Raw genomic sequence first — 72,089 nt, 5'->3', positions numbered from 1 at the left:
TAGACTTATAAGTTGATTATACTTAAAAATGTAATGTAACAACTTGTTTTTTTAACTAAGATGGGTCCAAAAGTGATCATAGCTGAAATTATACTCTGTTTACACAAAAAATATATATAGTTATTTGAAGAGAAGTTCTCCTATTGCTCATATCTAATGCTTCATAAGAAGTGCTTAACATATATTAATATTTAATATACATGAGTGTTTGTTTATTAGTTGAGCTTGGCCCCTATCAGTTTCACTTTATGATACACATTTTTTGGCATTGTCGGTTAATTGATTTGCATGTTAATCCCTATAATGTTTATGTACTTACAGGATGCTATGATGTTTATTCTGACATTTATCTATACTATTTCGACAAAGCATTACACAATACTATTGCAAGACCCTTGTTATGATACTTTTATGGTACATTTTTGTTGTATTTGCCGCTTGTTTTTCTGTCTGTCATCGTTTTCACTGTATAGAACAACAGCTCAGAGATTGTGTAAAACAACTTGAGTTTCGTAGAAGAAAGAAGGAAGTACATGAAGGTGAGTAAATGATAATGACAATAATTTTCGGTGAAGTATCCCTTAAGTAACTTGGAAGTTGTAATGTGCTTTTTGACCGATCTGTGACTTACCGATTTTAGTGTTTACTTTAGTATTACAAAGACAAACAATGCCTCATTGTGTGATAATACCCCGTCAACCTTTAAAGAGCGTTTAGTTGTTTTGTGTCACACCTTACCACTATTATTTTTGCTTTTCAGCTCATTATGTTTCATAATGATCGTCTCCCAAACCACTGAAATTGAAAGGAGCCACAGAATTGAAACCGCAGACGTTTTATTTTCTGCTCTTTCTGACCGTGTCCTCCCAGTTTTGCCCGTGACTCAATGGACTCCCTGCGGTTGAAGTCCTTTCCTTGGAACAATGAAGAGGAAATTTACGTTTTGCCCATTAAAGCACACTGAACAGGGCTGGAGTGTTTTTATGCTCTGGCTGTATTGACTTTCCCCACAGCTGATTGGACGAGGTCAGAGAGTCGCCGCTTGATGTCGAGGGCAAACCCTACATGACTAACGTCCCTTCTTTCTGTTTTTTTTTGTCCAAGTACGAGTCCCAGACACAACAGAAGAGCGTTTTAACCTCTTGACAGCGAAGTGCACAACACAAAGACGGCTGAGGTCACACACCTGCGCCTCACCAAACCTCAAAGCACTGATGCAGGTGTCTTCCTGTTTTTATTATGTGCATTTAATCCCTGTTTGCTTTTGTTGTGTTAAAATGTCTGGTTGTATTGGTCTATGCATCCATTTTGGTGGAACCAGTTCTGTGCAAATGTCGGTTTGGCCTTTTAATCACTTTAAAAATTGCTAAATGAGGGTGTGATGGACATTTTAATGCTTATATTTTGCTCTTTCATAGTTCACAAGATTAATTTTGCATTTTTGTGACACGTATACAGAGCCCCCTAAAGGGTCATGGAAAAATTGTCAATGCTTCTGCGATCTCCCTCAAAACTTTTGCGTTCCTATTAGAAACTTTGCATTCCCTCGCTAAACCTTTGCTTTCCCTGGAGAAACTTTGCGTTCGCTCACAAAAGTCCATTTGGACTTTATGCAATAATCTAATAAATTCCACGTTTATGTAATAGTATCCACTGTTGAAATTTAGAATTTTTGTCCATTTTGACTTTTTTGATTGAATAATTTCCACTTTTATTTAATAGTAACCACTGTCATAATTTAGAATTTTTGTCCATTTTGACTGTGATAATTGAATAATTTCCACTTTTATGTTATAGTTTCCACCGTTGTAATTTAGAATTTTTGTCCATTTTGACTTTGTGTAATAATTGAATAATTTCCACTTTTATGTTAGTTTCCACCGTCGTATTTTAGAATTTTTGTCCATTTTGACTTTGTGTAATAATTGAATAATTTCCACTTTTATTTTATAGTATCCACTGTCGTAATTTAGAATTTTTGTCCATTTTGACTTTGTGATAATTTAATAATTTCTGCTTTTATGTAATAGTATCCACTGTCATAATTTAGAATTTTTGTCCATTTTGACTTTGTGATACTTGAATAATTTCCATTTTGACTTTGTGATAATTGAATAATTTCCACTTTTATGTAATAGTATCCACTGTCATAATTTAGAATTTTTGTCCATTTTGACTTTGTGATACTTGAATAATTTCCATTTTGACTTTGTGATAATTGAATAATTTCCACTTTTATGTAATAGTATCCATTGTTGTAATTTAGAATTTTTGTCCATTTTGACTTTGTGATAATTGAATAATTTCCACTTTTATGTAATAGTATCCACTGTCGTAATTTAGCATTTTTGTCCATTTTGACTTTGTGATAATTTAATAATTTCCACTTTTATGTAATAATATCCACTGTTGTAATTTAGAATTTTTGTCCATTTTGACTTTTTGTGATAATTGAATAATTTCCACTTTTATGTAATAGTATCCACTGTCGTAATTTAGATTTTTTTATTTATTTTGATTTTATGTGATAATTGAATAATTTCCACTTTTATGTAATAGTTTCCACTGTCGTAATTTAGAATTTTTGTCCATTTTGACTTTGTGATAATTGAATTTTTGTCCATTTTGACTTTGTGATAATTTAATAATTTCCACTTTTATGTAATAGTATCCACTGTTGAAATTTAGAATTTTTGTCCATTTTGACTTTTTTGATTGAATAATTTCCACTTTTATGTAATAGTAACCACTGTCGTAATTTACGATTTTTGTCCATTTTTACTGTGATAATTGAATAATTTCCACTTTTATGTTATAGTTTCCACCGTCGTAATTTAGAATTTTTGTCCATTTTGACTTTGTGTAAAAATTGAATTATTTCCACTTTTATGTTATAGTTTCCACCATCGTAATTTAGATTTTTTGTCCATTTTGACTTTATGTGATAATTGAATAATTTCCACTTTTATGTTATAGTTTCCACCGTCGTAATTTAGAATTTTTGTCCATTTTGACTTCGTGTAATAATTGAATAATTTCCACTTTTATGTAATAGTATCGTCTCGGTTACGGATGTAACCCTCGTTCCCTGAGGAGGGAACGGAGACGTAACGTTAGTGACTAACGAATGGGGGTTTCGCTTAGAAGCCTATCATCTTCGAGCTTAGAGAAAACGCCCAATGGCGTGCCAATGCCATGGGGCATGCGGAATTTGCATACGTAACTCCGCCTCACCGCGTGAGTATATAAGGATGTACGTGGCAATATCGCATTATGTTACCTGCTTGAGGAGCCAAGACTGAACTCCTGCGTTCCAGGTAGCACAGCTGAAGTGGCAACGGGACGTTACGTCTCCGTTCCCTCCTCAGGGAACGAGGGTTACATCCGTAACCGAGACGTTCCCTTTCGTTCAGTCACTACGACGTAACGTTAGTGACTAACGAATGGGGGTCCCAATATAATCCCGCCACTCAGCTGTCTTCCAGTGCCCTGCGTAAGTGTGAGTACCCTGTTGTAAGACTAGTACGGACGAAGGACTCCCACTTATCACAGGAATACCAAGGTACACTGGGAAGCATATCCCAGTGAGGGAATACCAAGGATGCCTACCCGTGGGGAGGACTTAAGAGACACATATGACCCGGCTAGGGGCTGCATATGGAGATCTCTAGGGTACCAGCCGAAGGTGGATTTTTAACCCTAGAGTTGGCGGGGGACACGCCAAGGGAAGAAACCCGCACACTGCGGAGACTGACGGTGAAATACTCGTGTGGGGGTCGCCAGAGGGGAACCATGCACACGGGGCACCTGGCCGGAGACGAGGGTCTGGGCTCGCTAGAGGGCAGACACACAGGTATCGGCGTAAGCAGTGCTGGAGGAGCTCAGGGCTCTCGGGGAGCTCACCTGAGGAAATATCGCACGTATCCAGTCCGTGGAGTGGAGTGGCGAGCAAGCGAAGACACCAAAGCCTGGTCCAATACCGGCCCCTCGGGGGGGCGAGTACATAGTCGGACACTGGCTCCACTCGGAGATAGTAGAATCTGGCAAATGTGTTGGGTGTCGCCCAGCCTGCAGATCTGCAGATGTCTGTCAGCGAGGCGCCATGCGCTAGAGCCCAAGAGGAGGCCACACTCCGAGTGGAGTGTGCCCTCACACCAAGGGGACATGGCGTCATGTCTACGTAGGCGCGGAGGGCGCGTACTGGGCAGAGCAATGCCAAGGCTGGGGACGAGATGCTGACACACCCGGAGGCGGAGCACAACCTAATCGTCATCCCCAAAGGACTCCAGCCCACCTTGGGATGCGGCGATCGACATCTCACTGCTATCCGGAGCGTGAACTGAACGAACGGGGCGTCAGAGACGGGCCGTTGATTCAGTCCAACACTCGCGGGAAGCGATGTGTAAGAGGGGGGCGTGGCCCGAGGAATGAACGTCGGGGTTCTTAATACCACAGCACCGCCCTCAGGTCACCCTGGCCACCAGCCAAAGTACCATCAAGTACCAGGAAAGCCTCGCAGTCGATGCCGAAGCGCCCAGGGAAACACACCAGCTGTCAAACGGACCACTGCGCAGATCAGCAGGCAGGAAGTATGCGATCACTGGAACGCGCCGTCACACCAACACCGACTGGAAAGCTGCTCGTCTCGAAGAAGCTGACAGAGTCTCAGAAGGCTGTAGGAGTGAAGAGGTAGGTTCTCTTGGCTCCGAAAGCAGAAACATAATGCGATATTGCCACGTACTTCCTTATATACTCACGCGGTGAGGCGGAGTTACGTATGCAAATTCCGCATGCCCCATGGCATTGGCACGCCATTGGGCGTTTTCTCTAAGCTCGAAGATGATAGGCTTCTAAGCGAAACCCCCATTCGTTAGTCACTAACGTTACGTCGTAGTGACTGAACGAAAGGGAACCACTGTTGTAATTTAGATTTTTTGTCCATTTTGACTTTGTGTAATACTTGAATAATTTCCACTTTTATGTAATAGTATCCACTGTCGTAATTTAGAATTTTTGTCCATTTTGACTTTGTGATATATTAATAATTTCTGCTTTTATGTAATAGTATCCACTAGGGATGCAACAATACAGTTAGTACACGGTTCAATACATACCTCGGTTTTTAACCACGGTTCCCTTTCAGTCGGTCACTACGACATACGTCGGTAATACCGACGAATTGGGATCACTTCAGAGAGCCCCTATCAGCTTCGAGAACTTAAGAACAGGCCAATGAACAATTGGCGTGCGAGATTTGCATCTCGCGCTCCGCCCCGCGCCGCGGGTATAAACAGGAAGCGAGAGCATCGCACTGACGTTATTCACTTCGGAGCCGAACGGCGTTTGAAGTTTACAGACTGCTTTCCTGATTTAATTCAGCGACTGTCAGAGAACTGAGAAGAGGAAGAGGATCGTTGTGTTGGTGTGACGGCACTCTCCAGCGGGACCAGGAACTCAAGCAGCAGAGGAACAACTGCTGTTATCACAGCAACCTGTTGGTTTCGGTGGGCGTTCCATTTTTTGAGTGCAAACACAGGCTGCACTATCCCCTGTGTGTTGCCGCGGTTTCCCTGGGTGCTTCAGCACTCTCTAAAAGAGCGTTTCCTCACAAAAAGAGCAACACGGGTGTGACTGCGTCTTTCTCAAGATGTCATTCCACCCGTGCGTTTCTGGATGCGGTCGTTCCCTCTCGCCCGCTGACGGCCACACTCACTGCATCACGTGCCTGGGCTTACAGCACGCTGAGGCAGCGTTTGTGAATAGCTCGTGTTCTCACTGCGGGAACATGACTATTGCGGTGCTTAGGTCTAGACTCACCTACCTCCGGGAAGGCGGAGTCCCCCTCCCCATACAACGTTCAGGACAAACCCGCCTAGTGTCCCTACGCAGGTCCCTGAACCCTCACAAGCACCGCTGCCGGTGGCGCCACCGGAAGAGATCGCTGGTCCCGCCCACGGGCGCCCAATCATCTCTTTCGGAGCGCCCGTGGACGAGCAGATGTCGATCGCAGCATCGGAGGGGGAGTTCCAGTCCTCGGAGGATGAAGACTCGGCTGTACTGCCTCCCTCTGGGAGAGTGGCAACGGTTGAGTCGGACCCAGAGTTGACGGCTAGGCTTTCCCGGGCCGCCGAAAAGGTCGGGCTTGTGTGGAACCCTCCACCACGTCCCGAACCTTCTAGGTTGGATGATTGGTTCCTGGGGGGGGGGGGGGGGGGGGGTCGCGCTGGTTCTCAGTGTCCCGTCCCAGTGCCATTCTTCCCGGAGGTGCATTAGGAGCTTTCCAGGTGCCATCACCCTTTAGTGCCAGAAACAGACCTGGAGGCTCCTCCCTCCTCACTACCCTTGATGGTGGACAGGCCAAGGGTTACGAGAGGATCCCGCCGGTCGAACGCTCCGTCGCGATGCAGCTGCGTCCGGCGACCGCCTCCGAGTGGCGTGGTGATCCTCGTCTCCCGTCCAAAGCCTGTAGGTTTTCGTCCAGTCTGACTGCGAAGGCCTACAGGTCCTGCAGACAGGCCGCGTCTGCCTTGCATGCCATGGCGTTGCTTCAGGTGCACCAAGCCCAGGCACTCATGGACATGCACGAGGGTAGGTCTGACCCAGAGCTCCTCCGGGAGCTCCGGGCGGCGATGGACCTCGCCCTCCGGGCGACTAAAGTTACCGCCCGTTCCGTGGGTCAGGCGATGTCCACCTTAGTGGTCCAGGAACGGCATCTCTGGCTCAACCTGGCCGATATGAGGGAGACTGACAAGAACCGGTTCCTGGACTCCCCCATATCGTCGGCCGGGTTGTTCGGCGACGAGGTCGAGAATTTCGCCCAGCAATTCTCAGCCGCCCAGAAGCAGACGGAGGCCATTAAACATATCCTGCACCGGCGGCCCGCTGCTGCCTCCACCCAGCCGCCGGCTGCAGCACCTCCGCCTGCCCGTCGCAGAGGACGTCCTCCTGCGGCCGCCCCCACTCCCGCCCCAGCCCAGCAGCAGCCTTCCACCGGCCGTGGGCGTGGAGCCGGTCGCGGGAAGAACGTCCAGCCCGCTCAGGCCGCTGCCAAGCCAGGTGGCAAGCGTCGTCGGAAGAGACCCTGAGACGGGCCGCCCAGAGATGGAGGAAACTGCTGTTCGGGAGATGGCTGCAGCACCACTCCTTCCCCCGGTGGAGGGCCGGGGGAACACTATTTGTATGTCTGTTCCGCCACTGGCCTCAGTGCCAGTGGCACCCAAATTTTCAATAAAAGAGCAGTTTCCAACATCTCTGGGTGCCAAGAGAGCGCGTCTGGCGGTATGCGACGCTACCATGCCTCGTACCCCTCAGACACCTCTCTCCTCGCCAACAGGGGGCGTCGGTTGTGCGGACGCACACAATGTGCCTCCCCACGCTCGCCCGTCCCCTCAGCGGATGCAGGTCGTGTGTCAGACCCAGACCCCTGCACGGACCACTCCCATGTCGTCCTGGGGCCCCTGCGTTCCGCTGCGCTGCCCCGCTCTGGGTACGTCCGTGGTGCCGATGATCCCGCTTGCTCGGTCTCTGGGGGCCTGGCTAGCGCTCCCCAGCCCGTCTCGCTGGATCATCCGCACCATCAGACTCAGCTATGATCCACTTCACATCTATACCGAAGGAGGGCGCCCCGGTGCTTCAGGCGGAGATCGCTGTCCTATTGGCGAAGGACGCGATAGAGCCGGTCCCTCCAGCCGATATGAAGTCCGGGTTCTACAGCCCATACTTCATTGTACCCAAGAAAGGCGGCGGGTTACGACCGATCCTGGACCTGCGTTACCTGAACCGCTCCCTCCACAGGATGCCGTTCCGAATGCTAACGCAGAAACGCATCTTCAGGTGCATCCGTCCCCAGGATTGGTTTGCAGCGATCGACCTGAAGGACGCGTACTTTCATGTCTCGATTCTCCCTCGACACAGACCGTTTCTACGCTTTGCTTTCGACGGACGGGCATACCAGTACTGCCCTTCGGGCTGTCCCTGTCGCCCCGTGTCTTCACGAAAGTCGCGGAGGCGGCCATTGCTCCCATGAGAGAGCATGGTGTTCGCATCCTCAACTATCCCGACGACTGGCTGATTCTTGCCCAGTCGCGGGAGCAGTTGTGCGATCACAGGGACATGGTGCTCCGGCACCTCAGCCAGTTGGGTCTTCGGGTCAACTGGGAGAAGAGCAAACTCTGTCCCGTACAGAGGATCTCTTTTCTCGGGATGGAGATTGACTCGGTCGCCATGACTGCGCGCCTCACAGAGGAGCGCGTCCAGTCGGTGCTGAGCTGCTTGAGTACGCTCAAACGCAGTACAGCGGTTCCACTGAAACATTTTCAGAGGCATATGGCAGCAGCAGCCGCAGTAACGCCGCTAGGGCTGCTCCATATGAGACCGCTTCAGCACTGGCTACACGACCGAGTCCCGAGATGGGCGTGGCACAGCGGGTCCCTCCGTGTCCAAGTGACGCCGAGATGCCGCCAAACCCTCACTCCGTGGTCGGACCCTTCATTTCTACGGGCAGGAGTGCCTCTAGAACAAGTGTCCAGGCATCATGTTGTCTCCACGGATGCCTCACCCACGGGTTGGGGTGCCACGTACAACGGGCTTGCAGTATCGGGTCTGTGGACGGGGCCCCAACTGCAATGGCATATCAATTGCCTAGAGTTGCTGGCAGTTCGTCTTGCTCTCAGCCGCCTCAAGGGATCGCTCAAAGACAAGCACGTTCTGGTCCGGACGGACAGCACGACGGCCGTTGCGTACATCAACAAACAAGGAGGTCTACGCTCCCGCCGTTTGTCCCAACTCGCCCGCCATCTCCTCCTGTGGAGTCAGAAGCATCTGAGGTCCCTTCGTGCTATTCACATTCCGGGCCTGCTCAATCGTGCGGCCGAGGAGCTGTCAAGGTTGCCAGTGCTCCCCGGAGAGTGGCGACTCCACCCCCAGGTGGTCCAGCTGATTTGGAGTCGCTTTGGGGCCGCACAGATCGATCTGTTTGCCGCCCACGACACGACCCACTGCCAGTTGTTTTATTCCCTGACCGAGGGGACCCTCGGCACGGATGCACTGGCACACAGCTGGCCCCGGGCTCTGCGCAAGTATGCGTTTCCCCCAGTGAGCCTTCTTGCACAGACACTGTGCAAGGTCAGGGAGGACGAGGAGTATCTCCTCTTGGTAGCTCCGTACTGGCCCAACAGGACGTGGTTCCCGGAACTAGTGCTCCTCGCGACAGCACCTCCTTGGTCCATTCCTCTGAGGCAGGACCTCCTAACTCAGAGACGGGGCACCCTATGGCACCCGCGTCCAGACCTCTGGAAACTCCATGTCTGGAGGTTCTAGGTGACCTACCACAAGCGGTAGTCGACACCATCGCTTACGCCAGAGCCCCCTCTACGAGACGGCTATATGCGTTGAAGTGGAACTTGTTCATTGATTGGTGTTCTTCTCGCGGAGAAGACCCCCGGAAGTGTTCGGTCGGATCTGTGCTTTCTTTCCTTCAAGATGGGTTGGAGCGAAGGCTGTCTCCCTCCACCCTCAAGGTATATGTTGCCGCTATCGCCGCAAGCCATGACCTCGTTAACGGTGAGTCCTTAGGCAAGCACGATCTGATCGTCAGGTTCCTAAGGGGAGTGAGGAGACTAAATCCTCCTCGCCCCTCCTCTATACCCTCTTGGGACTTGACTCTGGTGCTGACCGCACTGCAGAGGGCGCCCTCCGAGCCTTTACAGTCAGTAGAGCTTAAGATCTTGTCTCTAAAGACAATCCTCCTGATTGCATTGGCCTCAGTTAAGAGGGTAGGGGACCTGCAGGCATTTTCGGTCGACGAATCCTGCATTAGGCCGGGGCCACCCCTGGGACTTTCATATGTTGAGCTGCCCACGGCCAGCCCATATGTTTCTTTCCACATGTAACTCCCTCTGGGCATGATATGGCTCCCGCAGCGTCCTTCGGGCACGCTTTCCCAGCGTTATCCAATCAGTCTGCTGCATGGGTCTTGCGGAACAGCAGTGTGACTCTCCTGGCGTGAATCTCCCCGCCCGCTTCAGAACGGGGTCTGAGGGGCTCTCGCTGGGCGCTGGTAGTGGTAGTAACTGTGGCGCTTTCCATAGGGATCCCAATTCGTCGGTATTACCGACGTACGTCGTAGTGACCGACTGAAAGGGAACGTCTCGGTTACGTATGGTAACCCTCGTTCCCTGAAGGAGGGAACGGAGACGTACGTCCCGTCGCCACAGTTCCTTCCATCACTGCGTGGCTGAGTCACTGGTTCGGCTCCTCAGTGAAAAACGTCAGTGCGATGTTCTCGCTTCCTGTTTATACCCGCGGCGCGGGGCGGAGCGCGAGATGCAAATCTTGCACGCCAATTGTTCATTGGCCTGTTCTTAAGTTCTCGAAGCTGATAGGGGCTCTCTGAAGTGATCCCAATTCGTCGGTATTACCGACGTACGTCTCCGTTCCCTCCTTCAGGGAACAAAGGTTACCATACGTAACCGAGACGTTTTCGGTTCGGTTCGGTTCGGTTCTGATGGCTTGTCACATCAGTATTTTTCTATTCTATTCTTAGGCGACAGGAACAGCAAGAGGTTAAGCAGAAAAAAGACTATTTTTTTAAATTGCAAAACTCTTTCTTTATTTTACTTAAAAGAATTGAAAAACCTTACTTAAACTTAAAACTTTACTTTAAAAAAAACCTTGTACACATTCCTAGTGTATTGTATAATATAAAATATATATATATAAAGATTTACACTGGCAGCTCAGAGCTGTACAGCAGCATTTAAGTATGAAATTGAATGAATAAATGTAAAAATAAAACACTACATAGACTTCACTATAAAATATACACTGATTATTATTAAATCTACTGTATTAAAGTTGTTCAGTCAAGAGCAGTGAGTGATTTTCTATTTTTCTTTTGTTGTTGTTTTAACATTAAATGGATAGTTCACTCAAAAATGAGAAATGAATACAGGTTTGGAACAATATTAGAGTGAGTAAATAATGACATAATTTTAGAGGTGAACTATCCCTTTAAGGACAGCGTGTTCACTAGGCTGCTGCTGTCAATGTAAGACCTGCGTGCATCACAGACACGCGTCGATTTTACTTTCACTTTAGACATAACCGACTGTGTTTATGTAAACCTTGTGTGTATTTGACAGTATTAGTGCAGTAAGACGACTTAGTCCAGTAATCACGTGTTTGACAAGCTTTAAGTGCACGCGCTCTCGGAAAAAGCGCATGTTTAAACCGCGCACACGCCGGCAAGGCTTTAAAACGCATGCAAATAATGAACTTTCGTGATTGTGAATAACGTCTCGGTTACGTATGTAACCCTCGTTCCCTGAAGGAGGGAACGGAGACGCCACGTCGGAGTACCGACGAATAGGAATCTCGCTCGCGAGAGCCAATCTACTTCGAGTGTAACTAAACGAGCCAATGCACATTGGCATGCAATGATTGCACCAGGTGCTCATGCCACGCCGCGCGGGTATAAATGAGACACAGGTGATTGCATCAAATCAGCCTTTTGCTGAGGAGCCGGGTAGGTAGACAGGCACCCCAGCAGGGTACAGAGGACATGGCGACGGGACGTGGCGTCTCCGTTCCCTCCTTCAGGGAACGAGGGTTACATACGTAACCGAGACGTTCCCATTCAGTCGGTCACTCTCGACGCCACGTCGGAGTACCGACGAATAGGAATCCCTACCAAAGCGCCATGGCTTCTGCCCCCATCCAGTGCCCTGTCCGGGAAGTCCATCACTGCTGTTCCGCATGACCCGCTCAGTGATTATTGGATAACACTGGGAAAGCGTGCCCTAGAGAAGGGAACGCTGCGGAGCCCACATCGTACCCCGAAGGAGTTATGTGGAGTACAATGCTGAGCCGTAGCCCGCAAGGAGAAGGGGGCTCAGTCCCACTGCAGGGAAGGCTCTCCCAAGGGAAAGACACGGGCTTCCCGTAGGAGCGACCGTGGAAGAAATATGGGATCCCCGCAGGGTCACTCATATGGCCCAAGCCCAATACCGGTTCTCAAGGATTCAGCGGCAAGGGGCCTGATGCCAGACGTTCCGCCACGTCCGGCACCGAGGGCAGTGGAGGACTCACAGAGTTTGCTTCTGGAGAATATAAGCGCCGTAGCGCAGCAAGCCGACAAGAGCCGGGGCCTCTCAGTGCTTCTACCCGTTTGAGGTGAGAACACAGGAGGAGACCGGCTCTACACGTAGGCTATAGAATCTAGCGAACGTGTTGGGTGTCGCCCAGCCCGCAGCTCTACAGATGTCTGACAGCGAGGCGCCACGTGCCAGCGCCCAGGAGGATGCAACACTTCTAGTAGAGTGTGCTCGCACCCTGAGCGGACAGGGCACACCTTGTGCTTGGCATCCAGTGGGCCATCCTCTGCTTGGAGACAGCCTTTCCCTTCTGCTGGCCTCCGTGACAGACAAAGAGCTGATCTGAGGTTCTGAAGCTTTGAGTTCTATCCACGTCAACCCGCAGAGCGCGGACGGGACAGAGCAAAGCTAGGGCTGGGTCTGCCTCCTCCGGGGGCAGCGCTTGCAGGTTCACCACCTGGTCCCTGAAGGGAGTGGTAGGAACCTTGGGCACATAGCCAGGCCGGGGTCTCAACACCACGTGGGTATCACCCGGCCCGAACTCTAGGCACGATTCGTCGACCGAAAATGCCTGCAGGTCCCCTACCCTCTTGATGGAGGCCAATGCAGCCAACAGCGAAGTCTTCATTGACAGAATCTTTAGCTCTGCTGACTGCAAAGGCTCAAATGGGGCATTCTGAAGTGCTCGGAGCACCAGAGCAAGATCCCAAGAGGGTATGGAGGGGGGGCGAGGAGGATTTAACCGTCTCGCCCCCCTAAGGAACCTGACGACCAGGTCGTGCTTCCCAACCGTCTTACCTTCTACATGGTCGTGATAGGCGGATATTGCAGCAACATAAACCTTGAGGGTGGAGGGCGACAGCCTACGCTCCAACCCCTGTTGCAGGAAGGAAAGCACAGACGCGATCGAACATCTTCGGGGGTCTTCTCGGCGAGAAGAACACCACTCGACGAACAGGTTCCACTTCAAGGCGTAAGCCTGTCTTGTAGACGGTGCTCGTGCCGAAGTGATGGTGTTAACTACCTCTTGGGGTAAGTCACCTAGAACCTCCGCGTCCCGTCCAGGGGCCAGACATGAAGCTTCCACAGGTCTGGACGCGGGTGCCAAAGGGTGCCCCGTCTCTGAGTCAGAAGGTCCTTCCTCAGAGGAATCGGCCAAGGAGGGGCTGTCGCGAGGAGCATAAGTTCTGGAAACCAGGTCCGGTTGGGCCAGTACGGCGCCACCAGCAGGACCTGCTCCTCGTCCTCCCTGACCTTGCACAGTGTCTGTGCAAGTTGGCTCACTGGGGGAAACGCATTTTTGCGCAGCCCCTGGGGCCAGCTGTGCGCCAGGGCATCCGTGCCGAGTGTACCCTCGGTCAGCGAATAGAACCACTGGCAGTGGGACGTTTCTGGGGAGGCAAACAGGTCGACCTGTGCCACCCCCAACTGTCTCCAAACCAGCTGAACCACCTGGGGGTGGAGTCGCCACTCGCCTGGGAGCGCAGCTCGTGAAAGCTCGTCGGCCACACGGTTGTGCACACCAGGAACATGAATGGCCCGAAGCGACCTCAGACACTTCTGACTCCAGAGGAGGAGATGGCGGGCGAGTTGCGACATGCGACGGGAGCGCAGACCACCTTGTCGGTTGATATACGCAACGGTCGCAGTGTTGTCCGTGCGGACCAGTACATCTTTGCCCCGTAACCACGCTTTGAGGCGGCTCAGAGCAAGATGCACTGCTAGCAACTCGAGGCAATTGATATGCCAATGCAGGTGCGGGCCCGTCCAAACCCCTGACACTGCATGCCCGTTGTACGTGGCTCCCCAGCCCATGGCAGAGGCATCCGTGAAAACCACAGCGTGCCTGGACACCTGTTCCAGGGGCACTCCGGCCCGAAGGAACGAGGGGTCTGACCATGGACTGAAGGACTGGCGGCAGGCCGGTGTGATGCTCACCCGGTGAGTGCCGCGTTGCCACGCCCATCTCGGGACTCGGCCGTGTAGCCAATGCTGAAGCGGTCTCATATGAAGCAGGCCGAGCGGTATTACTGCCGCAGCGGCCGCCATATGCCCCAGGAGCCTCTGAAACTGTTTCAGTGGAACCGCCATCCTGCCTTGAAACGTGTTCAGGCAGCTCAGCATCGACTGGACACGCTCCTCCGTGAGGCGCGCTGTCTGTTCGACCGAATCCAACTCCATACCGAGAAAAGAGATCCTCTGCACGGGGGCGAGTTTGCTCTTTTCCCAGTTGACCCGAAGACCCAACTGGCTGAGGTGTCTGAGCACCAGGTCCCTGTGTTCGCACAACTGATCCTTGGACTGTGCTAGAATGAGCCAGTCGTCGAGATAGTTGAGGATGCGAACGCCCTGTTCTCTCATGGGCACAAGGGCCCCCTCCGTGACTTTCGTGAAGACACGGGGGGACAGGGACAGCCCGAAGGGCAGGACTCTGTACTGATATGCTCGACCCTCGAACGCAAAGCGCAGAAACGGCCTGTGTCGAGGAAGAATCGAGACATGAAAGTACGCATCCTTCAGGTCGATCGCTGCAAACCAATCCTGGGGACGGATGCATTCGAAAATGCGTTTCTGCGTGAGCATCTTGAACGGTAGCTTGTGGAGGCTCCGATTCAGGACTCGCAGGTCCAAGATTGGCCGTAACCCACCGGTTTTCTTGGGTACAATGAAGTACGGGCTGTAGAAGCCGGTCTTCATATCGGCTGGAGGGACCGGCTCTATCGCGTCCTTCGCCAGTAGGACAGCGATTTCCGCACGCAGGACATGGGCATCTGCAGCATTCACCGAGGTGAAGCGGACGCCCTTGAACCTGGGGGGGGCGCCGGGCGAACTGAATCGCATAGCCGAGCCTGATGGTCCGAATGAGCCAGCGAGACGGACTGGGGAGCTCTAGCCAGGCTCGCAGAGACCGTGCAAGCGGGACCATAGGGACCACCGGCGCACCCACGGTGTGGCAGCGAGGTGGAATGCAGGTACCGGGCTGGGGCGGCTGTCTCGTGGAGGCGGCCCGCAGCGAGGTGAGAGTGTGCTGTGCAACACTTACCTGATTCCACAGGTGGGCAGGAGGAACGTGAGGAGGTCGTCCACTGCTGCCCGCTGGCGAAGGGGGAGGATGAGTGTGGTCCGGCGTTTGACCGGCCACAACTCTCCGAGCCCCCTGAGGACCCAGAGATGGAGGAAACTGCTCTTTTATTGAAAATTTGGGTACCAGAACAGAAACAAAACGGAACACAAAATTCTCCTCCCGGCCCTCCTCCGGGGGATGGAGCGGTGCGGTCACCGTCTCCAGAAGAGCAGTCCTCCCCATCTCCGGGTCGCCCGTCTCAGGGCCGCTTGGCCTTGCCCCTGCCTTTGCCACCTCTCTTGGCAGGAGCCTGGACGGGCTGGGCGGCCTGCTTGCGCCCGGCTCCACGACGTCGCTTGGGTGGAGGCTGCTGCTGCGACGCGGGAGCGGAGGCAGACGCAGGCGGCCGCCCTCGGCGACGAGCAGACTGAGGTGCTGCCGGCGGCGGGGTGGAGACAGCAGCTGACCGCCGTGGCAGGATGTGACTGATGGCCTCAGTCTGCTTCTGTGCGGCCGAGAACTGCTGGGCGAAGTTCTGGACCGCGTCGCCGAAGAGGCCGGTCTGGGAGACGGGGGAGTTAAGGAACCTGATCTTGTCGGTCTCCCTCATGTCTGCCAGACACAGCCAGAGATGGCGTTCCTGGACCACCATAGTGGACATCGCACGACCCACGGCCCGCGCCGTAACCTTCGTCGCACGAAGCGTGAGGTCCGTTGCGGTTCTCAGTTCTTGGAGAACTGCGGGATCGTGACCACCCTCGTGCAGGTTCTTCAGTGCCTGGGCCTGATGAACCTGCAACAACGCCATAGCGTGTAAGGCGGAGCCTGCCTCTCCACAAGCCTGGTAGGCCTTTCCGATCAGATCGGACGAGTACCTACAGGCTCGGGAGGGGAGACACGGGTTCCCCCTGGATGTGGAGTTAGGGCACAGTTGCATAGCAACGGCCCGTTCCACGGGAGGAACCTGCGTGTAACCCTTTGCAGGTCCGCCATCGAGGGTGGTGAGGGAGGAGGATCCACTGGGCCGGTTTCGGGCAGTAAAAGGTGCCGTCCACGACCTAGTGAGCTCCTCGTGCACCTCCGGGAAGAAAGGAACCGGGGTGGGGCGCTGAGAACCAGCACGGGCCACCCCGAGAAACCAATCATCCAACCTCGAAGGTTCGGGACACGGTGGAGGGTTCCACACGAGCCCGATCTTCTCGGCGGCCCGGGAAAGCATGGCCATCATCTCCGGATCCATATCGGGCACAGCGGATCTTCCCGAAGGAGCCCCCTGCGCCGACACGTCATCTCCAGAGAAGTCTGACCCTCCCTCCGATGCAGCGATGGACATCTGATCATCAGGGGGAGCCCCGAAGGATACGGATGGTGCACATCTCGAGGACGGCCCACCACGTTCCGACGGCAGCTCTGCTGGCTGCGGAGTGCGTGAGGGATGAGGGTTCCCCGGGGGTTGGTTCCCTGGGGGAAGCGCGCTCACCGTAACCCTCAAATCACCCGTGCTACTGCCTGAAGTAACCCTCTGTGGAGGGTTAGATCGAGGCAGAGGCACGGGGACTCCACCCCTTGCGAGATGGAGTCTAGAGCGCAACTCCGAGATGGTCATGTTCCCGCAGTGAGAACATGAGTCATCCACCAACGCTGCCTCAGCGTGCTGAACGCCCAAACACGAGATACAGCGCTGGTGACCATCCCTTGGTAACCACCGCATCCAGAAACACACAGATAGAATGTCATCTTGAAAAAGACGCAAGCTCTATCTGTGTTTGCTCTTTCAGAAGGACGCTCTCCTTGGTGCTGAAGCACGCAGGGGGCGGGGTCGCGGCGACACAGTCAGGGGGTGGGTGCAGCCTGACGTGCGCGCTCTCTCACACGAAGGCGCTCTCTTACCAGCCGTAAGAACGGCTTTTCAGCGCTCTCCACCTAGCGCACCGAACCAGCTGTGAGAACAGCCTTTGTGATTGCTCTAAACAAACAACACAGAGAGATGATCCGAAAACCACGCGACCGCTGCTGTGCCGTCACACCAACACCGACTGAAGAGATCGCTTCCGAAAGGCGGCTTCCGTCTTCAGTCAGGACTGCGAAGTAGTGAGTGATATCTGGCGTTACCATCTACCACCCGGCTCCGAAGCAAAAGGTTGATTTGATGCAATCACCTGTGTCTCATTTATACCCGCGCGGCGTGGCATGAGCACCTGGTGCAATCATTGCATGCCAATGTGCATTGGCTCGTTTAGTTACACTCGAAGTAGATTGGCTCTCGCGAGCGAGATTCCTATTCGTCGGTACTCCGACGTGGCGTCGAGAGTGACCGACTGAATGGGAACTATAGTGTTCCGTGAGTATAACTCCACCACTAACGTGTGATGTGAATGTATGTTGCGTTGTTCAGTATATTGGGATGGAGGCAAATGATAGAATTTGTAGAAAAATACTTAATTAAATGCAAAACCGAAAAACCACAATTCACAGGCGCGTATTGAACCGTGAAGGCTGTACCGAACGGTTCAATATAATATTGAGAATTGTGGCATCCCTAGTATCCACTGTCGTAATTTAGAATTTTGGTCCATTTTGACTTTTTGTGATAATTTAATTATTTCCACTTTTATGTAATAGTATCCACTGTCATAATTTAGAATTTTTTGTCCATTTTGACTTTTTGTGAAAATTGAATAATTTAAACTTTTATGTAATAGTATTCACTGTCGTAATTTTGATTTATTATTTTATTTTATGTGATAATTGAATACTTTCCACTTTTATGAAATAGTTTCTACTGTCGTAATTTAGAATTTTTGTACATTTTGACTTTGTGATAATTTAATAATTTCCACTTTTATGTAATAGTATCCACTGTCGTAATTTAGAATTTTTGTCCATTTTGACTTTTTGTGATTGAATAATTTCCACTTTTATGTAATAATATCCACTGTTGTAATTTAGAATTTTTGTCCATTTTGACTGTGATAATTGAATAATTTCCACTTTTATGTAATAGTATCCACTGTCGTAATTTATAATTTTTGTCCAATTTGACTTTGTGATAATTAAATAATATAAACTTTTCTGTAATAGTATCCACTGTCGTAATTTTGATTCATTTTGACTTTGTGATAGTTGAATAATTTCCACTTTTATGTAATAGTATCCACTATCATAATTTAGAATTTTTGTCCATTTTGACTTTGTGATAATTGAATAATTTCCATTTTGACTTTTTGATAATTGAATAATTTCCACTTTTATGTAATAGTTTCCACTGTCGTAATTTAGAATTTTTGTCAATATTCACTTTATGTGATAATCAGACAATTTCCACTTTTATGTAATAGTATCCACTGTCGTAATTTATAATTTTTGTCCAATTTGACTTTGTGATAATTAAATAATATAAACTTTTCTGTAATAGTATCCACTGTCGTAATTTTGATTCATTTTGACTTTGTGATAGTTGAATAATTTCCACTTTTATGTAATAGTATCCACTATCATAATTTAGAATTTTTGTCCATTTTGACTTTGTGATAATTGAATAATTTCCATTTTGACTTTTTGATAATTGAATAATTTCCACTTTTATGTAATAGTTTCCACTGTCGTAATTTAGAATTTTTGTCAATATTCACTTTATGTGATAATCAGACAATTTCCACTTTTATGTAATAGTATCCACTGTCGTAATTTAGAATTTTTGTCCATTTTGACTTTGTGATAATTTAATCATTTCCACTTTTATGTAATAGTATCCACTGTCGTAATTTAGAATTTTTGTCCATTTTGACTTTGTGATAATTGAATAATTTCCACTTTTATGTAATAGTATCCACAGTCGTAATTTTGATTTTTTTATTTATTTTGATTTCATGTGATAATTGAATAATTTCCACTTTTATGTAATAGTATCCACTGTCATAATTTAGAATTTTTGTCCATTTTGAATTTGTGATAATTGAATAATTTCCATTTTGACTTTGTGATAATTGAATAATTTCCACTTTTATGTAATAGTATCCACTGTCGTAATTTAGCATTTTTTTCCATTTTGACTTTGTGTAATAATTGAATAATTTCCACTTTTATGTAATAGTTTCCACTGTCGTAATTTAGAATTTTTGTCAATTTTCACTTTATGTGATAATCAGATAATTTCCACTTTTATGTAATAGTATCCACTGTCGTAATTTAGAATTTTTGTCCATTTTGACTTTGTGATAATTTAATAATTTCCACTTTTATGTAATAGTATCCACTGTCTTAATTTAGAATTTTTGTCCATTTTGACTTTTTGTGATAATTTAATAATTTCCACTTTTATGTAATAGTATCCACTGTCGTAATTTAGAATTTTGGTCCATTTTGACTTTTTGTGATAATTGAATTATTTCCACTTTTATGTAATAGTATCCACTGTCATAATTTTGAATTTTTGTCCATTTTGACTTTTTGTGAAAATTGAATAATTTAAACTTTTATGTAATAGTATCCACTGTCGTAATTTAGAATTTTTGTCCATTTTGACTTTGTGATAATTTAATAATTTCCACTTTTATGTAATAGTATCCACTGTCTTATTTTAGAATTTTTGTCCATTTTGACTTTGTGATAATTGAATAATTTCCACTTTTATGTAATAGTATCCACTGTCGTAATTTAGATTTTTTTTGTTTATTTTGATTTTATGTGATAATTGAATAATTTCCACTTTTATGTAATAGTATCCACTGTCGTAATTTAGAATTTTTGTCAATTTTGACTTTGTGATAATTTAATAATTTCCACTTTTATGTAATAGTATCCACTGTTGTTATTTAGAAATTTTGTCCATTTTGACTTTGTGATAATTGAATAATTCCCACTTTTATGTAATAGTATCCACTGTCGTAATTTAGAATCTTGTCCATTTTGACTTTGCAATAATTTAATAATTTCCACTTTTATGTAATAGTAACCACTGTCGTAATTTAGAATTTTTGTCCATTTTGACTGTGATAATTGAATAATTTCCACTTTTATGTAATAGTTTCCACCGTCGTAATTTAGATTTTTTGTCCATTTTGACTTTTTGTGATAATTGAATAATTCCCACTTTTATGTAATAGTATCCACTGTTGTAATTTAGAAATTTTGTCCATTTTGACTTTGTGATAATTGAATAATTTCCATTTTGACTTTGTGATAGTTGAATAATTTCCACTTTTATGTAATAGTATCCACTGTCGTAATTTAGAATTTTTGTCCATTTTGACTTTGCAGTACTTGAATAATTTCCACTTTTATGTAATAGTTTCCACTGTCGTAATTTAGAATTTTTGTCAATATTCACTTTATGTGATAATCAGACAATTTCCACTTTTATGTAATAGTATCCACTGTCGTAATTTAGAATTTTTGTCCATTTTGACTTTATGTGATAATTGAATAATTCCCACTTTTATGTAATAGTATCCACTGTCGTAATTTAGAATCTTGTCCATTTTGACTTTGCAATAATTTAATAATTTCCACTTTTATGTAATAATAACCACTGTCGTAATTTAGAATTTTTGTCCATTTTGACTTTGTGTATTAATTGAATAATTTCCACTTTTATGTAATAGTATCCATTGTCGTAATTTAGAATTTTTGTCCATTTTGACTTTTTGTGATAATTTAATTATTTCCACTTTTATGTAATAGTATCCACTGTCATAATTTAGAATTTTTGTCCATTTTGACTTTATGATAATTGAATAATTTCCATTTTGACTTTGTGATAATTTAATAATTTCCACATTTATGTATCCACTGTCGTAATTTAGAATTTTTGTCCATTTTGACTTTTTGTGAAAATGTAATAATTTAAACTTTTATGTAATAGTATCCACTGTCGTAATTTTTTATTTATTTTTTATTTTATGTGATAATTTAATAATTTCCACTTTTATGTAATAGTTTCCACTGTCGTAATTTAGAATTTTTGTCCATTTTGACTTTGTGATAATTGAATAATTTCCTTTTTGACTTTGTGATAATTGAATAATTTACACTTTTATGTAATAGTATCCACTGTCGTAATTTGGAAGTTTTTTCTATTTTGACTTTATGTAATAATTGAATGAATTCCACTTTTGTGTAATAGTATCCACTGTCGTAATTTGGACTTTTTTTTTCTATTTTGACCTTTTGTGATAATTGAATAATTTCCACTTTTATGTAACAGTATCTACTGTTTTAATATAGAATTTTTGTCCACTTTGACTTTATGTAATAATTTAATGAATTCCACTTTTATGTAATAGTATGCACTGTCGTAATTAAGAATTTTTGTCCATTTTGACTTTGTGATAATTGAATAATTTCCACTTTTATGTAATAGTATCCACTGTCGTAATTTAGCATTTTTGTCCATTTTGACTTTGTGATAATTGAATAATTTCCACATTTATGTAATAGTTTCCACCGTCGTAATTTAGAATTTTTGTCCATTTTGACTTTGTGTAATAATTGAATAATTTCCACTTTTATGTAATAGTATCCACTGTTGTAATTTAGAATTTTTGTCCATTTTGACTTTTTGTGATAATTTAATTATTTCCACTTTTATGTAATAGGATCCACTGTCATAATTTAGAATTTTTGTCCATTTTGACTTTGTGATAATTGAATAATTTCCATTTTGACTTTGTGATAATTTAATAATTTCCACGTTTATGTATCCACTGTCGTAATTTAGAATTTTTGTCCATTTTGACTTTTTGTGAAAATTGAATAATTTAAACTTTTATGTAATAGTATCCACTGTCGTAATTTTTTATTTATTTTTTATTTTATGTGGTGATTTAATAATTTCCACTTTTATGTAATAGTTTCCACTGTCGTAATTTAGAATTTTTGTCCATTTTGACTTTGTGATAATTGAATAATTTCCTTTTTGACTTTGTGATAATTGAATAATTTCCACTTTTATGTAATAGTATCCACTGTCGTAATTTGGAAGTTTTTTCTATTTTGACTTTATGTAATAATTGAATGAACTCCACTTTTGTGTAATAGTATCCACTGTCGTAATTTGGACTTTTTTTTCTATTTTGACCTTTTGTGATAATTGAATAATTTCCACTTTTATGTAACAGTATCTACTGTTTTAATATAGAATTTTTGTCCACTTTGACTTTATGTAATAATTTAATGAATTCCACTTTTATGTAATAGTATCCACTGTCGTAATTTAGAATTTTTGTCCATTTTGACTTTGTGATAATTAAAAAAATTTCCACTTTTATTTAATAGTATCCACTGTCGTAATTTTGAATTTTTGTCCATTTTGACTTTTTGATAACTGAATAATTTCCACATTTATGTAATAGTATCCAGTCGTAATTTTGAATTTTTGTCCATTTTGACTTTATGTGATAATCAAATAATTTCCACTTTTATGTAATAGTATCCACTGTCGTAATTTAGCATTTTTATCCATTTTGACTTTGTGATAATTGAATAATTTCCACATTTATGTAATAGTATCCACTGTCGTAATTTTGAATTTTTGTCCATTTTGACTTTATGTGATTGTCAGGAACGGGTCAGTATAAAAGGAACAGGTAAGTATAAAGGATCGAGGACTCAAGTGCAGGAAGAAAAGGTGACTTTATTAAGCAATAAAACAAACACAATTCAAATACCCACGAGAGGGAAAACCAAACTTGACATAAACTAAGTATGATGAGCAGGAACATAAAGCACGGCAGGGAACAGCAGACATCAGACAACAATCCAGCACAGTACTAGAAAATCAAGGAGATTATAAAGGGAACAAACAAGTTAGGTAATGAGGGAGAACAGGTAGGGCAAATTAACCAATAATCAGATATCAAGATGGGCGAGGTTGACAATAGACCGGAGACATGACATGCACAAGAACATGACCAGAAATAACAAATACAAAAACAAGAAAAGACAGACGTGACAGTAATAATTGAATGAATTCCACTTTTCTGTAATAAAATAATTTCCAATTTTTATGTAATAGTATTCATTTTGACTTGTGATAATTTAATAATTTCCACTTTTATGTAATAGTATACACAGTCGTAATTTAGAATTTTTGTCCATTTTGACTTTGTGATAATTGAATAATTTCCACTTTTATGTAATAGTATCCACAGTCATAATTTTGAATTTTTGTCCATTTTGACTTTATGATAATTGAATAATTTCCACTTTTATCTAATAGTATCCACTGTCGTAATTTAGAATTTTGTCCATTTTGACTTTGTGATAATTGAACAATTTCTACTTTTATGTAATAGTATCCACTGTCGTAATTTAGAATTTTGACCATTTTGACTTTGTGATAATTTAATAATTTCCACTTTTATGTAATAGTATCCACTGTCGTAATTTAGAATTTTTGTCCATTTTCACTTTTTGTCAAAATAGAACAGTGGATACTATTACATAAAAGTGGAAATTATTCAATTATTACACGAAGTCAAAATAGACAAAAATTCTAAATTAACACAGTGGATACTGTTACATAAAAGTGGAAATTATTCAATTACTACTGTCACGTGTGTCTTGTCTTGTTTTTGACAATTTTGACTTTTTGTCTATTTTGATTTTATGTAATAATTGAATGAATTCCACTTTTATGTAATAGTATCCACTGTCGTCATTTTTAATTTTTTTCTATTGTGACTTTTTGTGATAATTGAATAATTTCCACTTTTAAGTAATAGTATCCACTGTCGTCATTTTGAATTTTTTTCTATTTTGACTTTATGTAATAATTTAATGAATTCCTCTTTTATGTAATAGTATCCACTGTCGTAATTTAGAATTTGTGTCCATTTTGACTTTGTGATAATTGAATAATTTCCAATTTTATGTAATAGTTTCCACTGTCGTAATTTAGAATTTTTGTCCATTTTGACTTTGTGATAATTTAATAATTTCCACTTTTATGTAATAGTATCCACTGTCGTAATTTAGCATTTTTGTCCATTTTGACTTTGTGTAATAATTGAATAATTTCCACTTTTAAGTAATAGTATCCACTGTCGTAATTTAGAATTTTTGTCCATTTTGACTTTGTGATAATTTAATAATTTCCACTTTTATGTAATAGTATCCACTGTCGTAATTTAGAATTTTTGTCCATTTTTACTTGTTGTGATAATTGAATAATTTCCACATTTATGTAATAGTATCCACTGTCGTAATTTTGAATTTTTGTCCATTTTTACTTAGTGATAATTGAATCATTTCCACTTTTATGTAATTGTATCCACTGTTGTAATTTAGAATTTTTGTCCATTTTTACTTAGTGATAATTGAATCATTTCCACTTTTATGTAATAGTATCCACTTTCTTAATTTAGAATTTGTGTCCATTTGGACTTTTTGTGATAATCAAATAATTTCCACTTTTATGTAATAGTATCCACTGTCGTCATTTTGAATTTTTTTCTATTTTGACTTTTTGTGATAATTGAATAAATTCCACTTTTATGTAATAGTATCCACTGTCGTAATTTGGACTTTTTTCTATTTTGACTTTATGTAATAATTGAATGAATTCCACTTCTATGTAATAGTATCCACTGTTGTAATTTGGACTTTTTTTTTTCTATTTGGACTTTTTGTGATAATTGAATAATTTCTATTTTTATGTAATAGTATCCACTGTCGTAATTCAGAAATTTTGCCTATTTTGACTTTGTGATAATTGAATAATTCCCACTTTTATGTAAAAGTAACCACTGTCATAATTTAGACTTTTTTTCTATTTTGACCTTTTGTGATAATTGAATAATTTCCACTTTTATGTAATAGTATCCACTGTCGTAATTTAGCATTTTTGTCTATTTTGACTTTATGCGATTATTGAATAATTTCCACTTTTATGTAATAGTATCCACTGTCGTAATTTTGAATTTTATTCCATTTTTACTTGTTGTGATAATTGAATAATTTCCACATTTATGTAATAGTATCCACTGTCGTAATTTTGAATTTTGTCCATTTTGACTGTGATAATTGAATAATTTCCACTTTTATGTAATTGTATCCACTGTTGTAATTTAGAATTTTTGTCCATTTTGACTTTTTGTGATAATCAAATAATTTCCACTTTTATGTAATAGTATCCACTGAATAACACTGAATAGACTTTTTTTCTATTTTGACCTTTTGTGATAATTGAATAATTTCCACTTTTATGTAATAGTATCCACTGTCGTAATTTAGCATTTTTGTCTATTTTGACTTTATGCGATTATTGAATAATTTCCACTTTTATGTAATAGTATCCACTGTCGTAATTTTGAATTTTATTCCATTTTTACTTGTTGTGATAATTGAATAATTTCCACATTTATGTAATAGGATCCACTGTCATAATTTAGAATTTTTGTCCATTTTGACTTTGTGATAATTGAATAATTTCCATTTTGACTTTGTGATAATTTAATAATTTCCACGTTTATGTATCCACTGTCGTAATTTAGAATTTTTGTCCATTTTGACTTTTTGTGAAAATTGAATAATTTAAACTTTTATGTAATAGTATCCACTGTCGTAATTTTTTATTTATTTTTTATTTTATGTGGTGATTTAATAATTTCCACTTTTATGTAATAGTTTCCACTGTCGTAATTTAGAATTTTTGTCCATTTTGACTTTGTGATAATTGAATAATTTCCTTTTTGACTTTGTGATAATTGAATAATTTCCACTTTTATGTAATAGTATCCACTGTCGTAATTTGGAAGTTTTTTCTATTTTGACTTTATGTAATAATTGAATGAACTCCACTTTTGTGTAATAGTATCCACTGTCGTAATTTGGACTTTTTTTTCTATTTTGACCTTTTGTGATAATTGAATAATTTCCACTTTTATGTAACAGTATCTACTGTTTTAATATAGAATTTTTGTCCACTTTGACTTTATGTAATAATTTAATGAATTCCACTTTTATGTAATAGTATCCACTGTCGTAATTTAGAATTTTTGTCCATTTTGACTTTGTGATAATTAAACATTTTTCCACTTTTATTTAATAGTATCCACTGTCGTAATTTTGAATTTTTGTCCATTTTGACTTTTTGATAACTGAATAATTTCCACATTTATGTAATAGTATCCAGTCGTAATTTTGAATTTTTGTCCATTTTGACTTTATGTGATAATCAAATAATTTCCACTTTTATGTAATAGTATCCACTGTCGTAATTTAGCATTTTTGTCCATTTTGACTTTGTGATAATTGAATAATTTCCACATTTATGTAATAGTATCCACTGTCGTAATTTTGAATTTTTGTCCATTTTGACTTTATGTGATTGTCAGGAACGGGTCAGTATAAAAGGAACAGGTAAGTATAAAGGATCGAGGACTCAAGTGCAGGAAGAAAAGGTGACTTTATTAAGCAATAAAACAAACACAATTCAAATACCCACGAGAGGGAAAACCAAACTTGACATAAACTAAGTATGATGAGCAGGAACATAAAGCACGGCAGGGAACAGCAGACATCAGACAACAATCCAGCACAGTACTGCAAAATCAAGGAGATTATAAAGGGAACAAACAAGTTAGGTAATGAGGGAGAACAGGTAGGGCAAATTAACCAATAATCAGATATCAAGATGGGCGAGGTTGACAATAGACCGGAGACATGACATGCACAAGAACATGACCAGAAATAACAAATACAAAAAATTTGCATAAACAAGAAAAGACAGACGTGACAGTAATAATTGAATGAATTCCACTTTTCTGTAATAAAATAATTTCCAATTTTTATGTAATAGTATTCATTTTGACTTTGTGATAATTTAATAATTTCCACTTTTATGTAATAGTATACACAGTCGTTATTTAGAATTTTTGTCCATTTTGACTTTGTGATAATTGAATAATTTCCACTTTTATGTAATAGTATCCACAGTCATAATTTTGAATTTTTGTCCATTTTGACTTTATGATAATTGAATAATTTCCACTTTTATCTAATAGTATCCACTGTCGTAATTTAGAATTTTGTCCATTTTGACTTTGTGATAATTGAACAATTTCTACTTTTATGTAATAGTATCCACTGTCGTAATTTAGAATTTTGACCATTTTGACTTTGTGATAATTTAATAATTTCCACTTTTATGTAATAGTATCCACTGTCGTAATTTAGAATTTTTGTCCATTTTCACTTTTTGTCAAAATAGAACAGTGGATACTATTACATAAAAGTGGAAATTATTCAATTATTACACGAAGTCAAAATAGACAAAAATTCTAAATTAACACAGTGGATACTGTTACATAAAAGTGGAAATTATTCAATTACTACTGTCACGTGTGTCTTGTCTTGTTTTTGACAATTTTGACTTTTTGTCTATTTTGATTTTATGTAATAATTGAATGAATTCCACTTTTATGTAATAGTATCCACTGTCGTCATTTTAAATTTTTTTCTATTGTGACTTTTTGTGATAATTGAATAATTTCCACTTTTAAGTAATAGTATCCACTGTCGTCATTTTGAATTTTTTTCTATTTTGACTTTATGTAATAATTTAATGAATTCCTCTTTTATGTAATAGTATCCACTGTCGTAATTTAGAATTTGTGTCCATTTTGACTTTGTGATAATTGAATAATTTCCAATTTTATGTAATAGTTTCCACTGTCGTAATTTAGAATTTTTGTCCATTTTGACTTTGTGATAATTTAATAATTTCCACTTTTATGTAATAGTATCCACTGTCGTAATTTAGCATTTTTGTCCATTTTGACTTTGTGTAATAATTGAATAATTTCCACTTTTAAGTAATAGTATCCACTGTCGTAATTTAGAATTTTTGTCCATATTGACTTTGTGATAATTTAATAATTTCCACTTTTATGTAATAGTATCCACTGTCGTAATTTAGAATTTTTGTCCATTTTGACTTTAGTATCCACTGTCGTCATTTTGAATTTTTTCCTATTTTGTGATAATTGAATAACTTCCACTTTTATGTAATTGTATCCACTGTAATTCAGAATTTTTGTCCATTTTCACTTAGTGATAATTGAATAATTTCCACTTTTAATGAAATAGTATCCACTTTCGTAATTTAGAATTTTTGTCCATTTTGACTTTTTGTGATAATCAAATAATTTCCACTTTTATGTAATAGTATCCACTGTCGTAATTTAGCATTTTTGTGTAATAATTGAATAATTTCCACTTTTAAGTAATAGTATCCACTGTCGTAATTTAGAATTTTTGTCCATTTTGACTTTGTGATAATTTAATAATTTCCACTTTTATGTAATAGTATCCACTGTCGTAATTTAGAATTTTTGTCCATTTTGACTTTATGCGATAATTGAATAATTTCCACTTTTATGTAATAGTATCCACTGTCGTAATTTTGAATTTTTTCAATTTTTACTTTTTGTGATAATTGAATAATTTCCACATTTATGTAATAGTATCCACTGTCATAATTTTGAATTTTGTCCATTTTGACTGTGATAATTGAATAACTTCCACTTTTATGTAATTGTATCCACTGTCGTAATTTAGAATTTTTGTCCATTTTGACTTTGTGATAATTAAACATTTTTCCACTTTTATTTAATAGTATCCACTGTCGTAATTTAGAATTTTTGTCCATTTTGACTTTGTGATAATTAAACATTTTTCCACTTTTATTTAATAGTATCCACTGTCGTAATTTTGAATTTTTGTCCATTTTGACTTTTTGATAACTGAATAATTTCCACATTTATGTAATAGTATCCAGTCGTAATTTTGAATTTTTGTCCATTTTGACTTTGTGATAATCAAATAATTTCCACTTTTATGTAATAGTATCCACTGTCGTAATTTAGCATTTTTGTCCATTTTGACTTTGTGATAATTGAATAATTTCCACATTTATGTAATAGTATCCACTGTCGTAATTTTGAATTTTTGTCCATTTTGACTTTATGTGATTGTCAGGAACGGGTCAGTATAAAAGGAACAGGTAAGTATAAAGGATCGAGGACTCAAGTGCAGGAAGAAAAGGTGACTTTATTAAGCAATAAAACAAACACAATTCAAATACCCACGAGAGGGAAAACCAAACTTGACATAAACTAAGTATGATGAGCAGGAACATAAAGCACGGCAGGGAACAGCAGACATCAGACAACAATCCAGCACAGTACTGCAAAATCAAGGAGATTATAAAGGGAACAAACAAGTTAGGTAATGAGGGAGAACAGGTAGGGCAAATTAACCAATAATCAGATATCAAGATGGGCGAGGTTGACAATAGACCGGAGACATGACATGCACAAGAACATGACCAGAAATAACAAATACAAAAAATTTGCATAAACAAGAAAAGACAGACGTGACAGTAATAATTGAATGAATTCCACTTTTCTGTAATAAAATAATTTCCAATTTTTATGTAATAGTATTCATTTTGACTTTGTGATAATTTAATAATTTCCACTTTTATGTAATAGTATACACAGTCGTAATTTAGAATTTTTGTCCATTTTGACTTTGTGATAATTGAATAATTTCCACTTTTATGTAATAGTATCCACAGTCATAATTTTGAATTTTTGTCCATTTTGACTTTATGATAATTGAATAATTTCCACTTTTATCTAATAGTATCCACTGTCGTAATTTAGAATTTTGTCCATTTTGACTTTGTGATAATTGAACAATTTCTACTTTTATGTAATAGTATCCACTGTCGTAATTTAGAATTTTGACCATTTTGACTTTGTGATAATTTAATAATTTCCACTTTTATGTAATAGTATCCACTGTCGTAATTTAGAATTTTTGTCCATTTTCACTTTTTGTCAAAATAGAACAGTGGATACTATTACATAAAAGTGGAAATTATTCAATTATTACACGAAGTCAAAATAGACAAAAATTCTAAATTAACACAGTGGATACTGTTACATAAAAGTGGAAATTATTCAATTACTACTGTCACGTGTGTCTTGTCTTGTTTTTGACAATTTTGACTTTTTGTCTATTTTGATTTTATGTAATAATTGAATGAATTCCACTTTTATGTAATAGTATCCACTGTCGTCATTTTTAATTTTTTTCTATTGTGACTTTTTGTGATAATTGAATAATTTCCACTTTTAAGTAATAGTATCCACTGTCGTCATTTTGAATTTTTTTCTATTTTGACTTTATGTAATAATTTAATGAATTCCTCTTTTATGTAATAGTATCCACTGTCGTAATTTAGAATTTGTGTCCATTTTGACTTTGTGATAATTGAATAATTTCCAATTTTATGTAATAGTTTCCACTGTCGTAATTTAGAATTTTTGTCCATTTTGACTTTGTGATAATTTAATAATTTCCACTTTTATGTAATAGTATCCACTGTCGTAATTTAGCATTTTTGTCCATTTTGACTTTGTGTAATAATTGAATAATTTCCACTTTTAAGTAATAGTATCCACTGTCGTAATTTAGAATTTTTGTCCATATTGACTTTGTGATAATTTAATAATTTCCACTTTTATGTAATAGTATCCACTGTCGTAATTTAGAATTTTTGTCCATTTTGACTTTAGTATCCACTGTCGTCATTTTGAATTTTTTCCTATTTTGTGATAATTGAATAACTTCCACTTTTATGTAATTGTATCCACTGTAATTCAGAATTTTTGTCCATTTTCACTTAGTGATAATTGAATAATTTCCACTTTTAATGAAATAGTATCCACTTTCGTAATTTAGAATTTTTGTCCATTTTGACTTTTTGTGATAATCAAATAATTTCCACTTTTATGTAATAGTATCCACTGTCGTAATTTAGCATTTTTGTGTAATAATTGAATAATTTCCACTTTTAAGTAATAGTATCCACTGTCGTAATTTAGAATTTTTGTCCATTTTGACTTTGTGATAATTTAATAATTTCCACTTTTATGTAATAGTATCCACTGTCGTAATTTAGATTTTTTGTCCATTTTGACTTTATGCGATAATTGAATAATTTCCACTTTTATGTAATAGTATCCACTGTCGTAATTTTGAATTTTTTAAATTTTTACTTTTTGTGATAATTGAATAATTTCCACATTTATGTAATAGTATCCACTGTCATAATTTTGAATTTTGTCCATTTTGACTGTGATAATTGAATAACTTCCACTTTTATGTAATTGTATCCACTGTAATTCAGAATTTTTGTCCATTTTCACTTAGTGATAATTTAATAATTTCCACTTTTAATGAAATAGTATCCACTTTCGTAATTTCGAAATTTTGTCCATTTTGACTTTTTGTGATAATCAAATAATTTCCACTTTTATGTAATAGTATCCACTGTCGTAATTTGGACTTTTTGTCTATTTTGACTTCATGTAATAATTGAATGAGATCCACTTTTATGTAATAGTATCCACTGTCGTCATTTTGAATTTTTTCCTATTTTGTGATAATTGAATAACTTCCACTTTTATGTAATTGTATCCACTGTAATTCAGAATTTTTGTCCATTTTCACTTAGTGATAATTGAATAATTTCCACTTTTAATGAAATAGTATCCACTTTCGTAATTTAGAATTTTTGTCCATTTTGACTTTTTGTGATAATCAAATAATTTCCACTTTTATGTAATAGTATCCACTGTCGTAATTTAGCATTTTTGTCCATTTTGACTTTGTGTAATAATTGAATAATTTCCACTTTTAAGTAATAGTATCCACTGTCGTAATTTGGACTTTTTGTCTATTTTGACTTCATGTAATAATTGAATGAGATCCACTTTTATGTAATAGTATCCACTGTCGTCATTTTGAATTTTTTCCTATTTTGACTTTTTGTGATAAGTGAATAATTTTCACTTTTAAGTAATAGCATCCACTGTCGTAATTTGGACTTTTTGTCTATTTTGACTTTATGTAATAATTGAATGAATTCCACTTTTATTTAATAGTATCCACTGTCGTAATTTAAAAATTTTGCCTATTTTGACTTAATGTGATAATTGAATAATTCCCACTTTTATGTAATAGTATCCACTGTCATAATTTGGACTTTTTTTCTATTTTGACCTTTTGTGATAATTTAATAATTTCCACTTTTATATAATAGTATCCACTGTCGTAATTTAGAATTTTTGTCCATTTTGACTTTATGCGATAATTGAATAATTTCCACTTTTATGTAATAGTATCCATTGTTGTAATTTTGAATTTTATTCCATTTTTACTTTTTGTGATAATTGAATAATTTCCACATTTATGTAATAGTATCCACTGTCGTAATTTTGAATTTTGTCCATTTTGACTGTGATAATTGAATAATTTCCACTTTTATGTAATTGTATCCACTGTTGTAATTTAGATTTTTTGTCCATTTTCGCTTAGTGATAATTGAATAATTTCCACATTTATGTAATAGTATCCACTTTCGTAATTTAGAATTTTTGTCCATTTTGACTTTTTGTGATAATCAAATAATTTCCACTTTTACGTAATAGTATCCACTGTCGTAATTTAGCATTTTTGTCCATTTTGACTTTGTGTAATTGAATAATTTCCACTTTTAAGTAATAGTATCCACTGTCGTAATTAGGACTTTTTGTCTATTTTGACTTTATGTAATAATTGAATGAGATCCGCTTTTATGTAATAGTATCCACTGTCGTAATTTGGACTTTTTGTCTATTTTGACTTTATGTAATAATTGAATGAATTCCACTTTTATGTAATAGTATCCATTGTCATCATTTTGAATTTTTTTCTAATTTGACTTTTTGTGATAATTGAATTAATTCCACTTTTATGTAATAGTATCCACTGTCGTAATTTGGACTTTTTTTCTATTTTGACTTTATGTAATAATTGAATGAATTCCACTTTTATGTAATAGTATCCACTGTCGTCATTTTGAATTTTTTTCTATTTTGACTTTTTGTGATAAGTGAATAATTTCCACTTTTAAGTAATAGCATCCACTGTCGTAATTTAGAATTTTTGTCCATTTTGACTTTATGTGATTGAATAATTTCCACTTTTATGTAATAGTATCCACTGTCATAATTTAGCATTTTTGTCTATTTTGACTTTATGCAATTATTGAATAATTTCCACTTTTATGTAATAGTATCCACTGTCGTAATTTTGAATTTTATTCCATTTTTACTTGTTGTGATAATTGAATAATTTCCACATTTATGTAATAGTATCCACTGTCGTAATTTTGAATTTTTGTCCATTTTTACTTAGTGATAATTGAATCATTTCCACTTTTATGTAATTGTATCCACTGTTGTAATTTAGAATTTTTGTCCATTTTTACTTAGTGATAATTGAATCATTTCCACTTTTATGTAATAGTATCCACTTTCGTAATTTAGAATTTGTGTCCATTTGGACTTTTTGTGATAATCAAATAATTTCCACTTTTATGTAATAGTATCCACTGTCGTCATTTTGAATTTTTTTCTATTTTGACTTTTTGTGATAATTGAATAAATTCCACTTTTATGTAATAGTATCCACTGTCGTAATTTGGACTTTTTTCTATTTTGACTTTATGTAATAATTGAATGAATTCCACTTCTATGTAATAGTATCCACTGTTGTAATTTGGACTTTTTTTTCTATTTGGACTTTTTGTGATAATTGAATAATTTCTATTTTTATGTAATAGTATCCACTGTCGTAATTCAGAAATTTTGCCTATTTTGACTTTGTGATAATTGAATAATTCCCACTTTTATGTAAAAGTAACCACTGTCATAATTTAGACTTTTTTTCTATTTTGACCTTTTGTGATAATTGAATAATTTCCACTTTTATGTAATAGTATCCACTGTCGTAATTTAGCATTTTTGTCTATTTTGACTTTATGCGATTATTGAATAATTTCCACTTTTATGTAATAGTATCCACTGTCGTAATTTTGAATTTTATTCCATTTTTACTTGTTGTGATAATTGAATAATTTCCACATTTATGTAATAGTATCCACTGTCGTAATTTTGAATTTTGTCCATTTTGACTGTGATAATTGAATAATTTCCACTTTTATGTAATTGTATCCACTGTTGTAATTTAGAATTTTTGTCCATTTTGACTTTTTGTGATAATCAAATAATTTCCACTTTTATGTAATAGTATCCACTGTCGTCATTTTGAATTTTTTTCTATTTTGACTTTTTGTGATAATTGAATAAATTCCACTTTTATGTAATAGTATCCACTGTCGTAATTTGGACTTTTTTCTATTTTGACTTTATGTAATAATTGAATGAATTCCACTTCTATGTAATAGTATCCACTGTTGTAATTTGGACTTTTTTTTTCTATTTGGACTTTTTGTGATAATTGAATAATTTCTATTTTTATGTAATAGTATCCACTGTCGTAATTTAGAAATTTTGCCTATTTTGACTTTGTGATAATTGAATAATTCCCACTTTTATGTAAAAGTAACCACTGTCATAATTTAGACTTTTTTTCTATTTTGACCTTTTGTGATAATTGAATAATTTCCACTTTTATGTAATAGTATCCACTGTCGTAATTTTGCCTTTTTTTCTATTTTGACTTTTTGTGATAATTGAATAATTTCCACTTTTATGTAATAGTATCCACTGTCGTAATTTGGACTTTTTTTCTATTTTGACTTTTTGTGATAATTGAATAATTTCCACTTTTATGTAATAGAAAAAAAGTCAAAATTACGACAGTGGATACTATTACATAAAAGTGGAAATTATTCAATTATCACAAAAGGTCAAAATAGAAAAAAAAGTCCAAATTACGACAGTGGATACTATTACGTAAAAGTGGAAATTATTCAATTATCACAAAAGGTCAAAATAGAAAAAAAGTCCAAATTACGACAGTGGATACTATTTTGACCTTTTGTGATAATTGAATGAATTCCACTTTTATGTAATAGTATCCACTGTCGTAATTTTGAATTTTTGTCCATTTTGACTTTATGTGATTGAATAATTTCCACTTTTATGTAATAGTATCCACTGTCATAATTTAGAATTTTTGTCTATTTTGACTTTATGCGATAATTGAATAATTTCCACTTTTATGTAATAGTATCCACTGTCGTAATTTTGAATTTTATTCCATTTTTACTTGTTTTGATAATTGAATAATTTCCACATTTATGTAATAGTATCCACTGTCGTAATTTAGAATTTTGTCCATTTTGACTGTGATAATTGAATAATTTCCACTTTTATGTAATTGTATCCACTGTTGTAATTTAGAATTTTTGTCCATTTTTACTTAGTGATAATTGAATAATTTCCACTTTTATGTAATAGTATCCACTTTCGTAATTTAGAATTTTTGTCCATTTTGACTTTTTGTGATAATCAAATAATTTCCACTTTTATGTAATAGTATCCACTGTCGTAATTTGGACTTTTTGTCTATTTTGACTTTATGTAATAATTGAATAATTTCCACTTTTAAGTAATAGTATCCACTGTCGTAATTTTGACTTTTTGTCTATTTTGACTTTATGTAATAATTGAATGAGATCCACTTTTATGTAATAGTATCCACTGTCGTCATTTTGAATTTTTTTCTATTTTGACTTTTTGTGATAATTGAATGAATTCCACTTTTATGTAATAGTATCCACTGTCGTAATTTGGACTTTTTTTCTATTTTGACTTTATGTAATAATTGAATGAATTCCACTTCTATGTAATAGTATCCACTTTTGTAATTTTGACTTTTTTTTCTATGTGGACTTTTTGTGATAATTGAATAATTTCCATTTTTATGTAATAGTATCCACTGTCGTAATTTAGAAATTTTGCCTATTTTGACTTAATGTGATAATTGAATAATTCCCACTTTTATGTAATAGTATCCACTGTCGTAATTTGGACTTTTTTTCTATTTTGACCTTTTGTGATAATTGAATAATTTCCACTTTTATGTAATAGTATCCACTGTCGTAATTTGGACTTTGTTTCTATTTTGACTTTTTGTGATAATTGAATAATTTCCACTTTTATGTAATAGTATCCACTGTCGTAATTTGGACTTTTTTTCTGTTTTGACTTTTTGTGATAATTGAATAATTTCCACTTTTATGTAATAGAAAAAAAGTCAAAATTACGACAGTGGATACTATTACATAAAAGTGGAAATTATTCAATTATCACAAAAGTTCAAAATAGAAAAAAAGTCAAAATTACGACAGTGGACACTATTACATAAAAGTGGAAATTATTCAATTATCACAAAAGGTCAAAATAGAAAAAAAGTCCAAATTACGACAGTGGATACTATTTTGACCTTTTGTGATAATTGAATGAATTCCACTTTTATGTAATAGTATCCACTGTCGTAATTTTGAATTTTTGTCCATTTCGACTTTATGTGATCATTGAATAATTTCCACTTTTATGTATTAGTATCCACTGTCGTAATTTAGAATTTTTGTCTATTTTGACTTTATGCGATAACTGAATAATTTCCACTTTTATGTAATAGTATCCACTGTCGTAATTTTGAATTTTATTCCATTTTTACTTTTTGTGATAATTGAATAATTTCCACATTTATGTAATAGTATCCACTGTCGTAATTTTGAATTTTGTCCATTTTGACTGTGATAATTGAATAATTTCCACTTTTATGTAATTGTATCCACTGTTGTAATTTTGAATTTTTGTCCATTTTTACTTAGTGATAATTGAATAATTTCCACTTTTATGTAATAGTATCCACTTTCGTAATTTAGAATTTTTGTCCATTTTGACTTTTTGTGATAATCAAATAATTTCCACTTTTATGTAATAGTATCCACTGTCGTAATTTAGCATTTTTGTCCATTTTGACTTTGTGTAATAATTGAATAATTTCCACTTTTATGTAATAGTATCCACTGTCGTAATTTGGACTTTTTGTCTATTTTGACTTTATGTAATAATTGAATGAGATCCACTTTTATGTAATAGTATCCACTATCGTCATTTTGAATTTTTTTCTATTTTGACTTTTTGTGATAAGTGAATAATTTCCACTTTTATGTAATAGTATCCACTGTCGTAATTTTGACTTTTTTTCTATTTTGACTGTATGTAATAATTGAATGAATTCCACTTTTATGTAATAGTATGCACTGTCGTAATTTGGACTTTTTTTCTATTTTGACTTTTTGTGATGATTGAATAATTTCCATTTTTATGTAATAGTATCCACTGTTGTAATTTGGACTTTTTTTCTATTTGGACTTTTTGTGATAATTGAATAATTTCCATTTTTATGTAATAGTATCCACTGTCGTAATTTAGAAATATTGCCTATTTTGACTTTATGTGATAATTGAATAATTCCCACTTTTATGTAATAGTATCCACTGTCGAAATTTTGACTTTTTTTCTATTTTGACTTTTTGTGATAATTGAATAATTTCCACTTTTGTGTAATAGTATCCACTGTCGTAATTTGGACTTTTTTTTCTATTTTGACTTTTTGTGATAATTGAATAATTTCCACTTTTATGTAATAGAAAAAAAGTCCAAATTATGACAGTGGATACTATTACATAAAAGTGGAAATTATTCAATTATCACAAAAGGTCAAAATAGAAAAAAAGTCCAAATTATGACAGTGGATACTATTTTGACCTTTTGTGATAATCAAATAATTTCCACTTTTATGTAATAGTATCCACTGTCGTAATTTAGCATTTTTGTCCATTTTGACTTTGTGTAATAATTGAATAATTTCCACTTTTAAGTAATAGTATCCACTGTCGTAATTTGGACTTTTTGTCTATTTTGACGTTATGTAATAATTGAATGAGATCCACTTTTATGTAACAGTATCCACTGTCGTCATTTTGAATTTTTTTCTATTTTGACTTTTTGTGATAATTGAATGAATTCCACTTTTATGTAATAGTATCCACTGTCGTAATTTGGACTTTTTTTCTATTTTGACTTTATGTAATAATTGAATGAATTCCACTTCTATGTAATAGTATCCACTTTTGTAATTTGGACTTTTTGTGATATTTGAATAATTTCCATTTTTATGTAATAGTATCCACTGTCGTAATTTAGAAATTTTGCCTATTTTGACTTAATGTGATAATTGAATAATTCCCACTTTTATGTAATAGTATCCACTGTCGTAATTTGGACTTTTTTTCTATTTTGACCTTTTGTGATAATTGAATAATTTCCACTTTTATGTAATAGTATCCACTGTCGTAATTTGGACTTTGTTTCTATTTTGACTTTTTGTGATAATTGAATAATTTCCACTTTTATGTAATAGTATCCACTGTCGTAATTTGGACTTTTTGTGATAATTGAATAATTTCCACTTTTATGTAATAGAAAAAAAGTCCAAATTACGACAGTGGATACTATTACATAAAAGTGGAAATTATTCAATTATCACAAAAGTTCAAAATAGAAAAAAAGTCCAAATTACGACAGTGGACACTATTACATAAAAGTGGAAATTATTCAATTATCACAAAAGGTCAAAATAGAAAAAAAGTCCAAATTACGACAGTGGATACTATTTTGACCTTTTGTGATAATTGAATGAATTCCACTTTTATGTAATAGTATCCACTGTCGTAATTTTAAATTTTTGTCCATTTCGACTGTATGTGATAATTGAATAATTTCCACTTTTATGTATTAGTATCCACTGTCGTAATTTAGAATTTTTGTCTATTTTGACTTTATGTGATAATTGAATAATTTCCACTTTTATGTAATTGTATCCACTGTTGTAATTTAGAATTTTTGTCCATTTTTACTTAGTGATAATTGAATAATTTCCACTTTTATGTAATAGTATCCACTTTCGTAATTTAGAATTTTTGTTCATTTTGACTTTTTGTGATAATTAAATAATTTCCACTTTTATGTAACAGTATCCACTGTCGTCATTTTGAATTTTTTTCTATTTTGACTTTTTGTGATAATTGAATAAATTCCACTTTTATGTAATAATATCCACTGTCGTAATTTGGACTTTTTTTCTATTTTGACTTTATGTAATAATTGAACGAATTCCACTTCTATGTAATAGTATCCACTGTTGTAATTTGGACTTTTTTTCCTATTTGGACTTTTTGTGATAATTGAATAATTTCCATTTTTATGTAATAGTATCCACTGTCGTAATTTAGAATTTTTGTCCATTTTGACTTTGTGATAATTTAATAATTTCCGCTTTTATGTAATAGTATCCACTGTCGTAATTTAGAATTTTTGTCCATTTTGACTTTGTGATAATTTAATAATTTCCGCTCTTATGTAATAGTATCCATTGTCGTAATTTAGAATTTTGACCATTTTGACTTTGTGATAATTGAATAATTTCCGCTTTTATGTAATAGTATCCACTGTCGTAATTTAGAATTTTTGTCCATTTTGACTTTGTGATAATTGAATAATTTCCACTTTTATGTAATAGTATCCACTGTCGTAATTTTGACTTTTCTATTTTGACTTTTTGTGATAATTGAATAATTTCCACTTTTATGTAATAGTATCCACTGTTGTAATTTAGATTTTTTTGTCCATTTTGGCTTTATGTGATAATTTAATAATTTCCACTTTTATGTAATAGTATCCACTGTCGTAATTTTGACTTTTCTATTTTGACTTTTTGTAATAATTGAATGAATTCCACTTTTATGTAATAGTATCCACTGTCGTAATTTGGACTTTTTTTCTATTTTGACTTAATGTAATTATTTTTATTAATTCCACTTTTATGAAATAGTATCCACTGTCGTAATTTTGAATTTTGTCCATTTTGACTTTATGTGATAATTGAATAATTTCCACTTTTATGTAATAGTATCCACTGTCGTAATTTAGAATTTTTGTCCATTTTGACTTTGTGATAATTGAATAATTTCCACTTTTATGTAATAGTATCCACTGTCCTAATTTTGAATTTTTGTCAATTTTACTTTTTGATAATTGAATAATTTCCACTTTTATGTAATAGTATCCACTGTCGTAATTTAGAATTTTTGTCCATTTTGACTTTATGTGATGATTGAATAATTTCCACTTTTATGTAATAGTATCCACTGTCATAATTTCGTCTTTTTTTCTATTTTGACTTAATGTAATAATTTAATGAATTCCACTTTTATGTAATAGTATCCACTGTCGTTATTGTGAATATTTTTCTATTTTGACTTTTTGTGATAATTGAATAATTTCCACTTTTATGTAATAGTATCCACTGTCGTCATTTTGAATTTTTTTCTATTTTGACTTTTTGTGATAATTGAATAATTTCCACTTTTATGTAATAGTATCCACTGTCGTAAATTTGACTTTTTTTTCTATTTTGACTTTTTGTGATAATTGAATAATTTCCACTTTTATGTAATAGTATCCACTGTTGTAATTTAGAATTTTTTGTCCATTTTGGCTTTATGTGATAATTTAATAATTTCCACTTTTATGTAATAGTATCCACTGACGTAATTTTGACTTTTCTATTTTGACTTTATGTAATAATTGAATGAATTCCACTTTTATGTAATAGTATCCACTGTTGTAATTTAGAATTTTTTGTCCATTTTGGCTTTATGTGATAATTTAATAATTTCCACTTTTATGTAATAGTATCCACTGTCCTAATTTTGAATTTTTGTCTATTTTGACTTTGTGATAATTTAATAATTTCCACTTTTATGTAATAGTATCCACTGTCGTAATTTAGAATTTTAGTCCATTTTGACTTTATGTAATAATTGAGTGAATTCCACTTTTATGTAATAGTATCCACTGTCGTAATTTAAGCCTTTTTGTCCATTTTGACTTCATGTAATAATTGAATAATTTCCACTTTTATGTGATAATATCCACTGTCGTAATGTTGAATTTCTGTCCATTTTGACTTTGTGTAATAATTGAATAATTTCCACTTTTATGTAATAGTATCCACTGTCGTAATTTTGAATTTTTGTCCATTTTGACTTTTGGTAATAATTGAATTAATTCACTTTTATGTAATAGTATCTACTGTCGTAATTTTGAATTTTTGTCCATTTTGACTTTATGTAATAATCGAATGAATTTGTATTCCCCCAAGAAACTTTGTGTTTCCTCGTTAAACCTTTGTATTTCCAGAGAAACGTTGCCTCCCAAGAAACTGTGAATAGCGAGAATTAATAGCATTTCTGAAAGCATTCAATGGGAAATGTTGAGATGCTAGTCTTTTGATTGCAGATTTCGGTGTCATGAAGACTCTTACAATACTTGGTAAAAAAAATCAACAGGAGAAGCTCTAATCTGCACTCTATGAAGTTTCTTATGGGACAGGCTCACTGTTTTGCCTCGATTCGACCAGACTGGGCACTGAGCTCTGAAACTGTCAGTTTCTAATTGCATTTCATAAAGGTCAAATCATAACATCCGCAATTGGATTGGAAACTCCACGAAATTCTCTCAGTCTGTCCAAAACGCCTGTGTTTGTGGCTCGTCCCTGATCTCAGACGCTCTCAGGCAGATCAACTGATGCCACATGAATAAACACACGTTGTGCTATGGTTGGCACACTCAAACCAGCCAGTAAAATATCACGCCAGCTTCTTCTCGCCCCTTTTGGCGGGTTTCAGAAGAATGTCATGGATGAGAGAGTTGAGTGAAGGGTGACGTGCCAACAACGTTTCTGTCATGCAAATAAAATGTGGCATTTACATTTGACGGAAATGCATCTCATTGTTTGGTCTGGAACAGCATACTTGTGATTAGGCGATTTTGAAACCGAGACATTCGAGTTAATGAAGTATAAGCCAAACTTGCTGTGAATAGCACCTGTGCCGCTCACCACTCCCACTGTCAGTGTGTGTTTGAGTCAGCGCTGTGACTAACCGTTGGCATGTGTGCTTCATTCAGACGCGTAAATGACACGAGCGGCTGCTTGCCAAACCCGGTCAAGAAAGGTCACGCATTGTGCAAGGATGTGAAATCATTTTTATTTTACCAGCGTCTTGCATAACTAAAGGATTGTTTTGGTCACTGGAATGGCTAAAAATACTATTTGTTTTACTGTTTTTCTTTTGCATTAAGGCAATTCACATTGTGCAGTTTTTACAGCTCAAAAAAATGCATTTGTTTTCGGTTTGCATTCACTAGTACAATTTCATTATTTTTGCATGCATGCATATTTTTAAAGACATTTTCACATATGCAATTAAGTCAAATCTACTCAACTAAATTAAGTATAATTAACTACACCAGTTAAAGTTTGTTAAGTAATTTCTACCTAGTATATTTTACTCAAACAATAACACTGAATCAAACCATGCTTTTAAAGTGTATTAGGATAGCTAAGTAAATAATACAGTAAACTGTATTGTCAAGTTCACATTACTTAATTTTTTCAATTATGCATGAAGTTTAATGGGTTTCCTCACTTTTTTAAGTTGTCAACTGATCACTTTTTAAAAAGCAATGATAAAACGGTGTACATACAGCTGGAAAACGCATGAATTATTCATGATGGAAATGCAAGTATCAGAATAGCGGAGTGGGTTTTACTTAATTTTATAAAGTTGATATTTACACTAATTTCATCAAGCTTATTAAATTGAGTACTAATAGAATTTACATTGTTTTTGTGTTTTTTTTCCCTGAACTTAGTTGACTTAATTTAAAAGCGAGGAAACCTGTTGCCTTAAAATGATGTGTATTTGAAAAAATTAAGTTGCGTGAACTTGACAATTCCACATTACTTAATTTTTTCAATTATGCATGAAGTTTAATGGGTTTCCTCACTTTTTTAAGTTGTCAACTGATCACTTTTTATAAAGCAATGATAAAACCGTGTAAATACAGCTGGAAAACAGTGAAAATGCATTCATTATTCATGATGGAAATGCAAGCATCAGAATAGCGGAGTGGGTTTTACTTAATTTTATAACGTTGATATTTGCACAAGCTTAAATTGAGTACTAATATAGAATTTACTTTGTTTTTGTGTTTTTTTTGCCTGAACTTAATTGACTTAATTTAAAAGCGAGGAAACCTGTTGCCTTAAAATTATGTGTATTTGAAAAAATTAAGTTGCGTGAACTTGACAATTCCACATTACTTAATTTTTTCAATTATGCATGAGGTTTTTCACTTTTTACAGTGAAGAAATTACATGTGTTTTTTTTTATTCACCACACAGGTTGCATATTTGATGGTTTGAATCGATAATATATTATATAACGTTCAAAGAAGACAGATGTGGGTTGAAATAATTTAATGATCTTTTAATTGATTGCAGCACATTGTATAACCACACATAACAAAAAAAAGCACTTATCAAATAGTTTAATCAGGCTCAGTTTGCAACCTCTTACAATTTGTTAAAATAATATTACAAAAAAAAGGAAGAAGCTACCAAAAAAATAAGCATTTACAAAAATAATGACTCAAACCTTGACCAAAAACCTTTTAAATTTCCAAAAAAAAGCTTGATATAAATAAGTTAGTTTTAATTTTCTCAGTGTTTTTACAAAGTTATGTACACAAATACACAGGCAGTGTAAATCGCTCAAATATTAATATTTACTTTCTCTATAAATACAGTTATGCATCAGGTTTCACCACAGAATCGAGTGTTTTAGACGCATTCGGTTTGCTGGACTTCTGCAGTGAAAAAAAAAAACAAGGCAAGGGTGATCGAGTCAAAGTCAAAAAAATATCAGTAGAAAATTTCACTCAAATTACAGATGATCAAGAAAACATCTTACAAAGAAATAATTTAAGAGGGTGAGACGTTTCTCCTCCACTGGAAGTGCCTGATAGTAATACTGGTCGATGCTACAAAGGTTTGACCTCAGAGTTTGAACTTTTAAAACAAAAAAAAAACAGGCTGAGATGTTCGGATCCAAACGGATCCCTTCAAAAGAACTGGTATTTCGTGTACCTCATCTGAAAAATATCTTTTTTACACCACCAATATGAAAACAGGCACACCGTCTTCAAAACGTGAAATAAACAAAATAATGAACAGCATTTCGGAAAAATAATCTACACACGGCAATGGTGGCTCTTCAAGTCAAACCAAACTCACACCTCCAAAAAAATATATATTTTCCAACATAATACTAATTATGTGCTACATATGAAAAGGAACAAATATATATTTATATACACAGGTAGTAAGAGAAAGAAAAAAAATGAGCAAAAAAGGAAGTTCAACCTAATTGCACACTGCTACATACACTGCTTTCACACGCAGTTGCTTTTTTTTTTTTCTCGAGTGCCAGAACTTTAGTGTTTCTGTTTCAGTGCTTGAACACTCTTTAGAGTTGATATGTTTTATTTCCCCCCCCCCAAAAAAAATCTTGCGTTCACCAAGCACTGAGGTCACCGACATCTTCAGCCCTGTCAGGAAACAAGAGAGAGTTAGTTTACACACATTATCGGTCGGAAACATCTTCATACATCCTTGAATTAAAAGATCTTTATTGAACATTCCATGCATTTTCAATAAGAGATTAAACATTCCACTTCTAATTAAAATAAAGGCGTTGATGGTTCCGTGTAGAACAGTTAACATTCCATGGAGCATTTCACTTCCACAAAATGAAACAAACATTCTTTTTTAGAACGTTTACGTGACGGTTCTTAAGATTATTCAAATTCTTTTTTAGAACGTTTACATGACGGTTCTTTAGATTATTCAAATTCTTTTTTAGAACGTTTACGTGACGGTTCTTAAGATTATTCAAATTCTTTTTTAGAACGTTTACGTGACGGTTCTTTAGATTATTCAAATTCTTTTTTAGAACATTTACGTGACGGTTCTTTAGATTATCCGAATTCTTTTTTAGAATGTTCACGTGACGGTTCTTTAGATTAACCAAATTCTTTTTTAGAACATTTACGTGACGGTTCTTTAGATTATTCAAATTCTTTTTTAGAACGTTCACGTGGCGGTTCTTTAGATCATTCAATTTTTTTTAGAACGTTCAACGTGGCGGTTCTTTAGATCATTCAATTTTTTTTAGAACGTTCAACGTGGCGGTTCTTTAGATCATTCGAATTCTTTTTTCGAATGTTCACGTGACGGTTCTTTAGATTATCCGAATTCTTTTTTAGAATGTTCACGTGACGGTTCTTTAGATTATCCAAATTCTTTTTTAGAATGTTCACGTGACGGTTCTTTAGATTATCCGAATTCTTTTTTAGAATGTTCACGTGACGGTTCTTTAGATTATTCAAATTCTTTTTTAGAATGTTCACGTGACGGTTCTTTAGATTATCCGAATTCTTTTTTAGAATGTTCACGTGACGGTTCTTTAGATTATTCAAATTCTTTTTTAGAACGTTCACGTGGCGGTTCTTTAGATCATTCAATTTTTTTTAGAACGTTCAACGTGGCGGTTCTTTAGATCATTCGAATTCTTTTTTAGAATGTTCACGTGACGGTTCTTTAGATTATCCAAATTCTTTTTTAGAATGTTCACGTGACAGTTCTTTAGATTATCCGAATTCTTTTTTAGAATGTTCACGTGACGGTTCTTTAGATTATCCAAATTCTTTTTTAGAACATTTACGTGACGGTTCTTTAGATTATCCAAATTCTTTTTTAGAACATTTACGTGACGGTTCTTTAGATTATTCAAATTCTTTTTTAGAACGTTCAACGTGGCGGTTCTTTAGATCATTCGAATTCTTTTTTCGAATGTTCACTTGACGGATCTTTAGATCATTCGAATTCTTTTTTAGAACGTTCACGTGACGGTTCTTTAGAATATTCAAATTCTTTTTTAGAACGTTTACATGACAGTTCTTTAGAATATTCAAATTATTTTTCAGAATGTTCACATGACGGTTCTTTTTAGAACCCAAGTTGGCTTTTCAATGGCATCACTGTGTAAACCCCCTTTTAGGAGCTTTATTTTTAGGAGTGTAGTATGATTAGTCTTCTTTTTTGGGTCGTTTTTCACCCAATTAATTTTCTGCGCTGCATTTCTGTACTATAAATACTTTTAGGTGCTTTGGCGATACTGCGAGCGTTAATAAAGCGGTGTTGACTGACTGACGCACAGATAACCACAGCACGTATTTGAGTATAACCAGCAGAAAACTGAATGAAACTTGGTGTGGAAAAAAGAAAAAGAAAAAAAAACTCTGGAAAATGAGATCATGAGACGTTTGAGAGTCCCACCAAAGCAAAACACTCTTCATTGCTAATGTTATGACTTTACAAATGTGCCGCGACCGACTGTTATTTGCAGCCCCGGAGACTTATTGATTTGGCAGGACGTTTCCTCACATGACGAACTGAGGTAACGACGTCCTACGGTTACATCAGATTCCTGGACTCAGTCGGTCGCCAGGTGTGTCAGACGTGAAGCCTGCACTGTAGCTCACACATTTCCATTGACATGCAATTCTCAAGAGTTATGCACGGTTATAAACACATGCATATAATAAAGGAGTAAGGTGTAAACACCCCTCATGAGTGAACACACACTGCTGACGTGTAAAATGTTTTTCACTCTGAAGGAAACTTGAGCTCTCGTAGTAAATGCACCACATTAACCCTTTCATGCACTTCCATAAAACACTAATGTTGCACATCAGACTATAACCCATTATATGCATGTCTGAAACGGCTCTTCTGCATTAATAAGGGAAAAAGGGGAGTCGTGCTTACCTCATTGGTGTTTATGTGGGTGTCGTCGGGCTGGGGTGTTTTCTGGGTTTTTTGGGTTTTCTGGGTGTTCGGGTCACTTCATCCACACAGATGTGAGAGCGTTTGCTTTGACACGACGAGTCTGAGGAGTCAAAACATGCATTTGTCATCTCGCATTGGCAACAAAACACCAAATAATAAAAAACAACAACTGTAAATCGAAAAAGTTAAGCGTGTCGTGCATCCACCAATCTGAATTCAGAGCATTTCCCACCAAATGCAACAGCATTGCAACTCCTTTTATTTGCGCATGATTGTAAAACTTTAATGCATATCCTAATGTGTCGGAAATTTAAAAGAAACGCAAACATTCACGTCTACATTTATTATATCTATCAAACATTGGGATTCTCAAACACAAGCTAAAATGCAATTGCATGAAGGTTTATAGATAGATAGATAGATAGATAGATAGATAGATAGATAGATAGATAGATAGATAGATAGATAGATAGATAGATAGATAGATAGATAGATAGATAGGACTAATTTATCTTGCCGATTTAAAAAAAATGCACACATTTACATCTACATTTATTATATCTATCAAAAATTGGGCATTGATAGATAGATAGATAGATAGATAGATAGATAGATAGATAGATAGATAGATAGATAGATAGATAGATAGATAGATAGATAGATAGATAGATAGATAGATAGATAGATAGGACTAATTTATCTTGCCGATTTAAAAAAAATGCACACATTTACATCTACATTTATTATATCTATCAAAAATTGGGCATTGATAGATAGATAGATAGATAGATAGATAGATAGATAGATAGATAGATAGATAGATAGATAGATAGATAGATAGATATTGCCTATTTAAAAAAAAAAGAACATTTACATCTACATTTATTGCATGCATCAAACATTGAGCTTCTAAAACAAGTTTAAATGCAATTGCGTGAAGGCTCGAGATCGATTTATCATTATGCAAAATTAAAAAATATGATATATAGAGCAATGCATAGATGTTTTATCGCGATTATACACACACTGCTGGACTAATGCGCTACTTCAGATGGACATACCGAGACATGAGGGTCTTTTCCTCGCCTCGCGGGGTGTTTCGGGCGTCTCCGCGCTCTGCTCCGTTACCCGACAGTCGTGATTCCCGTTAACATCCACATTATTGTCGTTATTATTCCCAGAGGAGCACACATGGAGCTCGGAGCCCTTCCCGCCGCGCTCAGATCTGCTGTAGAAACCGGGCACCGAGCAAATGTCCAGCGCTTCCCACTGGAATCTGCCGTCGGCGCGCGGCGTGTGCGTGGAGAAGTCGAAGTTCCACGCGTCCGCCGACGCGTCCTCCATCGCCTTCAGTTGCCGCTGGAAATCCTTCTTTAACTCTTCATGGTCCACCGGGCCGAACAGGTTCCGACACGCCGACGGCTTGGGCTGGTCGGGCAGTCGCGCCTCCATGCGCTCCAGCGTCGGGCTGCCGTTAGACAAGCGAACGTTAGACATCTCGAGTCGAGCCAACAGCTGTTATAAAGCGTCCCCTCCTGCGTTAACGCGATCCAAAACGACGGGCGTGAAGGCTGAGCTCGCCCCGGGTGCGCCGCATGAGCGAAATACACGGACAAGCGACGATCATCAAAACAAAAGCGGCGTTCGCGATGGCCACTCCTGTCAACTGCGCGTCGTAGTAAAAGAGGGGAAGAGAAATAACAAGGCGAGGCTTTTCTGCGCCCAATATGGCGATGAAGGGGGACAGGGAGCGAAAAAAACGCGTGATTGACACAAAGGGCTCTTTAAACCAGCAGAGGAACGCCGTGGATTGGTGCCTCGGAGATCCGCCTTCTCTCAGCGCACATCCCCCACTCACAGCCCGAGAGAAAGAAGATCAACAAACACCCTCGACGAGCCTCCGAGCTGTTCGAACCAACGAGTCGGTTCGTTCGAATGATTCGTTTGCGAATCGGCTCAGAAAATGATTCGCTGATCCGTGGATTTTTTTTGCTAGTATATTTTATAAACGATATCAGAAAGAAAAAAGCGGGAACACTTTACAATAAGGTTACAATATAACTAACAATTCATTTGTTATTGTATTTGTTCATCTTTGTTAACATTAGTTAATAAAAAATACAGCTTCACAGTGCATTAAAGCTACACTGTGTAACTTTTTCTGTTTATTCTTAGCTAAAAACACTTAGTTCTTTCGAAAATATATGTGCTCATTAATGTATATTTACTTCTTTCAAGTAGTAAAGTATTCTCGTAAGTTTATAATATGCCATTGAAAATACATACGGGTGAGGGGTTCGAATGCGGGTCGCCATGTTGCCCCTCCATCTTGAAAGTACATTAGCCAAAGAGGGACATACTCGTAAATTCAAGCTTCGCCTTTCGCGTTTTAACACTCGATGGCACCGTGTCGAATGTGGACGAAGCCATGTTGATTTTGGACTAAATCGGCCATCGTAGGAGTTAAAACGAAATCGGAATTGAGAGGAACAGAAACTAAAATTCACTGGATGGTCATATACCTTTTCACCGCTAGATGAGGGGAAATATCACACAGTGTAGCTTTAACTAATGTAAACACCATTTTAATAATGTTGATTTCAACATAATACTTTAATAAAGATAAATGCATTATTAGTGCAGTTCATTATTAGTTTGTGTTAACTAATGAACTTTATTGTAGTTTTTCCAAGAAAACTCGTGTACATGTTTTTTTATTCTGTAAATTCTCTTTTTTTTTATCCCTGACATGGTGTAGCTACTCTTGCATGTACGTTTTGATCTTATTAATATTCAACTTTCTGCTGTTTTCAGTTGTATTTACTCCCAATTGTGTTGACTACATTATTTTTCTGCTTGCTCAAACAAAAAAAAGTGTGAAATGTTGGTTTACTTGCTTCCAAATGATTAATATTCAACTTTCTGCTGTTTTCAGTTGTATTTACTCCCAATTAATATGTTGACTAAATTATTTTAATGCTTGCTCAAACAAAAAAAAGTGTGAAATGTTGGTTTACTTGCTTCCAAATTATTAATATTCAACTTTCTGCTGTTTTCAGTTGTATTTACTCCCAATTAATATGTTGACTAAATTATTTTAATGCTTGCTCAAACAAAAAAAGTGTGAAATGTTGGTTTACTTGCTTCCAAATGAAGTTTTACTACCTGCGAGTGATTCACGAATGCTGCGACTGAATCGTTTAAAAGGTCCAGTTCAAAACAAACGATTCATTCGCGAATCGCAATCGAACAGTTGACGCTGAATGTCAAGTTTTGTAACAGTAAGACAATAACAATTTAATCTTATGCAAATGCTTAAAATTCACAGTGAAAACGAAACTAAAAGTGTGTATAACCACTTTATCAGGAAAATGATTCCTGCTGCTTAGTTAAATGAATCAAACGGACTTGGTTTAAAACTAGACTTGATTATCAGTGGAGTGGATGTTTTCTTAATATTGTTCTTGAAGTCATATGAGGGAAAACCCATTGTTCAGACTCAAATTCCCTTTTTAAAACTTCATAAGTCTAATACTTTTAATGTGACTACACAAATTATTCATAGAAACTAAGATCCGTTTGATTACCTGTAGGCTAATGTGTTAGTCTCTCAGAAGATTATATTTGACACACTAAGACAAAAATGTGGAAGTATAACAAGAGATTCACTATAAATTTAATTTCCTAGTAGTGAGAAGCTGCAAACATTTCCAGGAACAGCAAAGCCTCGCAATGATCCTGACAAGAACCGAGATTCACACTTGAGTCTGTGCGTCACGTGAGGCGTGTCAGAAACCGTTTTTGGCTTCTAATCTGACCACTGTTTACACACGAGCCGTGACGACGACAACATGGCGGTTTGGCAGCATCTCGTCTCTTTTTAATATCAAATGTAAGAAATTCACCAAAATGACAATAAATTGTTCCACAGATTACCATAAAATACAGTAATACTCTTTAAGGCCCTTTCACACCAATGACAATAACTATAAGTAGTTCTAAAATCATTCCAAATATAAAAGATTAGTAGAGTCCACACGATGTTTTTCCACCGCTGATTAACGATAAAAACACTGACAGCCAATCAGAATCCATCCTGCTTTAGCAGGCTCGCGCATTTAAAGCGACAGACGTCAAAACTGGCTGCTTATATAGTTATCATTATAGTTTTATGTATAGTTATAGTGCTTGGTGTGAACGCGTCTGAAGGATAAAGAAAAAAAATAATTCTAAATTTAAAAGAACAGCAAAACTAATGATAACGGCACGATATTGGAATCACTCACAACAAACGATAAAAACACTGACAGCCAATCAGAATCCATCCTGCTTTAGCACGCTCGCGCATTTAAAGCGACAGACGTCAAAACTGTAGCAGCGCTTAGAATAAACAGAACGATAATGGCCGCTAATATAGTTATCCTTATAGTTTTATTTATAGTTATAGTGCTTGGTGTGAACGGGTCTTAAGGATAAAGAAAAAAATCGTTCTAAATTTAAAAGAACAGCAGAATCCACACCAAAACAAATGATAACAACAGGATATGGTAGGAATCACTCACAACCAATGATAAAAACACTGACAGCCAATAAGAATCCAGCCTGCTTTAACGAGCTCACGCATTTAAAGTGGCAGGCAACATAACTGAAGCAGCATTTAGATTAAACAATGTTATTGTCCGTTGGTTTGGATGCAAATATAGTTGTTTTATTTATAGTTATCGTTCTTGGTGTGAACGGGCCTTAAGGATAAAGATAAAATAAAGAAATCTACATACTAAAAGGACAGCAGAGTCCACACCACAACTATAATGACAACGGCACAGAGAAACGATATCGTTTGAATCACTCACAATGAATTATCAGCCAATCAGAATCCATCCTGCTTTAAAAGAGCTCTTAAAGAGACAGACAAACTGCGATATAGACCCTTTTCACAGACTGTGATGACGTGTTTTAACGGTAAATCCTGCAACGTTTTTTGTATTTTCATTTAAAAAAAAAAATATGTACATTTATAACACTAATACTTTGTATTTTATTACTTTTGCATCAAATTACAATAAAAAAGTAACCGCTGCTGTGAGGGTGTTTAGTAATAGCGTCTATGGGAGTGATGGTAAAAATTTACATATTTCTCTCTTTTCACTGCCGTTATCAATCTCACTCTATTTTTTCCCTCTTTTTGAAAGTTGTGAAATAACTACGGTGGCGTTTTTATTTTGCTATGTGAGCAATTGGGCACAAAAAAAAAAAAAAATTGAATGTATTCTCTCATTCACAGCTATAATATTTAACCCAACTATGACGACTTCCGCTCTGAGAAACCCGGAAATGTGAAAAGGGTCTATAGTACGTTGGCTTTTACTTTTTTTTTTTTTGTAAATATTGCATTTTATTTTTATGTGTTGATAGCTTTTAAATGTGCTTTATAAATAAACTTGAACTATATAAACCTAATCATTTTAATTTAATTCATGTATAACATCATTTTGCAACATGTCAGTTTCACCTCAGAAACCAAACTTGAAGAAGAAAAAAGAAAAGTGTTGAAATATAACACTTAATTAAAGAGTTGAACAGAACCCAGTTTTCCAGTGTGATTTAAAATCAGGAGTGCATTCACACATCAAACCGTGTAATTTGTCCAAATAAAACAGGCACAAACAAGGCAAGTCTGTTCTCATGTCTTTGATATATTCCACAGACATTCACATGGGGTTTCTCAACAGCACAATTCAATGTATAATTTCAAAGTCTTTGATGCACAGGTTACTGTCCCGAGCCAGAACAGACCTCTACTGCCCACTGCTGGAGAGCCTCGGGATTGCAGGATCGGTTTTGTAACACACAGGGTCCACACGGTTGATTTTGAATGCAAAACGTGTATGTCCGAGTTGGAGATTCATATACTAAGCCACTTGAGGATGTAAAAGTTTCTCTTGCCCACTCGGATCAGGCTGAGTCCGTTAGAGAGGATGTGCTGACCCAGAACCAGAACTTGCTCCGGGTTTGCTGCCCTCTGGTGGTTGATCCAAACTCCACCGTCAATGATCATCTGATACCTAGTCAAGAGGGATTATGTTAATTATATGAAGCAAAAATGCATCAATGCAATTTCAACGAATGTAGGTATTTTTCTGCTTTGGGTCTTAAAGTACGGATCAAAAATCATTATTTTTTTTTCTTAAAGGGGACATTTTTTTATTTTATTTGACCTCTCCCTTAGGGCTCTTTCACATCTACCTTGTTTGGTCCGGATTTTCGGACTTTTCAGTTTGGTCCGAATCAAAATAACAGGTGTGAAACCTCCCCAGACAGACGAAATTTGGTCAGACGAAAAGCGGTATTCTCAGTCCGGATCAAACTGAACAAAGGTTCGGTTAGTTTCTAGTGTGAAAGCATTTTCTGTAAGGTTCAGACTTTCAGAGCATTTACAGGACGTTCCTGTTTATGTTTAAATATTATAATGTTATTTTTAAATTTCATCTAGGCTACATTGATTATGAAAAGTGAAAAGATGCGCAATATGTCAGAAGACAGAAAGTCAGAAATGATTTTGAACGAAATTTTGTATGATTTTGCTTAGAAAGCCTTTCTTTAATGTGAATTTCGTTTTGTATAAATTGTATCTTGATTTGAATCAACGTTTAATCAGATAATTGCCTGGATTTAATAAATAAGAAGCAAATAGTCTATAGCAGACAATAATCGCGCGAGCGATCACATGCTTTACACATGAACTGGAGCGCGTCTCAAAAAAAACAAAACTCAGCAGCTACTGTCTCACAAACATGAGAAATATGTGTATATAAAGCTTGAAATGTCCACTTTTAAACGTAACGAATAAAAAATAGTCAAGCAATGCTTCACTGTTCAATAGTGGCAACGATATGCGTCCGTTCATTCATTCTTGTCAAAGACGCTGACGTCAGACGCACATCCGTTTACAAACCAATCAGTGTCCAGATGCCGCCCACATAGATGAAGACGAGTGGACACAAGTGTGTCATGTAAAGTTCTTTAGTGCGCTCGCATAATTACAATGTGAAACCAAACCAAAACTAACCGAATGTATAAAATGTATCAAAACATGAACCTTGGTGCGGACTTTCAGGTGTGAAAACGCCCTTAGTGTCTACTTACAGTGTACTTACCTAAGAAGTACTGGGTAATATAAGGTAACTACATGAGTTAAGGTTAGGTTTAGGAGTTAGTACCTAGTTATTACCCAGTTGTTGTAATTGCTATAATAAGTACACACATGGGGAACAGGACTGTAAAATAAAACTGCTTTCTGAAGTGTGCAGTCCGATGCATGTCAGAATGTTAATGGAGAAATAACACCGATATAACATCACATCTGAAATGTAGCAGAGGCATAAAATTAAACAAAAATACCACTGTGAAAGTCGTGCTTGTTCGGTCAGCTTGTTCTTCTTGACTGTCATTATCGGACTGATACAGGAAAACTTATCGTAGTTTTTACAGCGCCTCAGGACTCACCTGGTTATGGTAAGGGGTGTTACATTTCTGACACACGGTAGACCAGTGGTCTCCAACATGGTGCCCGCGTGGAGTCTCTGGGTCGCCCGCGAGCACGTTCTATAAATAGCTTGAATTGTAATCTCTCTTTTTTTTTTTTTTTTTTTTTTATGATAATGGCATAAAATGAGAAAATAACTATTGGTGACATTTCATATACCATTAAAACATAATAAAATAATTCAATAATTTAAAATATTTTGAATCTGCACGTCGAGTCAACGTACGTTGCCATAGGCAACATTACTTTGTGCAAAAACCAAAAAAACGTCACTTCTGTTAGTTGAGTTGGTCGCGGGCAGACGGTATACATACTCTACATGAGATAAATTGAACTATAAAAAAGAAAAAAAGATTAATTATGGCTGATGATGCAAGTCATGCAAAAAAGAAAAAGACTTATTATTTCAATGAGGAGTGGGAGACAGAATTCCTCTTCACAGGGCCGGCCCGTGGCATAGGCGGAATAGGCAAATGCTAGGGGCGCCACTCATCCTTAGGGGCGCCAAAATGTATTACCGATATTTTATTAATATTCATTTGAAAGATTACCAAATAAAGCGCAAAAAAAGCGTCCCCCGCCTCTTCCCAGTCCGCCGCATCAATCTCCCCCCGCCGAGCTACTTTAAACAATTTTTATATATATATATATATATATATATATATATATAAAAATATTAAACGCATGTAATATCACTTTTTTTAATAGCTTCATGTTTTTACTCTGCAGTTGTGCAGTTTTAAGGGGATATATAGCAATTTTAAAATGTATTTGCCAAAATTAGTAATGATATTTATATACAGGTTCATTTAAAATAGTCAAGTCAAGTCAACTTTATTTATACAGCGCTTTTAACAATGTAGATTGTTTCAAAGCAGCTTTACAGTGTTAAACAGGAAAATAATGCAGCATAATTTTATTCAGCTGTATAGCCATTCTGGAAAACGCTGATGTCATCAGTTCATTTCAATCATCATACAGTGACAGTGTGGGCTTTAGATCAATAATTCGATCAGTAATTTAGTTTAAATGGTTAATTTAGTTTATTATTTAGATTTATTTCGATGTTTCGTTGAAAAATTTTGTGTCCCCAACTGAGCACGCCAAGCCAGAGGCAACAGAATAACAAAATAGCAACATTTTAGGTAAAATTCACATTAAATATCTAAATTTCACAGTTTAATTCCTGGTGAAAACATGAATGCTCATAGTCAAGTGTAAGATTGCTGCCATCTACTGGAAAACAAACACTTTTGCTAGTTCTCAATGAATGGTTTGTGCATGAATGCTAGATGCTATTACTCTTGCTCTTTGTGTTTAGGCTGTAATGTGGCGTAGGTGCTATTTTTGTATAGTTTAACTATCATCAGCCTTTAAAAAATAAAATAATAATAATAATATCATGAACATAATGATGGGGTAGAATGGACTGGACATCATATAAAACAACAACAATAAAACATCAATGCATTACAAAAATAAAACAGTACGAGTGTTTCCACAACTTTGACTGATAACGTGTAGTGCTAAACCTTGATACAAGGGGCACCAAATAAAATCTTGCCTAGGGCAGCAAATTGGTCAGGGCCGGCCCTGTGTGTGTGTGTGTGTGTGTGTGTGCGCGCGCGTGCGTGTGTGTGTGTGTGTGTCTGTGCCTATATCAAACAAGTAGCCCTCAAGACTTTTTTATCCCTTCAGGGAGCCCTCGCTCACAAAAAGGTTGGAGACCCCTGCGGTAGACCAATCACAACAGAGTGGGACCGGCTGACCAATCAGAGTAGACTGCGCGAGTAAACTGCAGAGTAGAAAGGCGGGTTTTAAAGAGGGTTTTAAACAGAGCGTTCAGACCATAGACTGTTAAAAAATGTGCACGTGCAAACGAATATATGTAAGATTAAAGCTGCGAGCAGCATTTAGCGGGGTTCAAGCATTTAAGGCCTTTAAGGCACACATGCATAAAGTTTTATTTTATTTAGCAAGCATCTTGATCATATATGGAAAAGACTAGGGATGCAACAATACAGTTAGTCCACGGTTCAATACATACCTCGGTTTTTACCCACGGTTTTCGGTTCGGTGCGGTTCGGTTCTGATGGCTTGTCATATACATTTTTTGTTATTCTATTCTTTAGGCGACAGGAACCGCAAGAGGTTAAAGAGAAAAAAAATATTTTTTTTATTGCAATACTCTTTCTTTATTTTACTTAAAAGAATTGAAAAACCTTACTTAAACTTAAAAAAACCCCTTGTACACATTCCTAGTGTATTGTATAATATAAAATAAATATATATAAAGATTTACACTGGCAGCTCAGAGCTGTACAGCAGCATTTAAGTATGAAATTGAATGAATGAATGTAAAAATAAAACACTACATAGACTTCACTATAAAATATACACTGATTCTTATTAAAGCTACTGTATAAGTTTTTCAGTCAAGAGCAGTGAGTGATTTTCTCTTTGTCTTTTGTTGTTGTATTAACATTAAAGGGATATTTCACTCAAAACTGAAAATTATGTCATCGAGAAATGAATACAGGTTTGAAACAATATTAGAGTGAGTAAATAATGACATTTTTATAGGTGAACTGTCCCTTTAAGGACCGCGTGTTCACTGGCTGCGCTGCTGTCAGTTTAAGATCTCTACACATCTAATATACAGACACGATTGCGATTTTACTTTCACTTTAGACATAACCGACTGTGTTTATGTTAACCTTGTGTGTATTTGACAGTATTAGCGCAGTAAGACGACTATTTAGTCCAGTAATCACGTGTTAGACAGGCGTTTAGTGCGCGCGCTCTGAAAAGCGCATGTTAAAACCGCGCACGCGAATGAAACCGGCAAGGCTTTAAAACGCATGCAAATAATGAACCAAGTGATTGTGAATAACTATAGTGTTCCGTGAGTATAACTCCACCACTAACGTGTGATGTGAATGTATGTCGCGTTGTTCAGTATATTGGGATGGAGGCAAATGATAGAATTTGTAGAAAAATAATTAATTAAATGCGAAACCGAAAAAAAAAAACGCAATTCACAAGCCCGTATTGAACCGTGAATGCCGTACCGAACGGTTCAATATTATATTGAGAATTGTGGCATCCCTAGAAAAGACCATTTACAGTCAATACAGGCAGTTTATCATAGGAAATGCATGGTTTTTAAACCTTTTTAACAGTTATAGCGCCACCTAATTTTGCATGCTTCTTTAGAGTCATATGCTGCACGTGCTCACCTATTTTCGTGAAGTTTTGAGTTTTTCTTCAGGATTAATAGGCTTTTGAGCATGTTTTGTCAGACCCAGTCTCCAAATGACCCTGTTATAGCTAACCAAAGGGTAAAGTTCAACATTTTGAACTTGTGCATCCTTATGGACATTTTTGGCTTTTCAGTTTTTTTTTTTGTTGATAACTTTGCCTGTGTTAATGCTAATTGCATAAAATTTGCCACAGGTGTGTATTTTTATTGGAATTTTACTATTTCACCCCCATTTCCTTACAAAAAAAAACTATATTGCACTAGATACACAAAATACTTCCTCTCAGCGCCTTTTGTACAAAAACGTAGTGCAAATTTTAATCCCATTGCCATTTAAATATAAAACGATGCAATGTTTGTTAATAGGCTTTTAATCTGTTGGCAAGGCCTCAAAATTTAAATTTTACTATTTTTACCAGATGGTGCCATTTTTTTAGGTTTGGCGTATAAAAGCAAATACTCACTTTATTCCTGTTTTATAAATATAATAAAGCCAATTTGATATATTATGCAGCTATAACTGTGTGGGTGTGTTGGTATGGATGTCAGAGTGTGGTGTGTATGTATGTAATAAAACAAATTGTGTGTGTGCTTGTAATATTTGAGAGAGAAAAACTCAACTGCAAAATCACAAATCCAGCCGCTGTGTGCATTAGTAGAGTTTTGCTGGCATCTAATGGGGAAAAGTTGGCACTGCGCCCAAACAAAATCTTACTGAGAGCTCATTTTTTGAGATATCAACCTCAAATTTGGAACAGCCTTTTTGTATGGCTTTGATTTTCTAGCAGTTTTAGAGTTCAACATGTTTAAAAAAAAACTACTGTCATAAACTTAAACCTCTATAACAACTTTTTGACTTCAACAATAATTTGCCAAGGGTCTTCTTTAAAATGAGATCAAACTTAAGTCTGTGCTCTCAAGATTCATTTTTTATGAGTTTTTTGACATGGACATTTTTCTCCTCTATGGACCTATGTGTAACGTTTTTTAATTGATGCACAAGGGTTAAACACAAGTTAAGACGCTTTAATAACACTTGTCAAATATTTTCTTAATTTTTATTGAAAATAAGTGCCTTTCCGATCTGATATGTGATGGGAAAAGAGAGTAAAGTGAGTTCGACAAAAGGAGGATTCGAACCTTGGATTGATTTGTGGCAAAACTTTCTGCCATGTGCCTTTTAAAAAGTAACGTGTGAAGAGTATGTGCTTCTTTTAAACCGAATATCCCAAAGCATTATTTGTAAGATTCCCGCTGGCGTCTCTCACCCATGCGGTCCCTCTGGAATGGCTTGTGCCCGTCTGCAGGCGTCCAGCACCGTCGTCCCCGGATCCAGGAACAGCTCGTGGAACGGAGCCTCTCGGAAAAGCTCCTGGAGTTCAGTGTCACTCATCTGCTCCAGGGCCTGGATATTGCTGTGGTACAGAGCATTGGTGCACCTGTGTGTACATGCATACACACATCAGTAACATTATTGTAGTGCATCTTGCACTACCATACCTTAACTGGATTATGCTCATTTGCACTGACGACTGTTATTTTCAGTACCAACTGTTTACATTTTGCACCGTAATTCTAACTGTAATATGCAATCACTTTCCACTGCACTTTTACACTTTTTTCCGAATAGCTTCTGTCCATACTTTATTGTACTACCTTAATCCACTGCTATATTCCTCACTTTAGCCTAACATATCATTGTATACCTCTATCTGTAAAATTCTGTTTATAGTAATAGCCATCTGTATATTATATTATATTGATAGTACATATTCACCTGTAAATTCTGTTTATAGTAATAGCCATCTGTATATTATATTATTGATAGTACATATTCACCTGTATATTCTGTTAATAGTAATAGCCATCTGTATATTATATTATATTCATAGTACATATTCACCTGTAAATTCTGTTTATAGTAATAACCATCTCTCTATTTATAGATATATTTATATATATTCAGTATATTTCCATGTCCTGCACTTATGCAACCGTTGTATATCCTGCACTTGCTGCTATTGCACTTCTGGTTAGACCTAAACTGCATTTCGTTGCCTTGTACCTGTACTTGTGTAATGACAATAAAGTTGAATCTAATCTAATCTAATTAACATCTTAAGCTCTGGGACAATTTTGGGGGATTTCCGCCAGTATTTGGCCTACCCGAATTAAAAAGCTTCCCATACCCACATACAGTGTCTCTAAATACACAATTTTGGTGTCATTTTACAGGAAACCATTTTAAGTTTCATAAAACACTGCTAAAAGTGATAAACGTGAGTATATGTTGTCTGAGCTGTAATACATCCTCTCAAAAAAGAGGCGCTTTTTGATTTTTTTGTTTATAAATTCATTTTTGAAAATGTATATCTCAGGTCCTGTGTGCTCTAGCACCCTGCAGACAGTTTGGGCTGTTTCCACTAGATGGCAGCAAATGCTGGAGAAAAAAAAAAGGTCTGTATCCTGTAATTTCCACCTACACAAAATCTCTCCGATATACAAGTCTCCGCATATACAGTGGTATAAACGCAGTATCCCAGTGTCATTGAATTCTTTTTTCCGGTGTTTGCTGACATATGCTGGAAAGTTCGTTCAAATTCAAATGTAGCACCTACTCGCATAAGACGCGATTTCGGACGCAGCTAGGGATTTTTTTGGTTACATTAACAAGGGACAGCTGCAGGTTTATTAGGCTGCTGTCACTTTAAGACCGAATGCACGGATCCATTATACTGATACACATCCGATACTCTCCCAACTGTTTACGTTCTCTTAATGCTGAGTTCACACCAAACGTGAATAGAGCGTCTGGCGCGAGTGATTTCCATGTTAAGTCAATGGAAAGGCGCGTTCGTGCGTCTGGAGGTGCCGCGGCACGGAAGGTGTGGAATCGTCCTCGTTCACGCGAATTGAGCGTCTTGCGCGATACACGAGTTACACGCGAGTGGTGCTTTTGTGCATTCACGCGTTTGAAGCGTATTCGCGTCTGACGCCCGAGTTGAAAAATTTGAACTTTGCCGTCAATTCGTGCCTTATTAACCAATCAGGAGCCTGCTCGCTGCGGTCACGTGGTAAAGTGACGTGATGAGAAACCCTGCATAATTAAAAAATACTACTATTGTGTCCCAAAATGTAGTTTTAAGACTTTTCAGGTGAGAATGTAGTTGTTTAAAGCTCAAATCTGTGGTTTATTTATAAAGAGAGCGCCTATTTAAAAAAAATTATCTTGTGTTTTTGGAGTTGTGAGATCCAGGCGGGCGCTCACCGCTCATAACCCCGGCGAGAGCAGCCTTTCCTCGGCCAGTCCTTCTGCCGTCTGCCGCTGGCTCTGATGTCCTGTAGTGGTTCGTCTTCTGTGGATCTAACGGCTGATCTTTGCTCTCATGAATCTATAATTTGTTGTCTGCCAAATCGTTTTGACTGAGGGCAAAGAGAAGTTTCATAACTTTATTTTTTAAGGATATTTGAATACACATGCAGTGAAGATAATGTAGGAGTTGCCTGGACCACATGTGTGGCTATTAATGTTTAATATATATTTTTAATATAATAGGCAGAGTGGTGTTTTATGACATATTTCTCCTGGAGCGCCTTGAACGTGCGTCTATTTAGCTTCAAACGCTCGTTTTATACGCGCGTCCAATTCGCCGCGGACGCGCAAATGGATTCAAAATATTCACGCGTCAAATTAGACACGATTTTGACGCTCTATTCGCGTTTGGTGTGAACGCAGCATAAGACATAACGACTGTGTTTACGTCAATACTCGCCAAAACTGACATTTTGACATCCCTTTGTGTGTATTTGTCCGGTCAAGCACGGTAAGAAGAGGAAGAGAACTCAATTCAGTCAAGTAAATAGGGTTTTGAATCAGAAGCGAGTATCTGCTCTTGCCTTTTGGCGCTTTCTAAGCCCTCTTTCCCGTGGACTAGCTTGGTGACTTCAGCGGCCAGGCGTTTGTGGGCGATCCGCTTGCCCGGGTCCCGCCTCTGCTGCTCCATCACCTTCTCCACCTCAGCCAGTGGCAGGAAGGTGAAGAGCTTCAGGTACCTGGAGGAGAAGAAGCGCTTCGGTCAAGGACATTTTTTTTAATATATACTTATTTTTTATGTTCTATTGAAATTGAAAACCTTTATTGGTCATTGTAACTTCTGTATACAACGAAGCACTACTTTTGACTGGTGTTTTAGAAAAACAAACATATAACATTTAGACGAGACTAAATATATACAACAAGCGAGTAAGTCATAATATTGCACATTTGAACAAGAAGTACAGATATAAATGGAAGTGATCTCAGTTGAGGAACTGAGCAGTGATAGTAATTGCGTAAGCGGATACATTTCCCTTCTAGTGCATTTAGTTTTAACCACTTCAGCTCTGCACCCCTCACCGACCCACCCGCGGGTCCAATATTGCATCATCATAATCATTTGAAAAAATCTATAAGTTATACAGCACAAAACTAGACATATAAGGTATCGTTTGAAAGATTAGAACCTCAGCTTTCTTGATAACCCAATCACTTTTGTTATGTTACATAGAAAAAGATAATACGGTCTGAATTTGACCCCCCCTTTGAGAAAATTATATGAATAATATTAAATTTCATATTTAGATCAAACAATCTCATCAAAGTCATATATCAAATGAAAGCTCTTAACCTCAAGAATATCACTGTGCAGTTTATTTAACCGATCCAACACTTTACAGTAACGTTATTATCAAAAGAATCACGAAGACGGAAATGACTCCTTTGAACAACCAAACACATGAGTCATATTCCTGTTCGGATCAATAACGTGTTGTGGAGCTAATAGCCGCAAACGCTATCAGCTTGTTCCTTATGTTGTTTTCTTTAAAATGAGACCATTTTCACGTGTCTGTGAGTATGCATGGCCAAATGACACTGTGATATGTCACCAATGTCCAGATCAAAACATGTGATGCAGACAAATACTCTTATTAGCCTTAGTTTGGATCGTCTTTGTTAGCCGCGATTTTTTGATGAAATCATCACGTATTGCGTCATACGTCAAAAAAAGCTGAGTATCTCAGCTTTCTATAGACACGTCGATCATGCTTCTAGGCCAATCAGAGCCCGAGATCTCCCTTTACAAAGTTGAGGAGGCGGAGCCTTCTTTTCGATTTCCCAGCGGCTGTGGAAAATCAATGGAGATGAGTAGGAGTTAATAGATAGATTGCACAGATGAATCTCAATAACGTTTTTTTGGAAGGAGATATCAAGAAAATAATTTTTCCTCTGTTTACTGACACCTAGTGGAATACACAGAAACTTTCTGAAGGGAAAAATTATTTGTAAAAAATTATAGATTTTTAAATAACAAATTAATTAAATCATAAATCAAAATATGACTTTTTATATATGTTTATAATAAAATTTTGAATAAATACAATATAATATAGTGTTTTGTGTAAAATTAGACCATTTTTATCAATTTACTCCAATGTATGTGGGTAGGGCGCTCTTTTAAGACTTTCAGACCATTTACAGGAAGTTCCTGTTTATGTTTAAATATTATAATGTTATTTTTAAATTCAATCTAGGCTACATTGATTATGAAAAGTGAAAAGATGCGCAATATGTCAGAAGACAGAAGGTCAGAAATGATTTTGAACGAAATTTATGATTTTGCTTAGAAAGCCTTTCTTTAATGTGAATTTCGTTTTGTATAAATTGTATCTTAATTTTAATCAACGTTTAATCAGATAATTGCCTGGATTTAATAAATAAGAAGCAAATCATCTATAGCAGACAATAATCGCGCGAGCGATCACATGCTTTGCACATGAACTGGAGCGCGTCTCAAATAAACCCAAACTCAGCAGCTACTCGTCTCACAGACATGAGAAATATGTGTATATAAAGCTTGAAATGTCCACTTTTAAACGTAACGAATAAAAAATAGTCAAGCAATGCGCACTGTTCAATAGTGGCAACGATATGCGTCCGTTCATTCACTCTTGTCAAAGACGCTGACGTCAGACGCTCGTCCGTTTACAAACCAATCAATGTCCAGATGCCGCCCACATAGATGAAGACGAGTGGACACAAGTGTGTCATGTAAAGTTCTTTAGTGCGCTCACATAATTACAATTTGAAACCAAAACAAAACTGTATAAAATGTATCAAAACATGAACTTCGGTTCGGACTTTCAGGTGTGAAAACGCCCTAAGTGATAAGTGACCAAAGGTTAGTAGTACACCTTGACATTCTACATAAGACATAGACAGCAATATGGCCAAAAGTAAAGATTGAGTGAAGTCATTGAAGTTGAATACAGTAACCAGATATAGTATTGTGAATACTATGTGAATTCATAATCCTGATAGCGTTTGGGAAAACCCTTTGTAGCGAGCATCCATGAGCCGAGGTCCAGCTCAGTGTTGGCTGACTCACCCCTCCACACTGTTATCCGGCAGCCGGAGGAAGTACTGGTAGAACTCAAACGGGGATGTTTTATCTGGGTTCAGCCACACAGCGTTGCCGGCCGTCTTCCCCAGTTTATCACCCATGGAGGTGGTGACGAGAGGAACCGTCAGGCCGAACACTTCCTCTCCCGTCTTTCTGCACAAGAAGAGATGAAGATTACACATCAGAGCCTGTGCCATATTATGACGTTTGTATAAACGAGAACAACCACATGTTTTATTTTATGCCGCACATGAAAATTAAGCAAATGATAGCTACTACACACTCATTTTCATTATAAATTAAGGCATTATTTATTGGCAGTACTGGAATGTCTTATTTTTTAATTATGATGGTACTACCTGACCGAAAACACACATTTTTCCCATAGTGCTGTGTGTATGTGTTTATACTGTTAATATAAAGAGTATTGTGGTATTATCATGGTACATGTCTGAAAATATGGCACTACATGACCTCTTCTGCTCACTAAGGCTGCATTTATTTGATTAAAAATACAGTCAAATTGTTTCAGGATTCTTTGATGAATAGAAACATATGAATAGTTAATAAAACAGCTTTTATTATAAACAGAATGTTTTTGTAATATGTATTAATTTCATAAATATATTTACTGTCTTTTTGATCAATTTAAATGTGCCTTTGTTTAATAAAATTATTAATTTCTCTTTATAAATGTTACCCAAACTTTTGAATGACAGTGTGTCAGTGATTTGCCCCCAAAAAATAAATAAAAAAAGAAGCTAAAACAATAATAAGATATTAATTTGATAATAATAAGAAATTATATTAGAATGATTTCTGAAGGATCATCTGACTGAAGAAATCCACAGCAATATATATATATATTTTTTTTTATCAAATAAATGCACCTCTGTGCTTAATCTCAGAGGTGCATTTATTTGATTAAAAAAAAATCTATATATAATATAAATATATATATATATATATATATATATATATATATATATATATATATATATATATATATATATATATATATATATATATATATATATATATATAAAAAAAAAAAACTACTTTCTACTGAGATCTAGACTGCTTTCAAAAACAAAAAACAAAACCTTAAAGGCACAATACACTCAACAAAATGATTCAGGCCCTTCATAGACATAACACATTTAAATTCTGTTCACTTTACTTAAACATATCTAATTTTGTCACAACTTAATTGAATTGTGTTCAATCAACCTAATATATTTAAAACTGAAGTTAACTTAATTAAGTTGTGTTAAAACTACATTAAATATTTGTGTTGATATAACTAACAGGGCAGTGGATCTGTAGTTCCCAGCATGCTTTGCAAGGGACTCCATATAGGAGAGCAAATTTAGGGATTAAAGTGTTATTTCTTGTGTTTTTGTGTAAAGGGAAATATGTTGTTAGTTAATGTTAGTGTTTAATGATCAGTTATGTTGGACATTTAGAGGAGTTTCTGTAATGTTTTTTTCATTTTGTGGTTTCATTGAATTGTGTGGTTACCGTTATGCTTACCCCTTTTCTTATATACATTGTGTATGATGATGAAATGAAACTGCTTATAATTGATTTTCCAAGTTTGACAAATATAAGAAGTCATGTTATATGTATATAACTATCATTTAAACTGTATTTGATAAAATTGAGTTGGACCAACTCAATTAGGCCTACATTTCATTGCATGAATTAGTTTTGCATTAGTTGGGGCTACACATATTTATTGGATGGAAAACCTGCCCTCAATTAAATTGAGTTTGTCCAATGAGTTATTTTTTTGAGTGTGTGCACTTTTTCTCCGCTTGAGGTCGCCTATTCAAAATCAAAACAAAGGTGCAGCGAGATTGAGCACGGATTCTTGGAAGCTGTCGTCGTCACCTCACAGCTGGTGGAAAAGAATCGGGATGTTTATTAACGTGACTGTAGTATGAAGCAGGGTGGACCTGAACGAGGAGCTGGAGCGATTGCTAATGAGAGACAAGCGTGAAAGACGGCAAGAATATCATATTAATAAATGCTGGATGGCTTGTGTTGGCCATGCAGTTCATTTTAAAACATTGTATGACGGAGAAAATTTACAATAATTCATTTTATGTTTGTAATTGCTAGGCCTGTCGCGATAATCAATAAATCAATTAATCGTACGATAAAAAAAATGAGCTCGATCATTTTTCCGGCCGCGATAATTTCCAGCGTCCGTTTTAATATCCATTTTTGGCGAGCGTTACATTATATGATCACGCTCTTATACATGTAAATGCTTCTAAGTGCGACAAGACACAAGAGAACGCACTGTATGTCAATGTCCTGTGTGTGTGTGTGTGCATCTCATGTCAGCTCTGACACACACACACACACACACACACACACACACTCGTCGCACAGACAGACTCGTCAGTCTCCTGCTCACATCGAGTTCTCTTTTGCTCTTGAACAAACAACAACAACAACACAGAGAATTTTGAGTATTCTCATATTAGAGTCTTAAATTAGTTAAATAACGTCTTAAATTAACTTAGAGTTGTGAGGAAATGAGATGCGCGTGAGATCTGCGTCATGTTCGTCAGCGGCTGTTCTTAAAGTGACAGTAGCACTGATGATGTCATTAATGTTCATCACAGAACAACGGGAAAATTGTAGCTTTAATGATGATTAATCTATATTTAATTTATTATTTATGCAGTTAAGAAAGGTGTTTGATAACTATTACATTTCTGTATATGTATAACAGAAGAATATTATAATGGGGTTATGTAAAGCTTGTTTTAAGTTCACTTAAATTAAAAGTTGTTTTTTAAAGCCTAATAAATGTTGAAATTGGCAGCTTTCAGTTATACTGTAATGTAACGTCATTAATGTTTCATAGAGACATCAGTGATACTGGCCTTCATTCATAAAAACATTTACAATACAACATATATTTAAAATATGCTGTCAATAAATTGTTTCTACGTTAATTTGGAGAGTAACTGAAATTATTACAATATAAAAACATAAAAAATTTATTAATCGTGATTAATTACAAAAAAAATGTGATTAATTTGTTTTGTTTTTATTTATCGATTCCCAGCACTACCTAAAACACAATCATCTGTTGCAGTTTTCAGCTGTTTATTCAAGTGCATTTGTTTGTTAACAGACTGAGAGTCCATTGCTTTTTTGTTTTGGTTGTTTTGTTCATTTTTTGTGGATATTTAAAATGCTTTCCATTTTCAGTGTTAACTAGTCTTTAGAAAGTTTCTTGATCTTTGAAAAGGCGTACCTACATTATACATAATTTTATTTTAGATGAAAATGGTCTCAGAAAGACAATATTATCGTTTATCGCGATAATTTTTTGGCCAATTTATCGTCCAGCAAAATTGGTTATCGTGACAGGCCTAGAAATTGCCTCCAAACAGCTGCTCCCTTGTCTAATAAAACATAATTAAAGCGTCTTTGGCGTTTCCATGGTTTCTACTAAATAAAGCGAGGGTAACGCGGGTATGACGTCACTGATAGGCGACGCACAGACACGGTCCGTGTCCTGGTTAAAATAGCTTATTTCTATGGATTTAAACATTCTTGGAAATGTCTGGGATAATGCAAGTACACAAGTCAACAAAATATATAACACTGACTGTTGTACTGGATATTTTAATCCAAAAATCTTACATATTGTGCCTTTACTGTTTCCATATGTTTGACCGGGACTGCTGGAATTTGCTAAACGTCTGGTTGGACAAGACAAGATTACGGAAATCACCTTACCATTGAAAGTAGCATAGTGTAGGGGTAAGATGCAATCAAGTTGACGCAAACCGACCCACGGTTCGAATCTGCCTTTTGCCGAACTCACTCTACTCCCTTTTCACACCACATATCAGATCGGAAAGGCACTTATTTTCAATTAAAATGAAGAAAATATTAGAAAAGTGGAAATAAAGCGTCTAACATGTGTTTAATAATAAGTGTTTATCGGTTAGTGCTGAATTAGAGACGATAAAAGTGAGCGGGTCCAATATCATTGATCGTAAAAAGTGGGTGGGTCTTGTCCCGTCCACATACAATGGCTCCGACGCCCATGGTCTAATGTTTATAATAGGGTTGTCAAAAGATTAATCGCGATTAATCACATCCAAAATAAAAGTTTGTGTTTACATAATATATGTGTGTGTACTAGGGATGCCACAATTCTCAATATAATATTGAACCGTTCGGTACGGCATTCACAGTTCAATACGCGCTTGTGAATTGCGTTTTTTTCGGTTTCGCATTTAATTAATTATTTTTCTACAAATTGTATAATTTGCCTCCATCCCAATACTGAACAACGCGACATTCATTCACATCACACGTTAGTGGTGGAGTTATACTCACAGAACACTACAGTTATTCACAATCATGGAAGTTCATTATTTCCATGCGTTTTAAAGCCCTACCGGTTTCATTCGCGTGCGCGGTTTTAACATGCGCTTTTCAGAGCGCGCGCCTGTCAAACACGTGATTACTGGACTAAGTAGTCGTCTTACTGCGCTAATACTGTCAAATACACTCAAGGTTAACATAAACACAGTCGGTTATGTCTAAAGTGAAAGTAAAATCGCAATCGTGTCTGTATATTAGATGTGTAGAGATCTTAAACTGACAGCAGCGCAGCCAGTGAACACGCGGTCCTTAAAGGGACAGTTCACCTATAAAATGATGTCATTATTTACTCAAGGCCTGTACACACCGGGACGAATATCGCGCGCGCTTATCGCCAGCGTTTTTCGTGCCGTTTTTCGGCGCGTCTTGAGTGTTCACATCCAAGCGATTTTCACTGGCGCTGCGCCGAGTGAACGTGCACATTCAGTCGATGCGCTCCCGGTACACAAGATGGTGCTGCGGCACTTTAAGCCTCTGACACTCGCTTGTCACACAGAAGGAGAGGAGAGACAGTATTTACGTGCTTGCCAAAACCACAGACATATTATGTATATGGACAAAACCATTCACACACTTTTTGCTAACTGGCAAGCAGCATTAGCAGTTCATCTTCTTCTTTGTCTACTTACTACTTCTTCGTCGTATCAATGTGTGCTCGGCAAGAGTGTTTTGTGCTTGAGCGCCACCAAGTCGTGTTTTACTGTCACTTCAGCAGCTCCAGGCACGTGTACAAAAACGCCGATCTCATTGGTCGGCCAGTTTTTTACGCGCCGCGTCAAAATAAAAAAACGAACCCGAGGCGTTTTTTTTAAAAATGACGCTTTTACGCCTGGCGTTTTGCGCGTCGGTGTGAACACTCACATTGGCGCCCATTGTTTAGTCCCGAGGCTTTAAACGTCGGCGATAAACGCGTGCGAAAATCGTCCCGGTGTGAACAGGCCTTCACTCTAAAATTGTTTCAAACCTGTATTCATTTCTTGATGACATAATTTTCAGTTTTGAGTGAAATATTCCTTTAATGTTAATACAACAACAAAAGACAAAGAGAAAATCACTCACTGCTCTTGACTGAAAAACTAATACAGTAGCTTTAATAATAATCAGTGTATATTTTATAGTGAAGTCTATGTAGTGTTTTATTTTTACATTCATTCATTCAATTTCATACTTAAATGCTGCTGTACAGCTCTGAGCTGCCAGTGTAAATCTTTATATATATTTATTTTATATTATCCAATACACTAGGAATGTGTACAAGGGTTTTTTTAAAGTAAAGTTTTAAGTTTAAGTAAGGTTTTTCAATTATTTTAAGAAAAATAAAGAAAGAGTATTGCAATAATAAATAGTCTTTTTTCTCCTTAACCTCTTGCTGTTCCTGTCGCCTAAGAATAGAATAACAAAAAATTTGTGTGACAAGCCATCAGAACCGAACCGAAGCCGAAAACCGTGGTTTAAAACAGAGGTATGTATTGAACGTGGACTAACTGTATTGTTGCATCCCTAGTGTGTACTCTTTTAATTATTATTTATATATAAATATACACACACATTCATGTATATATTTAAGAAATATTTGCATGTATATACATTTATATAATCTATAATATATATAAATATAAATGTTTTATATATAAAAATAATATTTTTTTCTTAAATATACACATGCTTGTGTGTGTATTTATATATAAATAATAATTAACAGAATACACACACATATATTATGTAAACACAAAATTTTATTTTGGATGCGATTAATCACGATTAATCTTTTGACAGCCCTAGTTTATAATTTTTGTTATTGTCGTTAAATTCTTTTTTGAATTGTGACTATTTGCTCTTATATCTGTTCAATAAATAAAAAATAAAAAAAGCTTATTTCTATGGATTTAAACATTCTTGGAAACGTCTGGGATAATGCAAGTACACAAGTCAACAAAATATATAACAATGACTGTTGTACTGGATATTTTAATCCAAAAATCTTACATATAGTGCCTTTAATGTTTCCATACGTTTGACCGGAACCGTACTGAGGTGGTATTGATCCAGTGATACCTGTGTATGAACTCGTGTCCGCTCATGATGTTCCCCAGCTGATCGGTTCCGCCCAGCTGGATCCTGCAGCCGTGCAGCTGGTGGAGCCGGTAGAAGTCGAAGGCCTGGAAGAGCTGGTAGGAGAACTCGGTGAAGCTCATGCCCTCCGCGCTCTTCAGCCGCGACTGGACGCTGTGTCTGCTGAGCATCGTGCCCATCCGGAAACACCGGCCCACCTCCGAGAAGAACTCCAGCACCTGCCAGTCCTTGTACCAGCTGCGGTTATTGAGAACCGTCAGCCGGCCCAGCCTGCTCGGGTCCGGGGAGAAATGCAGCTCGTGGTGGGTGAAGATCCGGTGGAGGCTCTCCAGAATCCCGCGGGCGTTCTCCTCCACTGTAGCCGGGGAGAGGCGCTCTCTCTCGGACGACCTCCCGCTCGGATCCCCGATCTGCGCCGTGGCTCCGCCGAGCAGCGCGACGACGTCATGGCCCGCGGCTCTGAAGTGCAGCAGGCCGATGATGGCGAGCAGGTTCCCGGCGTGCAGGCTGTCCGCGGTCGGGTCGAAGCCGCAGTACACGGTCTGCGGACCGGACCGGAGCAGATCCGGGAGCTCGGCTTGAGCTGCGCGCTCGGGGAACGACTCCTTCAGGAGGCCTCGGTTATACAGGGATAAGAGGAGTCCGCTTCTTTTAGACGGGGAACAGTGGAATGAAGCTTTTAAATAAGATGTTTTTGTGAAAATGACATGTGATTTAACTCTACACACGCTCCGGCATGACCGCGCAATGGACGCAGCCATGTTGGTTTGTACGGCTGTTATTTGATGGACACTCGCGCCACCTAGAGGACAGATATGGGAGTGTAAGTGGAGAAGCAATTAAAGGGATAGTTCACCTAAAAATTAAATCATTTGGTGACCCTCAAGTTGTTCCAAATCTGTATACATTTCTTTCTTCTGTTGAACACACACACACACACACACACGTTGGGTTTTCATGTTTTATGGGGACTTTCCATAGGCGTAATGGTTTTTATACCGTATATACTGTATATTCTATCCCCCTACACTGCACCTGCCCCTAAACCTACCCATCACACACACACACACACACACACACACACACACACACACACACACACACACACACACACACACACACACACACACACACACACACACACACACACACACACACACACACACACACACACACACACACACACACACACACACACACACACACACACACACACACACACACACACACACACACACACACACACACACACACACACACACACACACACACACACACACACACACACACACACACACACACACACACACACACACACACACACACACACACACACACACACACACACACACACACACACACACACACACACACACACACACACACACACACACACACACACACACACACACACACACACACACACACACACACACACACACACACACACACACACACACACACACACACACACACACACACACACACACACACA

General features: G+C 37.2%; 2 protein-coding genes across 3 annotated transcripts; both read right to left on the bottom strand.

Annotated features, from left to right (window-relative positions):
• Positions 1–43,405: 43,405 nt before the first annotated feature.
• On the bottom strand, positions 43,406–48,762 carry cdkn1bb (cyclin dependent kinase inhibitor 1Bb). Its single transcript, XM_079809911.1, has 3 exons — positions 47,913–48,762; positions 46,831–46,951; positions 43,406–44,549 (listed from the first exon to the last, which is right to left on the bottom strand). Exons 1-2 carry the CDS (start codon positions 48,346–48,348, stop codon positions 46,842–46,844), a joined length of 546 nt encoding a protein of 181 aa, XP_079666037.1. The 5' UTR covers positions 48,349–48,762; the 3' UTR covers positions 43,406–44,549; positions 46,831–46,841.
• Positions 48,763–50,513: 1,751 nt separating this feature from the next.
• yars2 (tyrosyl-tRNA synthetase 2, mitochondrial) lies at positions 50,514–71,388 on the bottom strand. 2 transcript variants are annotated; one of them, XM_079809250.1, is made up of 5 exons: positions 70,577–71,388; positions 64,085–64,252; positions 61,557–61,712; positions 58,928–59,098; positions 50,514–52,916 (listed from the first exon to the last, which is right to left on the bottom strand). In XM_079809250.1, exons 1-5 carry the CDS (start codon positions 71,353–71,355, stop codon positions 52,757–52,759), a joined length of 1,434 nt encoding a protein of 477 aa, XP_079665376.1. In that variant the 5' UTR covers positions 71,356–71,388; the 3' UTR covers positions 50,514–52,756. The 2 variants fall into 2 exon arrangements, with proteins under 2 accessions (XP_079665376.1, XP_079665377.1); XM_079809251.1 differs by lacking the exon at positions 61,557–61,712 and having other exon boundaries at positions 50,713–52,916; positions 70,577–71,356.
• Positions 71,389–72,089: the final 701 nt, after the last annotated feature.

This window comes from Gobio gobio, assembly GCF_949357685.1.
Source record: "Gobio gobio genome assembly, chromosome: 25".
Taxonomy (NCBI): Eukaryota; Metazoa; Chordata; class Actinopteri; order Cypriniformes; family Gobionidae; genus Gobio; species Gobio gobio.
This window is presented reverse-complemented; position numbering and strand designations above follow the sequence as displayed.

Coding starts and splice junctions, on each gene's coding strand:
- yars2 (XM_079809250.1), bottom strand. CDS start 71,355: ATGGCTGCGTCCATTGCGCGGTCATGCCGGAGCGTGTGTAGAGTTAAA. Junction 61,713..64,084: donor CCGGATAACAGTGTGGAGGG/GTGAGTCAGCCA, acceptor CTTCTCCTCCAG/GTACCTGAAGCTCTTCACCT. Junction 52,917..58,927: donor ATTCCAGAGGGACCGCATGG/GTGAGAGACGCC, acceptor CCTCTTGACTAG/GTATCAGATGATCATTGACG.
- cdkn1bb (XM_079809911.1), bottom strand. CDS start 48,348: ATGTCTAACGTTCGCTTGTCTAACGGCAGCCCGACGCTGGAGCGCATG. Junction 46,952..47,912: donor GAAAAGACCCTCATGTCTCG/GTATGTCCATCT, acceptor TTGACTCCTCAG/ACTCGTCGTGTCAAAGCAAA.